The sequence below is a fragment of the Coregonus clupeaformis genome, unplaced genomic scaffold, assembly GCF_020615455.1.
Source record: "Coregonus clupeaformis isolate EN_2021a unplaced genomic scaffold, ASM2061545v1 scaf0217, whole genome shotgun sequence".
Taxonomy (NCBI): domain Eukaryota; kingdom Metazoa; phylum Chordata; class Actinopteri; order Salmoniformes; family Salmonidae; genus Coregonus; species Coregonus clupeaformis.
This window is the reverse complement of record NW_025533672.1, coordinates 299,391-367,500: the sequence shown is the minus strand read 5'-3', so window position 1 is coordinate 367,500 and position 68,110 is coordinate 299,391. Positions and strand designations below refer to the sequence as shown.

Genomic DNA, 68,110 nt, shown 5'->3' with positions numbered 1-68,110 from the left:
TTATTGTTATGTTATAGAACAGGACTGTCCCAGTGATAGGGTTATTGTTATGTTATAGAACAGGACTGTCCCAGTGATAGGGTTATTGTTATGTTGGAGAACAGGACTGTCTCAGTGATAGGGTTATTGTTATGTTGGAGAACAGGACTGTCTCAGTGATAGGGTTATTGTTATGTTATAGAACAGGACTGTCTCAGTGATAGGGTTATTGTTATGTTATAGAACAGGACTGTCTCAGTGATAGGGTTATTGTTATGTTATAGAACAGGACTGTCTCAGTGATAGGGTTATTGTTATGTTGGAGAACAGGACTGTCTCAGTGATAGGGTTATTGTTATGTTATAGAACAGGACTGTCCCAGTGATAGGGTTATTGTTATGTTATAGAACAGGACTGTCCCAGTGATAGGGTTATTGTTCTGTTCTAGAACAGGACTGTCTCAGTGATAGGGTTATTGTTATGTTATAGAACAGGACTGTCCCAGTGATAGGGTTATTGTTCTGTTGGAGAACAGGACTGTCCCAGTGATAGGGTTATTGTTATGTTGGAGAACAGGACTGTCTCAGTGATAGGGTTATTGTTATGTTCTAGAACAGCAGAACAGGGCTGGTCATGTCCCCTGGGGTTCTAACCCACCAGACCTGAACACTGGCGCTCTACGTCAGGGCAGTCACTGGCTACACGCTCCATTAACCGTACGTTAAAGTTTTGTGTGTGTTGTTCTGAATGGACCAGGAGTGTACAGGACATCCACATCAGACACACAGTGTGCCTCTCTCTGTTAACTGGTACACTGTCATTAAACTCATTCAGGACATCCAGAGGTAGGGCAGCCGGCCAGGACTCATAGCCAGGGCCAGCTCACCCTGAGCGGGGAGGGAACAGGGACGGGAACGGGGGGATGGGGGGTTGGGGGGGGGGTTGGGGTATGGAGGGTTGTGGAGGAGGTGGAGTGGTTACAGTAGGCTATTTAGTGGTGTGTAGGTGTTGGAAGGTCTTTGAAGTGGAAATACATTAACACTGTATTTAGAGTGAGGCTAAAAGTATTCAGCTAGCAGGAGTATTGTGGAGTGAGGTAAAGAGTATTGTGGAGTGAGGTAAAGAGTATTGTGGAGTGAGGTAAAGAGCATTGTGGAGTGAGGTAAAGAGTATTGTGGAGTGAGGTAAAGAGCATTGTGGAGTGAGGTAAAGAGTATTGTGGAGTGAGGTAAAGAGTATTATGGAGTGAGGTAAAGAGCATTGTGGAGTGAGGTAGAGTATTGTGGAGTGAGGTAAATAGTATTGTGGAGTGAGGTAAAGAGTATTGTGGAGTGATGTAGAGAGTATTGTGGAGTGAGGTAAAGAGTATTGTGGAGTGAGGTAAAGAGTATTGCGGAGTGAGGTAAAGAGCATTGTGGAGTGAGGTAAAGAGTATTGTGGAGTGAGGTAGAGTATTGTGGAGTGAGGTAAAGAGTATTGTGGAGTGAGGTAAATATTATTGTGGAGTGAGGTAAAGAGTATTGTGGAGTGAGGTAACAAGTATTGTGGAGTGAGGTAAAGAGTATTGTGGAGTGATGTAGAGAGTATTGCAGAGTGAGGTAAAGAGTATTGTGGAGTGAGGTAAAGAGCATTGTGGAGTGAGGTAGAGTATTGTGGAGTGAGGTAACGAATATTGTGGAGTTAGGTAAAGAGTATTGTGGAGTGAGGTAAAGAGTATTGTGGATTGAGGTAAAGAGTATTGTGGAGTGAGGTAGAGAGTATTGTGGAGTGAGGTGTAGAGTATTGTGGAGTGAGGTAGAGAGTATTGTGGAGTGAGGTAGAGAGTATTGTGGAGTGAGGTTAAGTGTATTGAATGTTTTAGAGTTGTCGTAGCGTATTGATGTCAAAGTCATGTGGTAGATGTGTGTGCAGCCAGGTCACACCAGATCCAAGGACATTTTCCAAGTCCGTCCCGGTCCTCAGGCAAACATTAATCCTTCCCTTAACCATTCAGAATGAATGACTCAACTAAACCATAAAACATCTATGTTTATCCCCTTGTGGACAAACATGGAATTCTGTGCGTCTGTGTGTCGTGTGGCGCCGTGCCGTGCATGCGTCTGCTGTGTGTGTGAGTCTTACAGGCTGGTTGAAGTCCAGGTCTTTGAGAACGTCTCTGAGCTCATGTCGTCGGTGCTGCAGGTAGAGACTCTGGTCCCAGGTCCTGCTAGCTGAACCACAGGTCTCTGGGAGAACATTACCTACAACAACACACAATGAGGGGTTCTTTCTTTTAGAAAGTTTCTGTGTGTTTGCGTTCATTCATATGTGTGTGTGTGTGTGTCTGTTTTTGGTTTGCGTTCATTGGTGTGTGTGTGTGTCTACCTGACTCCATGCGGATGCTGTGTGGCTGTGCGATGTGTGTGACAGGTTCCTGGTGTCCTCTCTGTGTCTGGGTCAGGGTGGCTGAGATACCACTCAGCTCATCACCAAACCTCTGGGGGAGGCTCCAGAACTCACTGCCTACACGGTAACCCTGGCAACACACACACACACGGGTTAGTTCTAAATGGCTAGAGTAGCAATAGACGCCCCCAGGTGACTCCTACCTGTCCAGAGTGTATGGCTGGCAGGCCTCGGGTGATCAGTTCTCTCTGCTCCTGAGTCTCTCTGAAACGGTTGGACTGGTTCATCAACAGCCTCTCTACTGGCTTCTGGAGCAGGTCTAGAGAGAGAGAGAGAGGGAAGAGAGAGAGAGGGAAGAGAGAGAGAGAGAAAGAGAGAGAGAGAGAGAGAGAGAGAGAGAGAGAGAGAGAGAGAGAGAGAGAGAGAGAGAGAGAGAGAGAGAGAGAGAGAGAGAGAGAGAGAGAGAGAGAGAGAGAGAGAGGGAAGAGAGAGAGAGAGAAGAGAGAGAGGGAAGAGAGAGAGAGAGAGAGAGAGAGAGAGAGAGAGAGAGAGAGAGAGAGAGAGAGAGAGAGAGAGAGAGAGAGAGAGAGAGAGAGAGAGAGAGAGAGAGAGAGAGAGAGGGGGGGAGAGAGAGAGAGAAGAGAGAGAAGAGAGAGAGAGAGAGAAGAGAGAGATAAAGAGAGAGAGAGAGAGAGAGAGAGAGAGAGAGAGAGAGAGAGAGAGAGAGAGAGAGAGAGAGAGAGAGAGAGATGGTAGTTGTAGTCAAATATATGTGCAGTGATGGTAGTTGTAGTCCTTTATGTGGTAGTTGTAGTTCTGGTAGACCTACTGGAGATGAGGTCCTGCTGGTGTCGTCTCTGGGTCATGTGTGTGTGCCAGTGCTGCAGGGCGTGGCTCTGGACGTCTCTCTGACCCCTGGGGACTGGAGGGGGTCTCTCTGCACCCCTCTGACCCCCCAACACCTGGGGGACAGCTCTCTGGGGTGCTGGCACCCTCCTCACCAGCTGGAGAGAGGAGGGGTGGGGGGAGAGAGAGATACGGGGGAGGGAAAGATAGGGGGAGAGAGAGAGAGAGAGAGAGAGGGGGAGAGAGAGAGAGAGAGAGAGAGAGAGAGAGAGAGAGAGAGAGAGAGAGAGAGAGATAGTGTGTTGATTGATAGATAGACAGACAGACAGACAGACAGGCAGGCAGGCAGGCAGGCAGGCAGGCAGGCAGGCAGGCAGACAGACAGACAGACAGACAGACAGACAAGAGGGATAGAGAGAGAAACATTGTCATTGTTACATTGAATGAAGAGCATTATAACCAAAATCATCATTTTTGTTAGAAGGAATTTTCAATAATGGTATCTTCTCTCACCTCAGTCTCTCCCCTGGCCTGCATCTCTGTCCTGAAGTCCTCCAGACTACCCAGAATGCTGTGGGGGAGGACCATCCCCTGGGCGTCGAAGCGAGGTCCCCCCGGTCCTGACAAAACCACACCACAACATTAACTAGAGAAAACGCTATTCAAATTCAAACTCAAAATGCTTGATTTATCCCACAGGGGACCATTATTTACATTTACATTTTAGTCATTTAGCAGACGCTCTTATCCAGAGCGACTTACAGGAGCATTATGTAGGCAGGAGAGTAGGTAGATATACAACATTGAAGAGCACCAGCGGAGGCTGCTGACGGGAGGAACGGCTCATATTAATGTCTGGAATGGAGTCAATGGAATGGCATCAACAACATGGAAACCACATCTTTGATGTGTTTGATGCCATTCCATTGACTCCATTCCAGCCATTATTATGAGCCGTCCTCCCCTCAGCAGCCTCCACCGGAGAAACACAACATAATAACTGACAGCACCAATAGTTCTATACAGCATGAGGAGTAATGATAACTGTCTAGGTTACATGAATATAAATGTCAAGTGGATTTTCTACATCCGTTTCTCAGCCCCTTTCCCGTTGTTTGTCTACACCACTGGTCACAGAAACCTGGTCCTGGATGGCTACAGCGTGTTGCAGGGTTTTGCACCAGCCCATCTCTAAAACACACCTGATTGAACTAATCACGGGCTTGAGAATCCCACACGCCCAGGTAGCTCTCCAGGACTAGGATTGGTGACCACAACTGCGATACACCCAACCTGCAATTCCTACCTCTGGCCAGAAGGGGCACTGTAGTCAGCTCACCTGCGTAGTCCAGTGGCTGTGTGGTGGTGTCCTGGGTCAGGGGGCGGGCCACCGCTACCTTCACCCCCTTCCTGATGTCATCAGGTGGGTGTGTCTTACGCACCAGCACCCGGGTCACTGCTGCAGGCTTCTGGGGTTCTTTAGGGGGCTGGGGCACCCGCAACTTTGTACATACACACACACACACACACACAGACACACACACAGACACACACACACAAGGGCAGCAGGTGACCTAGCGGTTAGAGCGTTGGGACAGTAACTGAAAGGTTGCTTATTCGAACCGCAAGGTGGAAAAATCAACCGTTCTGCCTAGGGCATGGCAGTTCATCTCCAACATCAACTGCTCCCCCGGCACACATATTATGCACACATGCACACACACACACACACACACACACACACACACACACACACACACACATACACACACATACACACACACACACACACATTATGTACACATGCACGCACACACACACACACATTATGTACACATGCACGCACACACACACACACACACACATACACATTATGTACACATGCGCACACACACCTTCTCCAGGTCCTCAGGTCTGATGGCCAGGGCCTGGATGTCCTCTCCTTTAAGAGTGGGGCTCTGAGGCTGCTCTTCACTCAGACATGATGAGAAATCCTCTGACACTTTCAGATGTTTCTTCTCTGGAGAGGAGAGGAGAGGAGAGGAGAGGAGAGGAGAGGAGAGGAGAGGAGAGGAGAGGAGAGGAGAGGAGAGGAGAGGAGAGGAGAGGAGAGGAGAGGAGAGGGGGGAGGGGAGGGAGGGGAGGGGAGGGAGGAGAGGAGGAGAGGAGAGGAGAGGAGAGAGGAGAGGAGAGGAGAGGAGAGGAGAGGAGAGGAGAGGAGAGGAGAGGAGAGGAGAGGAGAGGAGAGGAGAAACTGTTCCATGACAATCCAAATTCCATTCCAATCACAAATACTGAATAATATACACATTTTTCCCTTCTCTGAATGTATTTGTTTTGGCTTGCACTCATATGGGGAAAAGCACATGTTCCCAGTGACGACACACACAGCCTCCTACTGAACCAACAGCATCAGACTTTACTCCAGGCTACATCTGAACGTAGACGATGATTTGCTGCTAGCAGGGCTATTGTTACATCACTCACTGACCTCCTGACCATGAGAGAAAGAATGGAGCAGAATATTCATACACACACACACACACACACACACACTACACACACACTACACCCTACACACACACACACACACACACAGAGTTATGCAATTATGTTCGTCCTCAGCGCTCCAATTGCAACATAGTCTGTTCCTGGTTACCATGACCACCACACAGCCCACCGCTCATCTTTTGAGTCTGTCCCTGGTTACCATGCCCACCACACAACCCACCGCTCATCTTTTGAGTCTGTCCCTGGTTACCATGCCCACCACACAACCCACCGCTCATCTTTTGAGTCTGTCCCTGGTTACCATGACCACCACACAACCCAACGCTCATCTTTTGAGTCTGTCCCTGGTTACCATGACCACCACACAACCCACCGCTCATCTTTTGAGTCTGTCCCTGGTTACCATGCCCACCACACAACCCACCGCTCATCTTTTGAGTCTGTCCCTGGTTACCATGACCACCACACAACCCAACGCTCATCTTTTGAGTCTGTCCCTGGTTACCATGACCACCACACAACCCACCGCTCATCTTTTGAGTCTGTCCCTGGTTACCATGATGACCACACAACCCACCGCTTATCTTTTGAGTCTGTCCCTGGTTACCATGACCACCACACAACCCAACGCTCATCTCTTGAGTCTGTCCCTGGTTACCATGACCACCACACAACCCACCGCTCATCTTTTGAGTCTGTCCCTGGTTACCATGACGACCACACAACCCACCGCTTATCTTTTGAGTCTGTCCCTGGTTACCATGACCACCACACAACCCACCGCTCATCTTTTGCTTTTCTATCCTTTTCTACCTTTTCTCCCCCCCACCCTGCCACCTGTTCTGAGGCTCAGTACATTATGTGTCAGATGAGAGTAGCACATTGCTGAGAATAAGAGAAGGCCTTAGATGTGATCAAATAAAAGCTGCAGGAGTCTCCTCCCTCATACTGGGTGACCTTGGCACACAATGGAAGGGAACGGGGACACTGAGGCTCCACATGCACTCTCTTTTGTGACTGTTTCCTGTTTATGCACACACACACACACCAGCGTTCACGCAAAAACAAACACACACACACACAGATACAATGCCTTGCAAAAGTATTCATCCCCCTTGGCGTTTTTCCTATTTTGTTGCATTACAACCTGTAATTTAAATGGATTTTTATTTGGATTCCATGTAATGGACATACACAAAATAGTCCAAATTGGTGAAGTGAAATGAAAAAAAATTGCTTGTTTCAATAAATTCCACAACAAAAAAATAACGGAAAAGTTATTGAGTGGTGAGTGCATTTGGTGAGTGCATATGTATTCGCCCCCTTTGCTATGAAGCCTCTAAATAAGATCTGGTGCATCCAATTACCTTCAGAAGTCACATAATTAGTTAAATAAAGTCCACCTGTGTGCAATCTAAGTGTCACATGATCTCAGTATATATACACCTGTTCTGAAAGGCCCCAGAGTCTGCAACACCACTAAGCAAGGGGCACCAGCAAGCAAGCGGCACCATGAAGACCAAGGAGCTCTCCAAACAGGTCAGGGACAAAGTTGTGGAGAAGTACAGATCAGGGTTGGGTTATAAAAAAATATCAGAAACTTTGAACATCCCACGGAGCACCATTGAATCCATTATTCAAAAATGGAAAGAATATGGCACCACAACAAACCTGCCAAGAGAGGGCCGCCCACCAAAACTCACAGACCAGGCAAGGAGGGCATTAATCAGAGAGGCAACAAAGAGACCAAAGATAACCCTGAAGGAGCTGCAAACCTCCACAGCGGAGATTGGAGTATTTGTCCATAGGACCACTTTAAGCCGTACACTCCACAGAGCTGGGCATTACGGAAGAGTGGCCAGAAAAAAGCTGTTGCTTAAAGAACAAAATAAGCAAACACGTTTGGTGTTCGCCAAAAGGCATGTGGGAGACTCCCCAAACATATGGAAGGAGGTACTCTGGTCAGATGAGACTAAAATTGAGCTTTTTGGCCATCAAGGAAAACGCTGTGTCTGGCGCAAACCCAACACCTCTCATCACCCCGAGAACACCATCCCCAGAGTGAAGCATGGTGGTGGCAGCATCATGCTGTGGGGATGTTTTTCATCGGCAGGGACTGGGAAACCGGTCAGAATTGAAGGAATGATGGATGGCGCTAAATACAGGGGAAATTCTTGATGGAAACCTGTTTCAGTCTTCCAGAGATTGCAGACTGGGACGGAGGTTCACCTTCCAGCAGGACAATGACCCTAAGCATACTACTAAAGCAAACACTTGAGTGGTTTAAGGGGAAACATTCAAACGTCTTGGAATGGCCTAGTCAAAGCCCAGACCTCAATCCAATTGAGAATCTGTGGTATGACTTAAAGATTGCTGTACACCAGCGGAACCCATCCAACTTGAAGGACCTGGAGCAGTTTTGCCTTGAAGAATGGGCAAAAATCCCAGTGGCTAGATGTGCCAAGCTTATAGAGACATACCCCAAGAGATTTGCAGCTGTAATTGCTGCAAAAGGTGACTCTACAAAGTATTGACTTTGGGGGGGTGAATAGTTTTGCACGCTAAAGTTTTCAGTTTTCTTGTCTTATTTCTTGTTTGTTTCACAATTAAAAATATTTTGCATCTTCAAAGTGGTAGGCATGTTGTGTAAATCAAATGATACAAACCCCCCCAAAAATCTATTTTAATTCCAGGTTGTAAGGCAACAAAATAGGAAAAATGCCAAGGGGGGTGAATACTTTTGCAAGCCACTGTATGCACACACACACACAACACCAGAGCCCCACGTAAACAAATACACCCCTATGCCTCCAATGTCTCTTTCACAAAGTAAATACAGGAAATTAGATGTCACTGTGTCCTTGGTGGTCTTCTTCCTATCTCTCTTCTTCCTCTCTCTCTCTTTTATTTTTTATTTATCCCTTATTTTACCAGGTAAGTTGACTTGAGTTGAGAACAAATTCTTATTTACAGCAACGACATGGGGAATAGTTACAACGATCTGAGTCATGACCATCTACCTGCCCTGCTACATTCTTCTCACCCATATCAGGAGGATAATGTTAGGTGTGTATGTGATTAGTTAGCTAGCTAATAGTATAACGGCTATGTTAGCGAGCTATATTCTACATACCTGGCGGGGTCCGGGGTCTCGCCTCCTTTTTGGGAGTTTTGCCAGCAGTGGATTTGCTCAGACTTGCCATTTCAATGCTTAGCTCAGGCTAGCTAAGGTAGTTAGTTGTAGTCTAGCTAGCTAGTCAACTCGGCAGCTGAGCAAGTCGTTTTAGCTATAGTCACACAGGGAAACAAGAAAGCTACAATTATCCCTAAATAGTGACATTTATAAAATGTATACAAAAGCAACTTCGTCGTTGAGTAAACTTTTGATAGCTAGCACCTATCTAGCCTTGACACTCGTGCCCCTTTCTCTCTGCTGCCTCGCTGTACCCATGGCAACGGACGCTTGGTTGCAGTTAAAGGGATGCTGTCTTTCTGTCGGACAACAGTCAAATCCAACAGCGCCGAATGAGAATTTCCCTCGTAGAAAAAATAAACAAGCCTAATTTTAGGCAGTAGGCAGCATAAAGTAACAAATAATATTTTTTATAAAATTGCAACTATGGCACTTTGGTGATGCTCATATATACACACTGCTCAAAAAAATTAAAGGAACACTAAAATAACACATCCTAGATCTGAATGAATGACATAATCTTATTAAATACTTTTTTCTTTACATAGTTGAATGTGCTGACAACAAAATCACACAAAAATTATCAATGGAAATCAAATTGATCAACCCATGGAGGTCTGGATTTGGAGTCACCCTCAAATTTAAAGTGTAAAACCACACTACAGGCTGATCCAACTTTGATATAATGTCCTTAAAACAAGTCAAAATGAGGCTCAGTAGTGTGTGTGGCCTCCACGTGCCTGTATGACCTCCCTACAACGCCTGGGCATGCTCCTGATGAGGTGGCGGATGGTCTCCTGAGGGATCTCCTCCCAGACCTGGACTAAAGCATCCGCCAACTCCTGGACAGTCTGTGGTGCAACGTGGCGTTGGTGGATGGAGCGAGACATGATGTCCCAGATGTGCTCAATTGGATTCAGGTCTGGGGAACGGGCGGGCCAGTCCATAGCATCAATGCCTTCCTCTTGCAGGAACTGCTGACACACTCCAGCCACATGAGGTCTAGCATTGTCTTGCATTAGGAGGAACCCAGGGCCAACCGCACCAGCATATGGTCTCACAAGGGGTCTGAGGATCTCATCTCGGTACCTAATGGCAGTCAGGCTACCTCTGGCGAGCACATGGAGGGCTGTGCGGCCCCCAAAGAAATGCCACCCCACACCATGACTGACCCACCGCCAAACCGGTCATGCTGGAGGATGTTGCAGGCAGCAGAACGTTCTCCACGGCGTCTCCAGGCTCTGTCACGTCTGTCACATGTGCTCAGTGTGAACCTGCTTTCATCTGTGAAGAGCACAGGGCGCCAGTGGCGAATTTGCCAATCTTGGTGTTCTCTGGCAAATGCCAAATGTCCTGCACGGTGTTGGGCTGTAAGCACAACCCCCACCTGTGGACGTCGGGCCCTCATACCACCCTCATGGAGTCTGTTTCTGACCGTTTGAGCAGACACATGCACATTTGTGGCCTGCTGGAGGTCATTTTGCAGGGGCTCTGGCAGTGCTCCTCTTGCTCCTCCTTGCACAAAGGCGGAGGTAGCAGTCCTGCTGCTGGGTTGTTGCCCTCCTACGGCCTCCTCCACGTCTCCTGATGTACTGGCCTGTCTCCTGGTAGCGCCTCCATGCTCTGGACACTACGCTGACAGACACAGCAAACCTTCTTGCCACAGCTCGCATTGATGTGCCATCCTGGATGAGCTGCACTACCTGAGCCACTTGTGTGGGTTGTAGACTCCGTCTCATGCTACCACTAGAGTGAAAGCGCTGCCAGCATTCAAAAGTGACCAAAACATCAGCCAGGAAGCATAGGAACTGAGAAGTGGTCTGTGGTCACCACCTGCAAAACCAGTCCTTTATTGGGGGTGTCTTGCTAATTGCCTATAATTTCCACCTGTTGTCTATTCCATTTGCACAACAGCATGTGAAATGTATTGTCAATCAGTGTTGCTTCCTAAGTGGACAGTTTGATTTCACAGAAGTGTGATTGACTTGGAGTTACATTGTGTTGTTTAAGTGTTCCCTGTATTTATTTGAGCAGTGTATACAGTGGGGAAAAAAAGTATTTAGTCAGCCACCAAATGTGCAAGTTCTCCCACTTAAAAAGATGAGAGAGGCCTGTAATTTTCATCATAGGTACACGTCAACTATGACAGACAAATTGAGGAAAAAAAATCCAGAAAATCCCATTGTAGGATTTTTTATGAATTTATTTGCAAATTATGGTGGAAAATAAGTATTTGGTCACCTACAAACAAGCAAGATATCTGGCTCTCACAGACCTGTAACTTCTTCTTTCAGAGGCTCCTCTGTCCTCCACTCGTTACCTGTATTAATGGCACCTGTTTGAACTTGTTATCAGTATAAAATACACCTGTCCACAACCTCAAACAGTCACACTCCAAACTTCACAATGGCCAATACCAAAGAGCTGTCAAAGGACACCAAAAACAAAATTGTAGACCTGCACCAGGCTGGGAAGACTGAATCTGCAATAGGTAAGCAGCTTGGTTTGAAGAAATCAACTGTGGGAGCAATTATTAGGAAATGGAAGACATACAAGACCACTGATAATCTCCCTCGATCTGGGGCTCCACGCAAGATCTCACCCCGTGGGGTCAAAATGATCACAAGAACGGTGAGCAAAAATCCCAGAACCACACGGGGGGGACCTAGTGAATGACCTGCAGAGAGCTGGGACCAAAGTAACAAAGCCAACCATCAGTAACACACTACGCCGCCAGGGACTCAAATCCTGCAGTGCGAGACGTGTCCCCCTGCTTAAGCCAGTACATGTCCAGGCCCGTCTGAAGTGCATTTGGATGATCCAGAAGAGGATTGGGAGAATGTCATATGGTCAGATGAAACCAAAATATAACTTTTTGGTAAAAACTCAACTCGTCATGTTTGGAGGACAAAGAATGCTGAGTTGCATCCAAAGAACACCATACCTACTGTGAAGCATGGGGTTGGAAACATCATGCTTTGGGGCTGTTTTTCTGCAAAGGGACCAGGACGACTGATCCGTGTAAAGGAAAAGAATGAATGGGGCCATGTATCGTGAGATTTTGAGTGAAACCCTCCTTCCATCAGCAAGGGCATTGAAGATTAAACGTGGCTGGGTCTTTCAGCATGACAATGATCCCAAACACACCGCCCGGGCAACGAAGGAGTGGCTTTGTAAGAAGCATTTCAAGGTCCTGGAGTGGCCTAGCCAGTCTCCAGATCTCAACCCCATAGAAAATCTTTGTAGGGAGTTGAAAGTCTGTGTTGCCCAGCGACAGCCCCAAAACATCACTGCTCTAGAGGAGATCTGCATGGAGGAATGGGCCAAAATACCAGCAACAGTGTGTGAAAACCTTGTGAAGACTTACAGAAAACGTTTGACCTGTGTCATTGCCAACAAAGGGTATATAACAAAGTATTGAGAAACTTTTGTTATTGACCAAATACTTATTTTCCACCATCATATGCCAATAAATTCATTAAAAATCCTACAATGTGATTTTCTGGATTTTTTTTCTCATTTTGTCTGTCATAGTTGACGTGTACCTATGATGAAAATTACAGGCCTCTCTCATCTTTTTAAGTGGGAGAACTTGCACAATTGGTGGCTGACTAAATACTTTTTTTCCCCACTGTATATATACAGTACCAGTCAAAAGTTTGGACACACCTACTCATTCAAGGGTTTTTCTTTATTTTTACTATATTCTACATTGTAGAATATATATGGAATCATGTAGTAACCAAAAAAAGTGTTAAACATATCAATATATATTTTATATTTGAGATTCTTTGCCTTGATGACAGTTTTGCACACTCTTGGCATTCTCTCAACCAGCTTCATGAGGTAGTCACCTGGAATGCATTTCAATTAACAGGTGTGTCTTCTTAAAAGTTAATTTGTGGAATTTATTTCCTTCTTAATGCGTTTGAGCCAATCAGTTGTGTTGTGACAAGATAGGGGGGTATACAGAAGATAGTCCTATTTGGTAAAAGACCAAGTCCATATTATTTTTGGTTCCAACCGCCATGTCTTTGTGAGACACGGTGTAGTTCCCACCGTAAAGCATGGAGAAGGAGGTGTGATGGTGTGGGGGTGCTTTTCTAGTGACACTGTCTGTGATTTATTTAGAATTCAAGGCACGCTTAACCAGCATGGCTACCACAGCATTCTGCAGCGATACGACATCCCATCTAGTTTGGGCTTTGTGGGACTATCATTTGTTTTTCAACAGGACAATGACCCAACACACCTCCAGGCTGTGTAAGGGCTATTTTACCAAGAAGGAGAGTGATGGAGTGCTGCATCAGATGACCTGGCCTCCACAATCCCCCGACCTCAACCCAATGGAGATGGTGTGGGATGAGTCGGACCGCAGAGTGAAGGAAAAGCAGCCAACAAGTGCTCAGCATATGTGGGAACTCCTTCAAGACTGTTGGAAAAGCATTCCAGGTGAAGCTGGTTAAGAGAATGCCAAGAGTGTGCAAAGCTGTCATCAAGGCCAAGGGTGGCTATTTGAAGAATCTCAAATATAAACTATATTTTGAATTGTTTAACACTTTTTTGGTTTCTGCATGATTTTATATGTGTTATTTCAGAGTTTTGATGTCTTCACTATTATTCTACAATGTAGAAAATAGTAAAAATAAAGAAAAACCCTGGAATGAGTAGGTGTGTCAAAACTTTTGACTGGTACTGTATATATATATATATATATATATATATATATATATATATATATATATATATATATATATATACACACATGTTGATGGTGCTCTCATGTTTTGTTCCTCAATAGATTAGGCCTTTATTGTTGGACTATTTCATCACAATATTTAAATGAAAAGGAAAGAAAATGACACAGATCTGGCCAATAATGAGTAGGCCTAGGTTTATTTTTGCTCATACAAAAAAATATTTGGTATATTTTAGGCTATGGGCCAGATGTGTCACGGTGTACCAGCAGTTGGTAAAAAAATATGTATGCCTTCTTTGTATGTTGATGTTGATTTAGAAACACCAGATCAGCAAAATCTCCCATAGCCTCAATTTATCCAAACACCACAATGTGCGCAAAACCCCCCAGAGTGCTTGTCTTGGCCGAGCACTTTGCAGTAGAACTGGCGGCTTCCATTGTTCCAGAATTAGCGAAAACGTGGTGTTCTCACGGAGAACATAACAATCTCTCCGCTTCTGTCAATCAGCAGCTCTGGCAACTAGCGGTTGGGAAAGACGAGCAGATAACCCCTGCTGTGTGACGCGAACGAGCCAGGCGCATGCATCCGTATAAAAACACCACCAAACGACATCTGTTTCTGTACCACGCAGACTAGACGGTGCGCAAACCCACAGGTGTCACGAGGACCGCATGTAGTGTCCAAACCTCAAAGGTTGTAACATTACGGGATCCATCCAGACATCCACACTGCCTTACATGCTATTATAGGCTACATTTCACATGAAACTCAAGAGAGACAACATTATGGAGGTGAAAGGTAACCCCTCCACTAGCTCACCGACCACCACAACCACCATGCCCGTCGCTCATCAGCGGGCTGAACCTTCTCAGTTCCCCGGGACCAGAGCCCTGTGCCTCGGCTCCTCCAAGGTCCTGCTGGCATACAAAAACGCGACCCAGCACCTCAAAATGGCCACGTCTCAGTGGAAGCACCAGGAAAAGAAGGGGAGGGTGGTGCGGTCCCCAAGCACAGCTAGCTGGCTTCCACCTCCATCCGACGGCCACTCCTGCAAGAGGTCCCCACTGGACCAGCTCTCTGCTCTGGTTCTCCAGGGTCAAATCCGGCTCCGTCAGCTCGGCGAGGACGACCCGAGGTTCGGCCAGGACTCTCGGCAGGACCCGCTGAGCTCCACCAAGCCGCAGAACTGCAGGCGCATCGTGGTTCTGGGTGCGCCCCGGGTGGGCAAGACTTCAATCCTGCGGCGGTACCTCTGGGACGGCTTCGCGGAGGAGTACCAACCGACCTCTGAGGATTTCCTCCGGAAAATGTTCCACATCCGCGGGGAGACGTATCAGATCGACGTGCTGGACGCCTCAGGAGAGAGGAGCTTCCCGGCGAAACGCAGGCTCTCCATACTAACGGGTGAGTAACGGGAATTTAGGCTATAACGGGAGTCCTTATCATGCTCTATATGTTGGAGCGGGCTGGAGGTGCCTCAATAGTTTTTTTTATTGCGGTGTTAAAGATGTAAATGGATGCATTTGAATCAGCCTCTCTCTTCGCTTAGATGTGGTGTGCGTAAAAGTGGACATGCTTGCTTTATAAATGATGAGAGAGATTATAAATATGTGTATATGGACGTATAAGTTATGGATAGAATAGCATATAGAATATAATCAAAAATAACATAATACAATATTTATCCCAGAAGGAACTTCAGTTCAAATTGCTAATGAGAATATGAAAATGTAGGCTATAATAAAAATGCAGGCTATAAGAGGCTATAATATTTCTGTCTCCTGTGTTCTGTAGGTGACATATTCCTTCTGGTCTTCACCCTGGACGACCGGAGCTCTTTCGAGGAGGTGTGTGCCCTGCGCGCTGAGATCCTCACGGCCAAGACCAAGCTCCTGAAGCCCACCGGGCCGGGCCAGAGCGCACGGGTCCCCACGGTGGTCTGCGCTAACAAGGTGGACCTGTCCCCAGCGGAGAGAAAACTTTCCCGGGCAGAGGTGCTCCGAGCACTCGGTGAGGACTGCGCCTACTTCGAGACCTCAGCCAAAGACCGCACTAATCTAGAGGAGGTATTCGAGGCTCTGGCTAAACGGGGCGGGTTGCCAACTGAAACTGGTCCGTCGCAGCACCGTAAAGTCTCGATTCGGTCGTACCAGGCGCTGAAGGAGGGCAGAGTGGCCGGGAGAGGGAGCCCGGCGCCCAGTGGTGAGGCTCCGTGTGGGGCGCTGTATCCGCTGGCTCGACGGCCGAGTTTCAGCACTGATCTCCGGCAAGTCCTCGGCCCCAACTCCGCACGGAAGCCGGGCAAGCCGCTGGAGAAGTGTCAGATTCAGTGAAGGAAGCCAAAGACAGACAGGACTGGTTTATAACGGTATCTGGAGCGAGGAAAAATAATAATGTTTGATTTCCACAAAATGCATTCTGCTAAATGTAGATATGACTGTGAATAGTATCTGCACCAGGGACTTGAACACTATTAATAGCCTACTAAATGTGCAGAAGTTGTGCAATTGTGTGTTTCAATCTAATGTGAAATATACCTTTTGAAATAAATAAATAAACATTTTTGATAGTTTAATATTGTGTGCCTTCAGTGGGAGTAAGAGGACATTGAGTCAGGGACTTGACTTCATTGACTTTATTGCATAACACCTTTCATGAACCCTACAGACAGACATGGAGAGCGAGAGAAAGAGTGAGAGAGAGTGAGCGAGAGAGAATGGCGGAGAAAGATAGAGTGAAAGTGTGTGTGTGTGTGTGTGTGTGTGAGTGTGTGTGTGTGTGTGTGTGTGTGTGTGTGTGTGTGTGTGTGTGTGTGTGTGTGTGTGTGTGTGTGTGTGTGTGTGTGAGTGTGTGTGTGTGTGTGTGTGAGTGCGTCAGACTGAAGCAGAGTCGTGATCACCCAGAGGGGTCTACTGTACCAACTAGCCTACACAACTCACTGCCTGCAGTAGACTGGGCCTTTTCTGGTTGCAGTTCTTATATGAACTAAATCCTCTATACATTCTGTCTATGAATTAAGTCATCTTTTCCCCACACATACATCTGTAACTCCATTCTACAGGCCCTGTTCTATATATTCAGCATGATAATGATGATGATGATGATGATGACGATGAATAGGCGTAATGACCCTGACAAAAGAGTCAGAGGATATTTCTTCACCCGCAATCAGTGCACCATTGTTACATGAATGAGGGTGTGTGTGTGTCCTTTGTGAGAGTGTGTGTGTTCTTGCAGAGCCGGTGAAAGCCTTTCAACACAACAGAGGCTGCTGGGAGTTTCTGAGTTTCCATAAAACACCAGTTACTTGTTTTTCTGCTATTAGATTTCCACTCTTATAATCTCATAGCCTGGATATTTCCCTTTACCTGTGTGTGTGTGTGTGTGTGTGTGTGTGTGTGTGTGTGCGTGTGTGTGTGTGCGTGCGTGTATGTGTGTGTGTTTATGTTTGCCTGTTTGTATGTGTATGTGTGTGTGTGCGTGTATGTATATGTGTGTGTTCATGTGTTTATGTTTGCATGTGTATGTGTGTGTGTGCATGTGTGTCCAAACTAGGTGCTATTGGCTATTGTGTAGTGTAAGGGGGATTCTTTATCCCCTAGTAAAAACATCTGGCTGTTCCACATGCTTAAAGGGGCAATCTGGGATTTGAAAAACGGATGTGGCTGGAGCAATGTAACCACTTTACAAAGCTATGGATGCAAGGATTTACCATCCATGAGATAGTTATAACCATAGAATTAGGAATTAGCACCGGGAAGGCAAAGTGTTCCCATTTTGAACCATTTCATGTGTCTGAAGGTAGAACTCTGCCTACCCGGAAGACCCAGAGAGCAAACCAAGTGCACCTATAGGCCTACCGCTGGCCAATCAGAGAGCTCAGATCAAGTGTCTGCACAGCTTTCTCTAGCCATAGACTGTAAAAATAAGCCTTGAACGCACAGTAAAGTTGATACTGTGAGATTTCAAAACTTTTAAAACCATGACTAGAGAGAGACAACGAATACAGCAAAGAGCTGCTGTTTTTATGAGTACATTTTTATGAGTAAGTTCCTGTTTATGTTGTTATTCAGCACTGTCAGCACTTTGTTCAACACTTATAAGCCATAAAATGTGCTTTCTCCCTACTTCCACTCACCCTATGTTACGCACTCCTCTCGGAAGAGGGAACACAACACCCTGCTACAACTCAACTCTCCGTGGTGTGAAAGAGGTATGGGACTGTAGGTGTGAGTAAGGATGACAAAAGGCAGAGAATACCGTTAACAGGGAATTTATTCCTTCGCACGGTAAGTTTGGGGAAAAGGGGCTGGACGGAACCAAAGCAAAGAAAGTAAATATCAAAGCCCCCTCTCCTACCTTACCTGCCAACCCACTACTTACTTAACTAGCACCACCTGGTGCACTAACCAAAATACAGGGGATGGTCCGCCCAGGTCTTTCCTAGTGTGCATAGACAGTATACTTCTACGGGTAATGTATGCCCGCGGGCCTCTTGCCTAAGCACTCCCTAGGTGCCTTCCCCTTCCCCCCTTGGGAACAAATTAAACAAAATAGCACAAATTGGTTCACAACAAAACCTGAGAAAAAAAACTAACTCAGGACATTAAAGAAACTCTCTGATCAACAAACTAACACAAAACATTACAATTGGTTCTCACAGCAACAACTACACAGTACATACCAAATGTCTTAGCAACAACCAACATGCTATAACTCTCAGCCATTCTGGTCCCCCCTTCTGAGCAACAGAACTGGGGCTTATATAGCTTCAGAAGGAGTTGGTAATTGGAGACAGCTGCGTCCTGACGAGGGCGCGGGGTCAGCTCTCCAATCATCAATGTTCATTGACCAATCAGCTGCTTGTTGGGGAATTTCAGGAACCCATTTCCTGAAATACATACATGAAAATACACAAACCACAACACAGAAACTGGGGAACGTAACACCCTACAACCAGCACTGCAGCTGCAATGAATGACTACAGCAAAATATTCTGATAAGCTTGTGTTGTTATTAGCGGCTTGTGTCTTTTTTTAATATAGAGGAATATTTCACTTTCTCTGGTCATAGGAGTAACAACATTAATTGGTGCATGAAATAATGCAGTGTGACTTGAGTTTCGCCATCAGCTGGAAGAATGTGTCCCCTTTTCTCAGCGGAGGGAGGGAGAGCGGAGGGAGGGAGAGGGAAGGGAGGGAGAGCGGAGGGAGGGAGAGCGGAGGGAGGGACGCTGCTCTCTCCCCTAACGCCTCACGTCCACCAAACGCATCAATTCTTAGCGATCCGGCGGCAGTCATTCATTGTCATTGGAGCAGTCCGCAGTAGGCTGTGGTGCGTTCTATGTACTGCGTGCCTGTCCATATTTTCAACTCGTGTGTTGCGTTACCGTGTGGTGGTACAAACAGAAGTAACCACACATACTGTAACTAGCAGCTTTTAGCTAGTTGAAAAGCGAAGCACATGTGCGTCATGTACGGAAAATGCGGGCTAGACATCCGGCAAAACAAAACCTATATGCATCTGGTGGACATCGGGCATGATCACGCCTCGATCACACCAACGGTGTTTGCGTTTTGTTACAACAGAAGTACATTCATTTCCAATGAAACGCTGCGTTTGCCTTACAGCATTTCGTTGCAGAGGCAGTTGCAGTGCATTCTGTGTAGTGCATAAGTTGGATTTACTGAACGAATGCATCAAATTGTATGCATAGACGGCTTGACAGAAATGGTAGCAGAAGGTGAATGTTGAACTTTTGTTGCACACACATCCAGATATGATGCAGCACATCCTTTTGCACAATGACCCTGTAGGTGTTATTGAGGCATCAGATGTAGGCCATTAAAACATTTCTAATTATTATGGTCACTCAGCTGCCTCAGAAGTAAAACAACAATCTATTACCAGTGGATCATATACCTCAAGTTTTGAAATAGAATTTGAAAATGGTCTGAGAAGAACATCATTGGCAGGGTAACTCAAGCATAGCCAATATGCGGTGATAATGTATGGGGCCTATAGCTTACTGCACAAACCTCACCGCTACAGAACTGGTTTTCATTGGTTAATGTTGCATAGGCTTACATTTTTTAAGTCATGTTTAAAATAAATATGAGCGGTAGATCTCGGCCTTCATTATGACTCAGAAAGTGATCTTGACTCAGAAAAAGGTTGGTGACCACTGGTTTACAACTACATTTTGGAATCTGATGGTGTACAACAGTTGAACTAAGCTCATTAGGCCTTAAGTATTCTTTAAGAATCAATGGCTGCTTGTCTGTCGGCCCTGCATTAAAGACAAAAAAAACATTGTTTCATTTTAAGGACCAGAAAATTGACAGCTGCGCCATACAGGTTGCAAAATAGGTGTGAGGAGATTTTCGATGTACCGATTCCATGGCACATTCCATGGTACATTCCATGGTACATGGTTTATGAACTGATACACAAAACAACGCCGGATTCAAAGAGGTTTTAAATTTAAACGATTATACACAATTCTTGCAACCAGTAGAGTGTTATATATATATATGGGGGATACAACCATCCCAGCTCTGCATATTTTGCTCTCCGAAGAGACAGAATCATTAGATCACTTGTTTTGGTACTGCCCATATGTGGCTTGTATTTGGTCGCAGGTTCAGGAATGGCTGAAAATTTACTCTGCAAATAGCTGTGACGTCACGAGAGGCTACACGGCTTTCAGCGGGATTGCTCAAGTAGTGCAAGGAGACAAGGTTCAAACAAAACAAGGATTTTATTAAAGGTCTTGGGAAATTAACGAAAATATAACAAAATTCTGTTCTCTTGTGGCTCTTTAAGGGTTAACAGTTCAGGGATGTCTCTTCCACATCCAAAATCATAATTCTCACTCGCTCAGATAACTTTTCCCCAGCCTTACTGTAGTCCACGTTGCAGCTAGTGGCCAACCCAGCAAAAAGTCCTTCCAAATGTCTCTCACGTATTTCCACAGGTGCATATATCCAAAGGTGAGTATTTCCCAAAGGTAAGTATCTCCAAATCCTTATATTCCTCATGGAAGTGGACGTGCAGCACTCTTGTCCTCCAGAGAGCCCAGGTTGGAGACTGTGTTTCTTCACCCCCCACACACTCCCTCAGTGTGTCTCTTCCCTTCCAAAACCTTCAGCTCATCAGCTCCTGATTTGTTTCAGCTGCGTGGGAAGATTGGCCATAGAGGGGTGGAGTTCCCGACCATACCAGCAGATGGAGCCATAGCTGTCTGGGTTTGCAGCCACCTCAGGGGGATGTAACGTCCCTCAGGACACAGCCTCTCGTGACATCACACATCCCCCCTCCTCGGGACCGACGTCCTCGTCGGGGTAAAGGCAGCGAAGAAGGCATCACGCCGGGAGAGGCGTCCGCATTGCCGTGGTGCTTGCCAGCCCTGTGGACAACAGAAAAGTTAAACGGTTGCAAGCTCAAAAACCATCTGGTTACTCTACTGTTTGATTCCTTGTTCTTGGCCATCCACTGCAGAGGGGCGTGATCAGATACCACCATGAAACGTCGGCCCAGGAGATAGACCCGAAGGGACTCCAGGGCCCAGACTACAGCCAGACATTCTTTCTCCACCGTTGAATAGTTCTTCTCTCTTGGAAGTAACTTTCTGCTTAGGTAGAGAATGGGATGTTCTTCACCGTCATGTGCCTGGGTGAGGACAGCACCCAGACCCACCTCCGAAGCATCCGCTTGGACAATGAATTCCTTCTTGAAGTCTGGTGCCACCAGGATCGGACTGGAGCAGAGTGCTCGCTTCAGGTTGAGGAAAGCCGCCTCCGCCGCAGGGGTTCCACTTCACCATTCGTGAGTGCCGTTTGGTCGTCAGCTCCGTCAACGGTGCAGCTATGGTAGCAAAATCTGCAATAAAGCGTCTATAGTAGCCAGCGAGGCCCAAAAATGACCTTACTTGCTTCTTGGTGATGGGCTGCGTGCCAGTCCTGTATGGCCCGCAGTTTGGCTTCCTGTGGTTTGACCAACCCCCGCCCAATGGTGTACCCCAGGTAGTTTGTCTCACTGAAGGCCAGCTTGCACTTCTTCGGGTTTGCCGTGAGCCCTGCTTCCTGAGCGAATCCAGCACCGCTTGTACCCGGGGGTATGTGGCTGGCCCAATCCGGACTTTGTATAACAACATCATCCAAATAAGCCGCTGCGTCCTCTTGTGGGGCGCAAGGACTCGATCCATCAGGCGTTGGAACGTGGCAGGTGCCCCGTGGAGACCAAACGGAAGTCGGGTATACTGGTAGAGCCCCTCCGGGGTGGCAAAGGCTGTCTTCTCCTTGGACGCCGGGGTCAGGGGCACCTGCCAGTAGCCTTTTGTGAGATCAAGAGTGGTTAGGAAACGAGCATGCCCCAAGGAGTCTATTAAATCATCGACACGAGGCATTGGGTATGCATCAAATTCAGACACTTCATTATTTTTCTTGACTATCTGATATACTAACCCCCGGTTTACTGCGAAATGGGGGTAAGTAGGGTTTGTCTTATCACCTAACACTACACCTTCTAATACCTGCACATTTCTTAAGGCATTTGCAAGAGTAGGATCTTGTAATTGAGCCGTACCATACTGGCCTGTGAGAGGGGAAGCTCTTGGGTGCCTGGGACGTCTTCTTCACTGGAGAACGGAGCACTTTCCTGGGCTGCGTTCTCTTCTCCCGTATCCGGACCAGTCTCGGTGTCGGTCTGGGCACCTGCCATCCCTATCAGAGCCCGGGCGGGAGTGAGTAACTCGGAGGATTGCACCGGAGCCTTCCCAGGATGAGTCTTGCCTCTCCGTTTCCGAGGTACTCGGGGTTATCCTCTCCTGAGACTCTCTCCAGAGTGGGTAAAAGGCTGGGCAGTCTCGTCCAATTAGGACAGGGACGGGGAGGGAATCAACCACCCCGCGCCGTCGTGTGTATGGTTCCCCGTGTGCTGGTCATTGTAAGTTCAGTCATGGGGTATTCTCTGGTGTCTCCATGGACACAGGAAACTGGGAGGACTTTCCCGGGGGTCAGACACGTTGGGCCCACCAAATCCTTACGCACCAGGGTGGCCCGGCTACCAGAATCCAGTAAGGCCTCCACATCATGGTGATTCACAGTTACCGGGCAGGTGGGGGTCGATCTGGGCCGCCATCTACGACTCCCAAGAGCGAGACAAACGGTGTGTGGGTGCTGAGCTGGAGGACTCGCAGTGGGCATAGGTTCATCGGCTGGTTTCCCACACTGCCAGGAGATATGTCCCATCTCCCCACACCGGTAACACTGTCGAGTTTCCCCCTCCTGGTGTACTCTTCTTGGACCCGCCTGGTTTCTGGCTCCCCCTGGAGCCGGGATAAGTCCCTGACGTGGCTGGGTTCGAGACCTTGGGGTCCTTTGGACGGGTTCTTCCCATTTGTGGTGGGGCCGCACTCCTGGGGTCTTTTCGGGAAGCATTCAGCATCTCCGCTGTGGCCTGGTACTTTTCCACAGCTTCCACGGTCAGATCAGCCGTGGTCAAGGCCTGTTGACTGATGAACCGTTTTGCCTCATAAGGCAGGGGCGCGTAGGTAACGATCCACCACAACGGCCTCCACCACCGCCGCTGCTGTATTCCTCTGCGGATCCAGCCATTTCCTTGCGATTCGGACAAGTTCATGCATCTGCGCCCGAGGAGGTTGGTCTGGTTGGAAGGTCCAGCTGTGAAAGCGCTGGGCCATACCAAACTTTGTGAGTCCATATCTGCTGAGGATCTCAGACTTCAGGGCATCATAGTCAGTAACCTGGTCAGGGCCCAGGTCCCGGACAGCATTCAGCGATTCCCCGGTTAGAAAGGGGGCTAACAGACCAACCCACTGTTGCTTGGGCCAGGCTTCCCTAGTGGCCGTGGCCTCAAATGCATGCAGGTATGCCTCAATGTCATCGGTAGCTCCCATCTTAGATATAAAGTCACTTGCCTTTATTGGGCGGGTATTTTGGACAACCCTCTGTCTCTGCAACTGCAATTCCTCTGCCTTCAGAAGGTTGGCTTTCTTTTGCTCCTCCAAGAGAGCCACGTTTGCTTGCATCTGGGCTTGCTGGCCAGCAACAAGGGCTTTCAATATGTCCTCCATTTCCGTCGGCGGGGAGCCTACGGCCAACTTGGAAAACTGGGTGATCAAACCTTCGGTATCCTCCTCTGACATGCACTATTAACGCTTGAGCTTGCCCGTGTTCTCCACCATCTGTGACGTCACGAGAGGCTACACGGCTTTCAGCGGGATTGCTCAAGTAGTGCAAGGAGACAAGGTTCAAACAAAACAAGGATTTTATTAAAGGTCTTGGGAAATTAACGAAAATATAACAAAATTCTGTTCTCTTGTGGCTCTTTAAGGGTTAACAGTTCAGGGATGTCTCTTCCACATCCAAAATCATAATTCTCACTCGCTCAGATAACTTTTCCCCAGCCTTACTGTAGTCCACGTTGCAGCTAGTGGCCAACCCAGCAAAAAGTCCTTCCAAATGTCTCTCACGTATTTCCACAGGTGCATATATCCAAAGGTGAGTATTTCCCAAAGGTAAGTATCTCCAAATCCTTATATTCCTCATGGAAGTGGACGTGCAGCACTCTTGTCCTCCAGAGAGCCCAGGTTGGAGACTGTGTTTCTTCACCCCCCACACACTCCCCTCAGTGTGTCTCTTCCCTTCAAAACCTTCAGCTCATCAGCTCCTGATTTGTTTCAGCTGCGTGGGAAGATTGGCCATAGAGGGGTGGAGTTCCCGACCATACCAGCAGATGGAGCCATAGCTGTCTGGGTTTGCAGCCACCTCAGGGGGATGTAACGTCCCTCCAGGACACAGCCTCTCGTGACATCACATAGCACTTCTGGGTGATTTGAAAAGTCATAGTCAATCGATCAATAATATAATAATACTCTTAGCAAAAAATGTTGCCTTTAATTTACAATCTGTAGAAACTATGAGAATAGAAAGGTTCAGAACTTTTGTGAAACATCACAGCACAGTGGAAAAATACATTTGTGACATAGAAAATTAAGGACACCTAGCCTACATTCATGATATAGACAACTAGACAACTAGCCCACATTCATGATATAGACAACTAGACAACTAGCCCACATTCATGATATAGACAACTAGACAACTAGCCCACATTCATGATATAGACAACTAGACAACTAGCCTACATTCATGATATAGACAACTAGACACCTAGCCTACATTCATGATATAGACAACTAGACAACTAGCCCACATTCTACATAGTTTATTGAGCTTACGTTGTATCCCAAATTTTTTGTTGTTGTGACTGATGTTGTTGTTTATTTCAGCACTACGGTGGTTAGCACAACCTTGTGACTCATTGAGCTTCCTGTTTGTCTTCGTGATACTTTCGAGAGGAAGAGGGGGGAGGGGCAATGTTAGTTCAGAGTAAGATACTTTTTCAACTTTCACTTTGCCTTTGTGGACATACGCAACAGTAAATGTATGCTATATTCACTGTAATATCTCTGCCCTCTCAATACCTTCGCCCTCTCTGACCCCATGTCTCTGACCCCATGTCTCTGATCCTCATGTCTCTGATCCTCATGTCTCTGACCCTCATGTCTCTAATCCTCATGTCTCTGACCCCATAGCTCTGACCCTCATGTCTCTGATCCTCATGTCTCTGATCCTCATGTCTCTGACCCTCATGTCTCTGACCCTCATGTCTCTGATCCTCATGTCTCTGACCCTCATGTCTCTAATCCTCATGTCTCTGACCCCATAGCTCTGACCCTCATGTCTCTGATCCTCATGTCTCTGATCCTCATGTCTCTGACCCTCATGTCTCTGACCCTCATGTCTCTGATCCTCATGTCTCTGATCCTCATGTCTCTGATCCTCATGTCTCTGATCCTCATGTCTCTGACCCTCATGTCTCTGACCCTCATGTCTCTGATCCTCATGTCTATGACCCTCATGTCTCTGACCCTCATGTCTCTGATCCTCATGTCTCTGATTCTGACAGACTACCATTTAGAGGGAACCTAACCCTGATCTGGGACACAGCACTTTCTTTGTGAGTGTGTGTGTTTGTATGAGTCTGTGTGAGTGTGTGTGTGTGTTTCTGCATGTGTGCATGTGTGTGTGTGTGGGCAAAAGCCTTGCTGGCAAGCAAGGCCAGGTGTTGAGCGTGAAAGTAAGGTAGGCGTATGTTACTCAACATTGCAATCAGGGCAGTGGTTCACAGGGGCAGTGAAGAGATTCGAACTGAGATAAGAGAGATGGAGAGGATGGATATAGAGGAGAGATACCCACAGGACACACTAAGAGAGGAGAGATGGAGAGGATGGATATAGAGGAGAGATACCCACAGGACACACTAAGAGAGGACAGATGGAGAGGATGGATATAGAGGAGAGATACCCACAGGACACACTAAGAGAGGAGAGATGGAGAGGATGGATATAGAGGAGAGATACCCACAGGACACACTAAGAGAGGAGAGATGGAGAGGATGGATATAGAGGGTAGAGATACCCACAGGACACACTAAGAGAGGACAGATGGAGAGAGGATAGATATAGAGGGTAGAGATACCCACAGGACACACTAAGAGAGGAGAGATGGAGAGGATATAAATAGAGGGTAGAGATACCCACAGGACACACTAAGAGAGGAGAGATGGAGAGAGGATAGATATAGAGGAGAGATACCCACAGGACACACAATGCTTCGTTTGTAAATTATGTCTGAGTATTGGAGTGTGCCCCTGGCTATCCGTAAATTTAAAAAACAAGAAAATGGTGCCGTCTGGTTTGCTTAATATAAGGAATTTGAAATGATTTATACTTTTACTTTTGATACTTAAGTACATTTGATCAATTACATTGACTTTTGATACTTAAGTATATTTAAAAACAAATACTTTTAGACTTTTACTCAAGTAGCATTTTACTGGGTGACTTTCACTTTTACATGAGTCATTTTCTATTAACGTATCTTTACTTACTCAAGTATGACAATTGGGTACTTTTTCCACCACTGTCCCTGTATATAGCTGCAGAGTGATCTGGTACTGGTACTCCCTGTATTTAGCTCCATATTGATCTGGTACTGGTACTCTCTGTATATAGCTCCACAGTGATCTGGTACTGGTACTCCCTGTATATAGCTCCACAGTGATCTGGTACTGGTACTCCCTGTATATAGCTCCACAGTGATCTGGTACTGGTACTCCCTGTATATAGCTCCCAGTGATCTGGTACTGGTACTCCCTGTATATAGCTCCACAGTGATCTGGTACTGGTACTCCCTGTATATAGCTCCCAGTGATCTGGTACTGGTACTCCCTGTATATAGCTCCACAGTGATCTGGTACTGGTACTCCCTGTATATAGCTCCACAGTGATCTGGTACTGGTACTCCCTGTATATAGCTCCCAGTGATCTGGTACTGGTACTCCCTGTATATAGCTCCCAGTGATCTGGTACTGGTACTCCCTGTATATAGCTCCACAGTGATCTGGTACTGGTACTCCCTGTATATAGCTCCACAGTGATCTGGTACTGGTACTCCTGTATATAGCTCCACAGTGATCTGGTACTGGTACTCCCCTGTATATAGCTCCCAGTGATCTGGTACTGGTACTCCCTGTATATAGCTCCCAGTGATCTGGTACTGGTACTCCCTGTATATAGCTCCACAGTGATCTGGTACTGGTACTCCCTGTATATAGCTGCACAGTGATCTGGTACTGGTACTCCCTGTATATAGCTCCACAGTGATCTGGTACTGGTACCTCCTGTATATAGTCCCATTCTTGTGTATTTTATTTTATTATTATTTTAAAACTCTGCATCGTCGGGAAATGCTTGTAAGCAAGCATTTCACGGTAAAATCTACACCAGTTGTACAAATAAAATGTGATTAGATTAGATTTTTATGAATAAAACAATTACATTAGAAGACCTAGGCAACTAATACCCTGAGTGTCAGTCTGTTTGTGCTATCATTCCAACTCATTGTCACTCATTGTCATGGCTTGATAGTGAGAAACGGAGTTGGAAAGAGCACAGACAGATCTGGGACCATGATGCTTCAGGCTTTCAGTAAAAATATATGAAAAAGTCTGATGATGATGATGATGATGATGAAGATGGAAAAAAACAAAAAAAACATTCTTAAGTTCCTCTTGCTCATGTCAGCTACAGAGCACAATCTGCAGTAAGAGATGTACTAGTGGATCCTTTAGTAGGACCATCAGGGTGAATGATTGGAATGATTGGAGTTCTTGCTACTTCTGTAACAAAATCATAATAACAGTGCAATTACAGTTGCTGTCATTAATATTGGCACCCTTGCACGATTCAAAATCTTTGCTAAATAAGTTGAAATTGAAAAAACCTTTCGGTATTCACACATGTATTTGTTTGATTAACAACTGCACAGGACCACAAAAAAAACTATCTAAACTCAAATAGAGATTTTTCACTTCAAAGTCAATAAATGACCTGGACTGAAATATTCAGAATTCAAATTAATTTAGTTGGAGGCAAGTGATTCTCGTTTAATGTGCAATTTATCTCACCTGTGGTAAGTTGCAGGTGCCTACAGGGTAAAGATAGCCATTCAACCAGTTTGGAAAAGAGAAAACAGAACATTCTGCTCCAAGGCACTAAACCCAATTCCTTCAGGAAAGCCAGAAGAATGGCTGACCATGGCTATGACCCCACTCTCTGCAGGTGTCTTAGGGGGAGTTGGGATATGCAACAAACACATTCCAAATCCCACAAGTACACACAAATCCCACAAGTACACACTTCAAGTGTGGAATGGGACAAATATAATATTATAGTCACCATGCTATTGAGCTTATGGGACTGTTTTAATCTATTATAATCATGTCAGGTATCTCAGTTTCTCTTTCCCTGTTAGAAACATGCTTGAGACATGTTGATGGCGTCAAAAACAACAGCAAACTTCATTCCATGCAGCGATGGTAAAAGACAAGATAGGTATCTAAAGTGAAAGAAGGATAGACATCGGCTCAGGAGGGACGGTGTCACAAATGAGCATCATATTCCCTTTATTGCACTACTTTTGACCAAGCCCTAGTGCACTATAAAGGGAATAGGGTGCCATTTGGGGAAGAAACCACGTGTTCCTCCCACAACACAATCCTCCTTCTTAAAGGCAGAGACTGAAGCATTCAGCTTCACCTGGACATCTGTGAGGCGGAGAAGAGAGCTGAATTACCTTTCGTGGGATGAACGTCAGTCCTCAAACGTGAGATAGAAAAAAACAGTATGGCAGATAAGCATAGTGAGTACTTAATAACAGCTTTATAACATATAACATATGATGTGATTTACGAAAACATTTAGAAAAGTTCCATTATATAAGAACAACTGAACAGCTGTCAGGAGGCGTCTCTGAACCTGACATGTATTGTTTTATGTCTGCTTACAGCTCCTCTACTAAAGGAGGAAGAGACATCAGACTTCGGTGAGTATGGCTCGATTCCTTTATGGTCAGACAGATGGTCAGAGAATGAATAAACCCCAATTCCCTGTGTTGTCAAACAAGCGAATGGATAACCTTTTTTATACTAGAGCATACAGTATACATACAGTGGGGGAAAAAAAGTATTTAGTCAGCCACCAATTGTGCAAGTTCTCCCACTTAAAAAGATGAGAGAGGCCTGTAATTTTCATCATAGGTACCCGTCAACTACTGACAGACAAATTGAGACATTTTTTCTCAGAAAATCACATTGTAGGATTTCTTATGAATTTATTTGCAAATGATGGTGGAAAATAAGTATTTGGTCACCTACAAACAAGCAAGATTTCTGGCTCTCACAGACCTGTAACTTCTTCTTTAAGAGGCTCCTCTGTCCTCCACTCGTTACCTGTATTAATGGCACCTGTTTGAACTTGTTATCAGTATAAAAGACACCTGTCCACAACCTCAAACAGTCACACTCCAAACTCCACTATGGCCAAGACCAAAGAGCTGTCAAAGGACACCAGAAACAAAATTGTAGACCTGCACCAGGCTGGGAAGACTGAATCTGCAATAGGTAAGCAGCTTGGTTTGAAGAAATCAACTGTGGGAGCAATTATTAGGAAATGGAAGACATACAAGACCACTGATAATCTCCCTCGATCTGGGGCTCCACGCAAGATCTCACCCCGTGGGGTCAAAATGATCACAAGAACGGTGAGCAAAAATCCCAGAACCACACGGGGGACCTGGTGAATGACCTGCAGAGAGCTGGGACCAAAGTAACAAAGCCTACCATCAGTAACATACTACGCCGCCAGGGACTCAAATCCTGCAGTGCCAGACGTGTCCCCCCTGCTTAAGCCAGTACATGTCCAGGCCCGTCTGAAGTTTGCTAGAGTGCATTTGGATGATCCAGAAGAGGATTGGGAGAATGTCATATGGTCAGATGAATCCAAAATATAACTTTTTGGTAAAAACTCAACTCAGTCGTGTTTGGAGGACAAAGAATGCTGAGTTGCATCCAAAGAACACCATACCTACTGTGAAGCATGGGGGTGGAAACATCATGCTTTGGGGCTGTTTTTCTGCAAAGGGACCAGGACGACTGATCCGTGTAAAGGAAAGAATGAATGGGGCCATGTATCGTGAGATTTTGAGTGAAAACCTCCTTCCATCAGCAAGGGCATTGAAGATGAAACGTGGCTGGGTCTTTCAGCATGACAATGATCCCAAACACACCGCCCGGGCAACGAAGGAGTGGCTTCGTAAGAAGCATTTCAAGGTCCTGAGTGGCCTAGCCAGTCTCCAGATCTCAACCCCATAGAAAATCTTTGGAGGGGAGTTGAAAGTCCGTGTTGCCCAGCGACAGCCCCAAAACATCACTGCTCTAGAGGAGATCTGCATGGAGGAATGGGCCAAAATACCAGCAACAGTGTGTGAAAACCTTGTGAAGACTTACATAAAACGTTTGACCTGTGTCATTGCCAACAAAGGGTATATAACAAAGTATTGAGAAACTTTGTTATTGACCAAATACTTATTTTCCACCATAATTTGCAAATAAATTCATAAAAAAATCCTACAATGTGATTTTCTGGATTTTTTTTTCTCATTTTGTCTGTCATAGTTGACGTGTACCTATGATGAAAATTACAGGCCTCTCTCATCTTTTTAAGTGGGAGAACTTGCACAATTGGTGGCTGACTAAATACTTTTTTCCCCACTGTATGCACAGCATCACCAAGCCAACCAATGTACAGAAATCCAGATCCCCTTATTCTCTCATAAATAATACATGGTTCAGAGTAAACTATGTAATCCTTGAATCAATGTTGCAAAGATACTAGGACAAACATTTTCATTATAGGTTCTGCCGATGGAGTATACCTAGGTGAAAGATCCACACCAATAGGTGTTGCATCACCCTATCCCGTTGAGAATGACAGCCATGCAGGAAAGATAACAGTTGTATTGGATAAATAAAACTAGTGATGCAATAGCTAGGCTTCACTGTTGCTGTAAGCTGAATATGGTCCCTGTGAATCTAATTGAATGACTTTAGTAAGTGATAATGATGAAACTGCATTACAGTTTGTATTTCCACAGATTCAGAGCAGCCGGCTGATCTGAGGATAGTTCTGGTGGGTAGAACTGGAGCAGGGAAGAGTTCAACAGGAAACACCATCCTGTGGAAAGATGCCTTTACAGCAGAGGTCGCTTTTTGAGTCTGTAACTGCACAGTGTGAGAAACAGAGTGGAGTGGTGGGTGGGAGGAAGATTGATGTAATCGACACCCCGGGGCTCTATGACACAACAATGTCTAAAGCAGAGATGAAAAGTGAAATAGAAAAAGGCCTTCTATATGTCAGTCCCAGGACCTCATGCCTTCCTGCTGGTGATCAGACTGGGGGTGAGATTCACAGAGGAGGAGAGGAACACTGTGAAGTGGATCCAGGAGAACTTTGGAGAAGAAGCCTCAAAGTACACCATCATTCTGTTCACTGGTAAAGATCAGTTGAAGGGGAAAACAGTTGAAGAGTGTCTAAATCCTTGTGTTGCACTTCAGGAACTGATCCAAAGTTGTTGGGGAAGGTACCATTGTCTCAATAATGATCAGAGGGATGATCGTGTTCAGGTCACTCAGCTGCTGAGGAAGATAGAAGAGATGGTGGAGATGAATGGAGGAGAGCACTACACCAATGAGATGTACCAGGAGGTTCAGAGGAAACTGAGAGAAGAGGAGGAGAGAAAAAAACAGGAGATGGAGAAAGAGAGGAGGAGAAGGGAGGAGGAGGAGATGAGGAGAAGGGAGGAGGAGGAGAGGAGGAGAAGGGAGGAGGAGGAGAGGAGGAGGGAGGAAGAGAGGAGGAGAAGGGAGGAGGAAGAGAGGAGAAGGGAGGAGGAGGAGAGGAGGAGAAGGGAGGAGGAGGAGAGGAGAAGGGGAGGAGGGAGGAGAGAGAGGAGGAGAACGGAGGAGGAGGAGATACAGGAGGAAGAAAGGAGGAGACAGCAAAGAGAAAATATTGCGATAGGTTTAACTTCAGCAGCAGCTGCTGGGGCAGTAGTAGCTGGGACTACAGTATTTGTTGCTGCTGGAGCAGCAGTGGCCGTGGTAGCAGGACCAGTTCTGTTGGTTGGGGGAGCTGTAGGAGGTATAGCAGCTATTGCTATTTTGGTAAAGAAGAGAAGACAGTAAAAAGCAGTAGTACCACAGATGGAAATTAGCTACTGTATTCAGAAGCTAGTAGAATACTTACAATATTAATGTTGAGCATTATGGTCCTCGATGAATTAATAAACATATTAAGTGATCAATAATAACATGTAGACTGTAGGTGATTAAAAAGAATATATCAGATCAAACATTTTTTTATATTTTTTTAATTAATCTATTTGTGATTCAAAAAGGGTTAAAGAGGTAAACTTCTAATGTACATGGAAATATGGAAATATGTCAGTAGACTATTGTGTTTTTAATCCTGTATGAATTTTTATATATGTATTGTAAGGCAACTTTGTATGTATTTTACATTTGTCAATGAATTCATTAATTAAATCTTGATGACTTCAAACTGTAACTGGGTAGTTCTACCAATTTGGTCCCTTTTGAGAAGTGTAACTTGAAATTTTAACCTAATTTTAACATTCAAAGTGCCTATTAAGTGCCAAATAAAGTAACAGGGTTGACCGTAACTGGGTTGACCGTAACAGGGTTGACTGTGACAGGGTTGAACGTTCAGGGCTGACCGTAACAGGGTTGACTGTAACAGGGTTGACCGTAACAGGGTTGACGATTTCATCTTAAATCAGCTATAAATCCCTTTGTGACAGGGGGAATGGATGCATATTGAATTCAAGCTTCACACATTTATTTTGTATTATCTATTTAGCATAAGAATGCAAAATCCCCATAAACATCTTCCAGTTTAAGCTAGAGATATCTGTTTCTCAGTACATGGCATCCACAGAGGACGGTGGCAGAGCTACAGCCTCAAGATACCGACTGGGGTCATTTGAATTCTCTGTAGCTCAGCTGGTAGAGCACGGCGCTTGTAACGCCAAGGTAGTGGGTTTGATCCCCGGGACCATCCATACACAAAAAAAAAAAAATGTATGCACACATGACTGTAAGTCGCTTTGGATAAAAGCGTCTGCTAAATGGCATATTATTATTAATTCCAGAGGTATATTTGTGATCATAGCCCAAACGTGATTTATTCAATTCTTCACATTTTTCATGAGTTTGTACTTCAACTTGTTCTTAACAAATCTAAATCATTGTTTAGTGTTTCTGTATCAATGTGGAATTTTTAAAATTCAAGTTCAAACCAAAACACATAATTCTGCCTATAGTAATTTGAGAAATAGGACCTTTATTTGACTCTAGGTTTCTCTGGAGACATAATGACTAGTTATCCATACCATCAGAGGGTGGAGGGGACCTGTATCAGTGATTTAGACCAGAGAGACAGATCATCTGCAGAGATATAGTTCCCCCATGTACTCACCTCAGATTGTACTTTTCTATACCATGTATCATATGACTGTGTACAAACCAAATTTACCTGTACTCTAAGGTAACTCTAAAAGTATTTAGTGAATCCAGGTTTCTTCTTTCTACATATCCTCAGAGGGTGGAGGGGACCTATATCAGTGATTTAGACCAGATAGACAGATCATCTGCTGAGATGGAACACCTCTGTTTTAATTGGAAGCATCTTTATATCCTTCGCTTGTTATGCAAGAAATGGGAAACTTTGTATTTGTCGTCACTGTCATATTTGTTCTGAAATTATAGGCAGTCTCAGAAACACAGATAAACATCTTGATTTTGTGTTTAGCAGAGATTTTCTGTCTATAAAGTGATGAGGAAGGGCTAAAACAAAGCATCTAATGACGTACTTAGCTGTCCTCACGAGTGGTCTGAGGCAGTCGGTCAATAACGAAGTGTTTTCAAGAGTTTTCAACTTTAGTAACGATGGTTTTGGGAAACAGCTCAGAGATTTAACGATGCTCCTACGAAGATTCTAACGATGAACGGAGCCTTTTTGGGAAACCGGACCTGGTCTCTTTGACACAACACTCGCTGAAAAGGTGATGAAGAGTGAGATAGATGTATAGACAAGCCAGAACACGTTCCTGCTGGTCATCAGACTGACGAGGTCCACAGAGGAGGAGAGGAACACTGTGAAGTGGATCCAGGAGAACTTTGGAGAAGAAGCCTCAAAATATACTATTCTAGAATTTCTCTTAATTTCTCACAATTATAAAAGAAAATGTGAACCAAAACCAACGCCTTGCATTGGAAAGACCACTCTCAGGTCACAGAGCTGCTGAGGAAGACAGAGGAGATGGTGGAGTGGAATGGAGGACAGTACTACACCAGTGAGATGATAGAGGAGATGGTGGAGGGGAATGGAGGACAGTACTACACCAGTGAGATGATAGAGGAGATGGTGGAGGGAATGGAGGACAGTACTACACCAGTGAGATGATAGAGGAGATGGTGGAGGGAATGGAGGACAGTACTACACCAGTGAGGTGATAGAGGAGATGGTGGAGGGGAATGGAGGACAGTACTACACCAGTGAGATCATAGAGGAGATGGTGGAGGGAATGGAGGACAGTACTACACCAGTGAGATCATAGAGGAGATGGTGGAGGGGAATGGAGGTCAGGACTACACCAGTGAGATGATAGAGGAGATGGTGGAGGGGAATGGAGGACAGTACTACACCAGTGAGGTGATAGAGGAGATGGTGGAGGGGAATGGAGGACAGTACTACACCAGTGAGATCATAGAGGAGATGGTGGAGGGGAATGGAGGTCAGGACTACACCAGTGAGATCATAGAGGAGATGGTGGAGGGAATGGAGGACAGTACTACACCAGTGAGATGATAGAGGAGATGGTGGAGGGGGAATGGAGGACAGTACTACACCAGTGAGATCATAGAGAGATGGTGGAGGGAATGGAGGACAGTACTACACCAGTGAGATGATAGAGGAGATGGTGGAGGGGAATGGAGGACAGGACTACACCAGTGAGATGATAGAGGAGATGGATCCTCTGTAGCTCAGTTGGTAGAGCATGGCGCTTGCAACGCCAGGGTTGTGGGTTCGTTTCCCACGGGGGGCCAGTATGAAAATGTATGCACTCACTAACTGTAAGTTGCTCTGGATAAGAGCGTCTGCTAAATGACTAAAATGTAAATGTGATGATGGAGGACAGTACTACACCAGTGAGATGTACAGTACCAGGAAGCTCAGAGAGCCTAAGAACAGACAGTTGGAGAAAGTTAGGGAGATCCGTAGCAAAGGCAGGAACTTGTTTTTTAATCGCTGGAACAGCAGTGCTTGTGTCACCAGTTGAGTTGCCGAAAACATCAGTAACGATATCATTAGGTTTGGCAGCAGGATGTATTTCACTGATTGTATCCACTGCCAATGACTTCTGATAGGGAGGGAATGCAACTAAAGATTAATATTCGGATGAAGAATCAACAAAAATATGTACTAAAATATATGCAAGCTATTGTGAGGGAGTTTGTAATAAATACTTTATAACAACTGAACTCAGCAATGTTCTTTGGCTCTTTTTCCCTATTTGGTCTGATGGGTCCCTCTAGTGGTGACATTGAACACAACACACTCTGGTCTGATGGGTCTCTCTAGTGGTGACCTTGAACACAACACTAGATGAGAAGGCCAGTGTTGCTCAACCTTTTTTTACCCCCTTTGGAAAGTACCCCCAGGGGTCCTATCAGCCCTGGTTGATATCCACTGGTGGAGGCCTACTGCAGGGACAGAGCCCTGGTTGATATCCACTGGTGGAGGCCTACTGCAGGGACAGAGCCCTGGTTGATATCCACTGGTGGAGGCCTACTGCAGGGACAGAGCCCTGGTTGATATCCACTGGTGGAGGTCTACTGCAGGGACAGAGCCCTGGTTGATATCCACTGGTGGAGGCCTACTGCAGGGACAGAGCCCTGGTTGATATCCACTGGTGGAGGCCTACTGCAGGGACAGAGCCCTGGTTGATATCCACTGGTGGAGGCCTACTGCAGGGACAGAGCCCTGGTTGATATCCACTGGTGGAGACCTACTGCAGGGACAGAGCCCTGGTTGATATCCAGAGGTGTAGTCCAGGGTATACGCTGGTATACGGCGTATACCTACTTATTTTTCAGTCAGCATTGCGTATACCCACTTCTAAATCCCCCCTGATGCGCATCATTCAGTAATATCTGTGAGTCAGATTGCCTATTTTCTTCCTCGGGGATAGTGAAGCCATGACCCACCCTCCTCTGCCTCTAATTGGCTGGTACTCGCTGCTTTCACTGATTAGATTGGTTAACTTTAGGCATGAGGACTGATGAGCCAATCAGAGGCAGAGTAGAGGCGGGTCATGCCGAGAAAATATCGCTGATACCTCAGGTGCCAGTGAAAAAAAAAAAAAAAACTCAGGTGCCGGTGCCACTTGACTACGATAACGGCAGCAGACCAAACAACGGATGAAGAAAGGACACAAGCGGCGGTGTGCCACCCCAGTTGATGGAAGACATCATTCTGAGGTAAGTTTTAAGGTGGTTTCCAAATGAATCATTATTTTAAACTACTGGCAAATTGCCAGTGACTGCACATTTAGAGGAGAAGAGATGTTGCCGCCAATAGTTAGTGCGAGTCGGCTAACGTTATGAAGCTAGCTACGTAGATTGGGATAATGTGGGAAACCGGGGCATTGTTGGTTTTCAGTAAGTGTTTAATCAACCCAGTTCATAAGAATTTCATACCAGACTGATGAAACTGATTATCTCAATGTTTATGAAGCTTGTTTATTATTGTAAAGGTCTAAATTATAACGTTAGCCAAGTTACTAAGCCCTAAAGTTATAACATTAGCCAAGTTACTTAGCCCTAACTAACCTATATGATCTAGTTTAATTGCATAGTAGCTAAGCTGGTAGTTGATTTTTTAAGTAAGTTAAAACACAAGAATGGGGACAAATAGTTTAAGATTCAGCCTAAAAACAATATTGAGGTCTAATCAGGCTGTCTTATTTTGTATAGGGACAGGTAACCATGAAAAGGAAGGAGATATTGCAGACTTTTTTGTAAAGAGGCACAAATCAGGCCCAGATCAGGCCCAGGCAGACCCCACCCCTAAAACCAGCAGCCCTGGCAGCTCTCAACCGGGAGCTAGCCAGGCAAGTCAGTGTGAGCATAGAGAAGGATCCAGTCTACCACCACCAGGTCAGAACACACAGGCAGTAAATTGCATCTCCAGTTTATTGAAAAGTGAAGCCTCACACTGTAACAAAAGGTGATTTTGACAGATTAAGCCTCATTTTGAATTTCTGTGTGATGTTATTTATTTTATTGCCCTTCTATTTATTTTGTCTGTATCCATGTTTGTTTTTTTACAATGCTACTGTTATATAACATTTTGTGTTAAATTTGTTGTTTTTTTGTTAAATAAACTCTCCCAAGTATTTCACTCACTAATCTCCTGTATGCTTCAGCTTCACTTGCTGAAAATATTTCCACTTGGTTATGCAGATTGTTAATGTAAAGAGGGGGACCCATGTCTTGCTGATGACTATTGTGATCACAGTAGTGTGTGTGTGTGTGTGTGTGTGTGTAAGTGTGTGAGAGAGAGAGACAGGGAGATGCATAATTAGTTTTGTTGTTGTCTGTAGACATCAATAATGACTGGCCAGACCTGTGGAGTGCTAAACAAACAGAAGACTTCAAATCCAAGAACCCCCTGGTTTGGGATCCAAAAACAAAAAATTGGGTAAGTTTAGGTAGATTGCTAGTTTGGGTAACTTCTGAAACAGTGGGCACAGATAACTTTGTGTGTGTGTGTGTGTGTGTGTGTGTGTGTGTGTAAAGGACCATGCACACGTACAGCTGTGGATACAGGAGTAGTTACATTGTTTGTTTGTGCTTCGCAGGATGTCTGGTCTGTAGCAGTGTGAACTCCATTGGGATCGACAAGGAGCAAGGACAAGGTGTATCGCTCTCAAGAGAATGGATGAACTTTGAAATTCAAGTGTCTGGCCAGGGAAGTAGAACAACAAGTTTGTCAATCTTGAGAAATAGGTGAGGAAACATCGTTGTCCAAGGCCCACACTCAGGCTGTGAGGGTGGCAGAGCAACAGAAAGAAGCTGCCATTGAGAATGCAGTGGAGACTATGACTGAGTCCTACATGAAGGAAACTGAAGCTGTGTTTGAACAGCCTACCATCTGGCCAAAAAGAACCGACCCTTTTCTGACCATGAGAGCCTCATTGAGCTGCAGGAACTGAATGGTGTAAAAATGGGCTCAATACTTCATTCACGTTACAGTGCAACACAAATAATACAACATGTTGCTAGTGAGATGCAGAACAAAATCATCAGTAGCATTATAGCATCATCCAGTAAGTTAGCTGTCCTAATTGTGAGGCATCTTCTTTAAGTCACAAAGCTGTCATGACAGTTTCTATTAAAGCATCAATTCAAGAAGAAAGCCCTGAGTTCATATTCCTGGAACTTGTTGAACTGGAAAATCAGAGAGCAGATGGCATATTACAGGCGTTACTCACCTGTTTAACTAATGCTGGCTTTACAGAAGAGTGGCTTCATGAAAACTGGGTAACATTTGTATCTGATGGAGCCAGTGTCATGCTAGGAAAGAAGTCAGGAGTAGCAACCAGACTGACTTTGAGATTCCCAAAGCTTTTTGTATGGCACTGCATGAACCATAGACTTGAACTTGCTGTGTCAGATGCAGTTGATGAGGTAAACTCTGTCAATCACTTTAAAACTTTTTATCCAGAAGCTATACTCTCTGTATAGTGTGTCAAACAAAAATGAACGTGAACTTGTTAATGCAGCAGCTGAAGTAGGCTCACAACTTCTTCGCATTGGCAGAATCTTGGATGTACGCTGGGTGGCCAGTAGCTTTCGGACTGTTCGTGCTGTTTGGACATCCTGGGAGCTCTTGTGCAGCACTTTAAAAATGCTTGCAGTGATGAGATGAGGGTCCACCAAAGAGAGGCAGATGTACAGAGGTTTGTTAGACCGTGTTCAAAGTCCAGAATTCATTTGTGACCTTGGCCTCATGTACTGACACTCTCCATGAACTAAGTCTCCTGTCACAGGAGCTTCAGTCTCGTTCTATAACGCTCCTCAGAGCAGAGCATCTGCTGAAACGCTCAATCAGAGTGATCCAGTCATTCAAAGAGAGTCCAGGTGAGAAATATAGTGAGGCTTTAGAAGCAAAACAGACTGGGAGTATCGGTCTATAGCCCTGAAAACAAATGCAAAGCTGAAGTCTATCAATCCAGGCCAGTTCTTACAAAGCCTGAACAATCTGGAGAACGCTTGTCTTTTGAAGATGAGACCATCATGGACCTCAGCATCCTTGATCAGAGTAAGTGGCCATCAAAGCCCAGCATCCGCCATGGTGAAGAACAAGTTAGCGACTGTGCAAGCGATTTAACTTGTGCACAGACCAAGCACTGAATGGGATGCGGGACCTACTGGAAGAGCCCAGTAGTGAGCCCAAGGACCTAAAACCACTTATGAACTGTATGAAAACATTCCCTGTCGGTACAGCAGAGTGTGAGAGGAATTTTAGCCTTATGAACAATATAAGCTCAGACAAGAGGGCTGTCCTTCTGATCTCAAACATATCAAACTTGATGATGATTAATATCAACGCCCACCAACTTCCAAGTTTGATCCTAGAAAATATACAAGGACCTGGTTGAAGAGCCATCGTGCTGCCTCTTCTGCGTTCTAGACAGTGCAGTGTGAAAGCTCCTGCAGAAAGCAAATTTGTCTGGAATATACTGTAGTATGAGCAAGGTCAGAACCCAGTGCTGGAGTTGAGAGTATATCACTGTTGATGTGTTGTTAATGCATATATTTTTTGTTAATTGTTAACTAAATATTGTTGTAACATATTTTGTTGAATGATTTACCGGTAAATGAACATGTTCAAAACAAAGCATATAGCAATATGAACAAGGATGCATTGTCACCTTCAGATTTGAAGTATTTTATTTAAATAAATGTGCAAAAAATAATCGAAACACCATTTCCTGTTTGCCTCATGATAAATACATTTTACATTCATCCAGGCTGCTCTTGTGACCAGTAGTAACTACAAACTGCTCCTAATCAAGTCATGATCATTTTATAATAGTGTGCAAGTAGAAATTACATATTTTTGGGTAAACTAAATCATAGTCTTACATGTCACTGTTTCTAAAACAGGGCTTTTTTCTGGACTACTTAAAAAAAAAAAAGGTGAATACTGAGAGTATACCCACTTCTCCAGGGACCACTACACCACTGTTGATATCCACTGGTGGAGGCCTACTGCAGGGACAGAGCCCTGGTTGATATCCACTGGTGGAGGTCTACTGCAGGGACAGAGCCCTGGTTGATATCCACTGGTGGAGGCCTACTGCAGGGACAGAGCCCTGGTTGATATCCACTGGTAGAGACTGAGCTAACCTAACGCACCTGGAGTAAAATAAATGCCTGAGCGGGGTCCCAAAAAGTTTATTTCAGACCCTGCTGAGGGTGCCACTGAGCAGTAGTTGGAAAAGAGTACAAACAGATCTGGGACCAGGCTAGGCAACTTTATACTTCAATTTCAAAATGCATTTTTATTTTATTCAACCTTTTTTCCCCTGAAGGTGGTGTCTTCTAGTGGAAGAATGGTGTCACATCCCTCTAATAGATGTGACAGTTGTAGAATATATGGCAAGGCGCATTGACTCAGTTCTGGCGTCTCGTGGTGGCCCAACGCCCTATTAAGACACATTATGTTGGTGTTTCCTTTCATTTGGCAGTTACCTGTAAGGTCCAGCTAATAGCTTCACCTCTCAGCAGGCGACAACAATTAACAGATTCTTGCAACTACACTAATGGTGAGTATTCAACTTAACTACTTTACTAATTAAATGATGTACAACGATTACATTAGAAGACCTAGGCAACTATCAGCCTGAGTTCCAGTCTGTTTGTGCTATCATTCCAACTACTTGTCACTCATTGTCATGGCTTGATAGTGATCAATGGAGTTGGAAAGAGCACAAACAGATCTGGGACCAGGCTAGGCAATACATAGTTACATTTTAAAATGCTGAAAAAAACAACAACAATCATATACCTTTTCCCCTAAAGGTGTCACGACACATTTCATTTTACTCAGAGATGTGGCCTACCTTCTGATTCTGGGCAGACAGCCAAAGTTAATTTGTCAGGAGGAGGTTGATTACAGCAACACCCAATCAGAATTAAGCCTCTGCCTGTCCTGAATATAATTATTTTTGCCTAGCAACACTCTTTCATTGGCTATAAATGACTAGTGACATGGAAAACAAAACCTAACTCTGAATATAGGCTCTCACAGTCACAACAGGGGACAACACTTAACAGATCAGTACAACTGCACTAAAGGTGAGTATTCAACTTAACTGCCTTACTAATTAAATGTACAACAATCTACAGTTTAACAACTATAGCACAACATGAAGTAAACATTTCATTGATACCAGGTATGTTGACCTTCATGCATAAATAACCATGCTTAGAATGTAATTTGATTTTGATACATCTTATGGGTACATTATGTTGACCTGTACTGTGTTTATCGACAGTTATATCACATATCATTACTATTTTTATAGTTTAGATTTTTTGAAAGACAAATTGCTGAGAAAAAATATATAATTAAGTGATAATGCCTGACAAGCCGGTGTTATTGTCACGGGTGTTGTTAGATGTTGTACCACGGTGCCAATATATCCTCCAAACACCGGCTTCGAGGGCGTTATTACTTTTTATACAATGTATTACTAACATATTCAAATAATGATTGACATATTTTCATTAAAAAAATTATTTTGATGAATCTATTCATACCTTCCACGATATATAGTCCCCACACATCTAGGATTGTTACCTCTACAGTTATACCACATAGCATTACTCTCTTTATAGTCCCCACACATCTAGGATTGTTACCGCTACAGTTATACCACATAGCATTACTCTCTTTATAGTCCCCACACATCTAGGATTGTTACCGCTACAGTTATACCACATAGCATTACTCTCTTTATAGTTTAGATTGTTTGAAAGTCAAATAGCTGAGAAGAAATTCCAGTTTAATTGATCCTCATTTGCAAAAATTGGAACTCGGCCAAAAGACGTGGACTTTGTTTATTTGTAATGAGGTCATCGTCTGTTTCCATGTTTTTGATTGGCCATTGTAACAGAGATGGAACGAAGAGGGACGACTCGGAGGACTTTGTTCTTGTTGACACTCTGTCTGCAATCCTTTACTGGTCAATGCCAAGGTACACACACACACACACACACACACACACACACACACACACACACACACAGTTTTCAGCCTTGTATCAAGACACTCGCTATCAACTCAAGCACTTCTTGTCTGTTTTCACAGATTCAGGCCAGTCCTCTGACCTCAGGATAGTTCTGCTGGGAAAGACTGGATCAGGGAAGAGTGCAACAGGGAACACCATCCTGGGGAGAGAGGTGTTTAACGTGGAGGCTTCTCCAGTGTCTGTGACTGCAAATTGTGAGAAACAGAGTGGAGTGGTGGATGGGAGGAAGATTGATGTCATCGACACCCCGGGACTCTATGACACAACAATGTCTAAAGCAGAGATGAAAGGTGAATTAGAAAAGGCCTTCTCATATGTCAGTCCCAGGACCTCACGCCTTCCTGCTGGTGATCAGACTGGGAGGTTCACAGAGGAGGAGAGGAACACTGTGAAGTGGATCCAGGAGAACTTTGGAGAAGATGCCCTCAATGTACACCATTTTACTGTTCACTCATGGAGATCAACTGGAGGGGAAATCAGTGGAGGAGTTTCTGACACAGAGCCCAGAGCTACGGCGGCTTGTCACCAGCTGTGGGGGCAGATATCACTCCCTAATCAATGACAAGAGAAGAGACAACACTCAGGTTACAGAGCTGCTGGAGAAGATAGAGGAGATGGTGGAGTACAATGGAGGGAAACACTACACCAGTGCTGACTATGAAGAGACTCAGAGAAAGATCAGAGAGGAGATTATGTTTTACTGTAAACTGGCAGCTCGGCAGTCTAGCTACAACAGGACTAGGGATGTTTTATGCGTCACCAGTATTGGTGGCAGCAGGTATAACCAGCAGGCCTCAGCCAAGGGTTTGAATGCACTAAGGAGATGCTAGGCGTTTAAAAACACCAGGGTGCGTTCAGTTGGTCTTAACGTTTCCTACATATGGCAACGGTACTTACTGAATGATTAAACAGTTCTTTCAAAACCATTTGCAATGTTATAAATATGCTATATATGCTATATTCTATATGATTATAGAGCCGTGTGGCAGGATGGCCCTGGCAGGGTGTGACCGCGAAAAATGTTAACACAAAACTCCTGCTGCACTGTACACAATCACCCTCTCATCACCATAGTTACAACGTTCCTCAACTCAAATCAGGACCGTTTCTGAACGGTGTTAACCATGTTTATTTTAGTGGAGGTGTATTTGTGAGGGATATATAGTATGTATTAAATGGTAGTGTATGTATTTAGTGGGGATATATAGTATGCATTAAATGGTACTGTATGTATTTAGTGGGGATATATAGTATGTATTAAATGGTAGTGTATGTATTTAGTGGGGATACATAGTATTAAATGGCAGTGATGTGGATATGGATCACATGGCGAGGGTGGTGTGGATATGGATCACATGACCAGGGTGGTGTGGATATGGATCACATGACCAGGGTGATGTGGATATGGATCACATGACCAGGGTGATGTGGATATGGATCACATGCATAAATAGATGGGATCACATCTTCTCAAATTCAAGGATTACTTCCCTTCACAATCTGATTGTCGCCAGGGAAAGCAGTGGCTACATAATGAATAGACTCAAGCCTTGTTCCCATTACCCATAAGCACTCCGTTACCTTGCACCGGTGTTTTCTCCATCTCCTTAGCTATCATACTCTAATTCCACTGATTTCAAAACTCAGTCCTCCAGAAAGTGTGGAGAGCAACACTTCCGCAGTTTTACTACGTGATACGTTTAAAAAAAAGCTGCATTAGACAGGATTACCTACACATACTGAGCAGCTGAAATAGACAGAAGCGCACTATATGGCAGACCAATCCGAACTCATCTCTTGGCATGTCCAGCCCACTCATTATCTCAGCCAATCATGGCTAGCGGGAAGGTTGCTGTCTTTTTCTTTGGCTAAACCAACTTGGCTCATAATTTAACATTTTATTCGTATTTACAGATGGCATCCAAGTTTGTTATTAAGGCACATGAAAGTTCACATGTTCCAGAAGGCATTTCTGCCCAAAAACACATTTTGATAATAAATAAAAAGATGTAAAAAAAAGGTTTACGTTCAAATGGCTCTCCTGTGAAGTGACCCGCGACATACGCCTAGTTTCCTGAAAGCGAGTCACATGTGGTTTTCATGTGATGGCTTTATGCTAGCAACTTGTAAAACAATGACCCCATTCCTATAAGTAAGTACTATTTTAATAGTAATGTTAAATAATACACATTGGCTGCTAAGTCAATGATATTGTATGCCTGTTGCCTCCCGTTTAAATTAATTGTGATGGTAATGACGTTTGTTCATTATAATAATTATTAGGTGGAGGTCTCTATCTACAGTGGTTTCTTCAACTAGCCTAGCTTTTTAGCTAGCTAGCTGCTCTGCACAGCAAGATAACTTGACTTGCTATAAAGTTAGAGAAACAAGTTAAAGAAAAAGTAACTATACAAAACATGTCATATTTTGTCAATCTCCCCAAAATAAATGCGATTTCTATCTTGCATTACAAACACTACGCTTGTCGGTTCAGTAGCGGGGCAAAACTTATGGCGTAATAAAATATGTCACAATGTTTACGGGGCATCACAGCTTGTCCCCAGTTCTAGAGGATAAACTATTGGGAATAAATAAGAAGAAAAAGTGATTGTCAATCATTTATTACCGAAGTGGTCCCCAGAGGAAGAAGGCCTTGCTGGTCCCTGCCACAAACTAGTTTAAGAAAGGCTGTAGTAGTGGAGCCTTTAGTAGGACAATCATGGTGAATGATCACACTCTATAGACATACTGGCTGGTTTCAATCCAAGGCACGTTATAGATTGATGACTAAAATTATCTTGCTAATTGCCTTTTTTACTTACATTGAACCTAGTGAAAATATCACAAAATATGAACATGTTCCATTTTCTATTTTACATACAGTTTTTGCCAAGATACATTAGCTTATCACAAAGATTACTTAAAAATATTTGTTTATACACTTACAATAAACACACAGAGAAAATGGAGAAAGGTGGAGAGGGTAGAAGACCCAGGCGGTGTATCATGCAGGCGGTGTATCATGCGGCGGTGTATCATGCAGGCGGTGTATCAGGCAAGTAAAGTATCTGTATAGCTGTTCCATCCTGTGTGAACGAAAGACAGAGACCCAGGTCTGAAACAACAGCATGCAGACTTGTATGATTTCGATTTCAGAGAGAGCAGGATACCACGGGAAGTTACCAAGTTTTTATATAGAGATTCTGAAGCAAAACACTCATAATTCTGAATATCTTTGGGGGCTGATCCTCCCGGCAGGATCCTCCCCTAGTTGTGGACGGAGATTCTGTTGAGCCTGCTGGCGGCCGCCCGCCATTATGCAGGAAGCCTAGTTGAGCAAGACATTTCTACATTTCTACTTTGATTGTGTCTTGAATAATTCTATAATAATAATAATAATAATCTATAAAAATATAATTTAGCAGTTAGCCATCCTTAAGTAGTCTTCATAAAAGTGTTTTAGATAAATGAAACGGTGACAGTTGTATCCAGTGTTGTATGATTTTTCCATATTGTCAACAAGACTATAATTAAATGAATTGATCTTGTTCTACACTTCATGTATATACTCTTTGTTTCTTATGTAGGTGTCATAACCAGCCATAAAATAACTACCGTAGTAGGTTTTGACTCTTTTGTAGGTGTCATAACCAGCCATAAAATATGCAATATATGTCACAACAGGTCTACATATATGTAATGACAGTGTTATGACCATATTATGACAGGTTATGACAAGGTATGTCAGCTGTTATGACATATTATGACATGGTTATGACCGTGTCATAATGTATTATGATGCTGGGTGTCAAGTAAAGTAATGTTTTCTAAATTAAATGGTGGAAAAACGATTGGAACCATTTCCCTGTTTGACAGCTAGGTTTTATGGGTATTATGACTCATACTGTGGTACTCTATGGAGTTGGAAAGAGCACAAACAGATCTGGGACCAGGCTAGGCAACTATAAAGTTACAACTACACTATATAGCTACATTTGAATATGCAGTTTCATTTGTTATTTCATTTTTTTACCTTTTTTTCTCCCCCAGAAGGAGATGTCTATGTGTCCAACACATTTCATTTTCACCCATAGATGTGGCCTAGCTTCTGATTCTGGCAAGCAGCCAAGGTTAAACAGCGACACCCAATCAGAATTCAGACTCTGCCTATCCGAAGTAGAATAATGTTTGCCTAGCAACACTCTCTCATTGGCTTGAAATGTCTAGATGATGGGAAAATGAAATTTAACAGAATGTAAGGTGAAACAGCGACACCCAATCAGAATTCAGACTCTGCCTATCCTAAGTAGAATAATGTTTGCCTAGCAACACTCTCTCTATTGGCTTGAAATGTCTAGATGCTGGGAAAATGAAACTTAACAGAATGTAAGGTGAAACAGCGACACCCAATCAGAATTCAGACTCTGCCTATCCTGAGTAGAATAATGTTTGCCTAGCAACACTCTCTCATTGGCTTGAAATGACTAGATGCTGGGAAAATGAAACTAAACAGAATGTAAGGTGCAGCACATTGGGCGCTGCTTCAGCTCTCTCAGTGACAACATGGAACAACAATTAACAGATCTGTGCAACCACACTAAAAGTGAGTATTCAACTTAACTACCTTACTAATTACATTTTGTACAACAATCTACTCTACAGTATTTGAATAACTGTCGCACAATATAAAGTAGACATTTTATTGATACCAGGGGCCTGTTGCACAAAACTAGGATAAGGGATTAAGCCAGGATATCTTGGTGATCCTGGCTCAATTGATCCGTAATCCGGTTGCACTAAAGATGGATAGGGGGCAGGAGGATATGTTATGGTATAAATTACCATGGAGATTTATTCTGTGGAGCTAGCCTGCTCCAGACCAGGCTAAATTCCAGGATCTATTTAATCTCATCCCTAATGTCAGTCAGCAGTCACCACAAATGGAAACCAATAGTTATTTCACTGCTCACTATACATTGTTATCACATATAACTAGACCCACTGTCATTATTTAAACGTTTGTGATCATTAATTTCAATGATTTTGGATAAAAAATGATTTTTAGATGATGTTGCTATCATTAGATAATTTACAGTTTCCCATAGACTATAAGGCTATATATAAAATGATAGAATATTAGGGCCACAGAGGGAAAAAAACACAAGTCATAATATTGTAACCAGTTGTTTTAAAGGAGGACAGTTGTTAAAATGACAGATGTGGGGCATTTCGTGAAATTGTACTTCAGTATGGTTTCATAAACAAAGACATGCTGATGTGCCAGAATATTAAGTATCACATTGTCATAAGTATCAAAACTGTAAAAACAATATGTAGCTTTTCTGCAGAAAGAACCAGCCTCATAAATTTATGACTTTATCCTTTTTCTTCAGTGTGGCCCTAGTACTCTGTCATATAAACAAATACACATTCCATATGAATATAAAAACACAATGTGTAACATTATGTTCCTTTATTGAATAAGGACAAAACAAAGCAGGTAAACCATCAGCTCCTTTCGAAACTGGAAGTCACAGTGACTCTACAAGATGGAAAGCACAGAATCCAAGCATATTATACAAAATGATACATACACATTCAAAGGTCTGTATATAACACACCCTGCATGTCTGCACACTAAAATAAATGCAGGACAAATCCATACACATCAACTGAACAGACAAATGAATGGATGCAGTAGCCTCCTGCAGCCTTGTATTACACACAGTATACCGCACAAACATCATAAGAGGCCAAATTAGTAAACGAACCCAAAAAAGCTAAATTCCTCTGCCACCGCAGGACATATTTAACCAAAATTGAAAGCACACATACTAACTAAAATAATTCAACACATATTGGTCCCTCAGCAGCCGACCACTGTCGTCATCAGGGAAGATTGCCGGATTGTCCCAGTCCATGGCTGGTGGCACTCTGGGGGCCCTCTCCTTCCTCAGGCAGGCCACATTGTGGAGGACAGCACAAGCCACAGTAATATCACATGCCCTAACAGGGCTGACCCTTAATTTGTGAAGGCAGTGAAAGCGTGCCTTCAGGAGGCCAAAGGTCATTTCAACTCTGGCCCTGGTCCTGGCATGGGCATGGTTGTAGGCCTGCTGTGCTTCCTGGGGGTCTGTGAAAGGTGTCAGGAGAAAAGGCTGGCAGCCATACCCCCTGTCTCCCAGCAACACACCAGAGAATTCACCTGTCAACACAAAATCTCATCATTACTACCTCATAAACACAGTGATATTCTTGACACAGCCATGATGGTTATAAATAGGGGGTTGTGTGGCTTACCTTGTGATAGGCACTGATAGATTTCAGAGGCCCGAAAGATTCTGGAGTCATGGACTGAGCCAGGCCATTTTGCCACAACATTGCTGATCACACAGTCAGCATTGCAGACCATCTTGAAATCATAAGATGAGGAATATTACACCAATCAATGCACATCACTGGCAATGCAGAGTGTTCGTCAATGGACAATATCAAAAAGTTATGTTCACCTGAACATTAATGCTGTGAAAGGATTTCCTATTCACAAAATCGGCCTCATGGGCACCTGAGGGGGCTTTTATCCTTATGTGTGTGCAGTCCACTGCACCAATGACATTGGGGAAACCTGTCACACAAAGTAATGAGTATCCTACTATGTGTTAACAGTTGTCCTGTAATTTGTAGATCCTCTTACCTGCAATCCTATAGAACTCCTCTTTGATGTCACAGAGTCTTCTGTGGCCAGGGAAGAGATGAAGACATCTGCTAATGCTTTGATAGCCAGACACACACTCCTTATTGTGCGGCAAATTGTGGCCTTGTTCAGCTGTTCTGCATCCCCCACTGAGTACAGGAAGGCTCCACTAGCAAAAAAGCGCAAGGCCACACAAACCATTTGCTCCACACTCAGTGCATGGCTCCGTGCAGTGCGGTGCTTAATCCTGGGACCCAGTAGTCTGCATAGATACCTGATGCCATCTGCGAAAACCTGTATCTTTCATATAGATGGTCATCAGGGAAGGCCAGTGGGTCCAACCGGTCCCTGAAGACCCTTTCTCGCCTGAAGGCTCTCCTCAGCACAAGTGCTTCTTCATCCACCACATCTCGCACGAATGGGCATGCCATTGTCAGAGCAGAAAGAACACACAATTTTGGGCCTTCATATAGGCTAGTGGCCACACCTGGTGCTGGGGGTGGGCAAAAGAGGGCGATGCCTTATAACGATGACTTGGTTGTACTGATTGCTGGGAAAATAAAAAAACCTTAGAAAGATGCCACCGTCCTGTGTGCTCACAATAAGAGCTCATATGTCATGGCTCACTTGACTTTACGAGAATATACCTAATTTTTATTTTGAGCTGTGTCATCTTCTTGGAGCTGGGGGAGGAAAGAAAAATAATGATTAATACATTTGTGTTACAGTTAGCATACAGTGTACATTTAAGGCATATCTCACCTCCCTCTCAAGTTTTTTTATTTCAAGGTCCAGTTTCCTAATTGTCCTCTTTTTTTATTTCGGACTCCAGTGCAAGATTTTCCATCTTTTTTCTTCTTGTACTGAATGTCTATGTCTGCCAGTTCTATTTGGCGCAACGGAGGTGGTTGCCATACAACTTTCTGATAGCTTGTGAGCTCTGTGAACACAATACAATTACGCGCAGCTGGAATTTGGCAGGATGTGGTGTCCTTTTATTAATACGCACTATGTTGCCAGGCTGGTTTTCCCACTGTATAGCATCTGGGTCCTGTAAAAGAAATTAGATTTTTTGATTTTGATGAGGACTCCTCACCATTGTAGAGTAAATAGTACTTTCACAGTCTTAACATGATACCTCATGCCTTCTGGAATCCAGAGAGATGGTCTCCTCCTCATCATCGTCTCCATCATGTGCTGTTGCTGCTGCACTGGGGCCTTCACCCTATCACATTTAATCGGATTCATATTGAAGCTAGTAGACAAGACATGCCAGGCCTACAGTATGCCTTTGATGGAGTACTCACTGGATCAGCATCGTCTGGTGCTTGTGCTGGTGGCTCTAACAGGAACACAGTGCTGCCAGACACTGCAAGGCAATAGGTAAACCAAAGTCAGACAGTCCAAATTGATTCAATATGAATGTGGTTGTATCCCATGTAGAGATGGAAGGACATACCTTGAATGAAGCGGGTGGCATCTTGGGAGGAACCTATGCTCGTCTCTTTCCCCCCAGGGATCCCCTCTAAGACGGGCCTGCCTTTATTTAGCTCCAAGGCCATGTCCTCTGCTGGGGTAAGGTCAGCCTTTGGTGACCCACCACCCGTGCCTTGTCTGTGGGGTATTCTTTTTCACTGCTAAAACAGTACAGACAATGTGTGAGCAGGCACCTTCTGGGTACAATATATGCTTGTGCTTTGTTAAATATTAGTCAGGGACCATACCATTCTGCAGAATGTTCTTGTATTTGATTTTGACCTGCTGCCATGTCCGTTTTGGCCCGTTCATGTTTAATCTACACACACACACACACACACACACACACACACACACACACACACACACACACACACATTTAATGGAGTCACACTGCAAAAAATTACTTGGTATTTTTGTCTTGTTTTCAGTAAAAATATCAAAAAATTTATCATAGCTTTATACAGTGTGATGGAGTTACTTTACACAATTTCACTCATATCTGCAGTGCATTTCCAATTAAAAATTTAACCGTTTCATAATTACAGTACAACTGCATTTTTTGGAGATGTGAATTAAATATTTGAATTGTAATTGTGATGTTTCAGCGGAGGCGGTGAGTGTGTAATTGTGCACTACTTACGCATTCAGGCGGTCTGCAATACTTTGCCACGCTTTTTCTCTTTGCTTTATCACTGTGGCGGTGTTGCCTTTCTTCTTAATTATATCTTTTACCTCTCGTATGCCTCCATGAGGATTTGTGCTTCCGACGGGGAAAAGTACGCGGCTCTAGTTGCCATGGTAAATCAGTTAATCTGTGATCTGTGGCGGGGTCTATTTGAGTGAGCCGTGAGCGCGCACCTATCCAGGATTGGTTTCACCTGGCTTAATGAATCCGTGTCTGCTCATCCTGGCTTGGTCTTTGTGCAACCAATTAAGCCTGGACGCACATGTTTTGGCTTCATTGAGCTCAGCTGAGTCATTTATCCCGGATGTCTTAATTCTACTTTTGTGCAACAGGCCCCAGGTCTGTTAACATTTATGCATAAATAATCATATGATTACATCACTTATCATCAAATCAATATGTAGCTATTAACAATCACATTATAATAAGCCATTTAGCAGACGCTTTTATCCAAAGTGACTTTCAGTCAAGTGCGCATACATTTTTACATATGGGTGGTCCCGGGGATCGAACCCACTACCCTGGCGTTACAAGCGCCATGCTCTACCAATTGAGCTACAGAGGACCACATTATGCTGTACAGTATGTTTGTATTTATACACGTTTTAATATTGTAGAACAGTGAAAGGAGAAACATGGTTTGACTTTAGTGTAGTATACTGTATCTTGTTCAAGGGGGCCGATCTTGGGTCAACAACCATCTTATAGCAGGTTGTTGCTGTGAGGGACACACCTGCAGGTTTCTGTCAGTACTGACTAAGGTCGCGCTCCACCGCTTAGACGTTGCATGCGTCAACCAATGGTTGACTGACAGATTGCTAAAACACATGATGTGGTTAGCTGATATGTAAAATACCTATCCAGGCGTTGTAAGATCTGGCGTCAGCAACGTCTGAGCAGAGTAACGCACCCTTTGTGTTCCGACACATTAAGCGCTGGTTTCAGTTATACTGATTCCACTTAATTATAGTTTGAACTTTTCCTGTCTGTCTACACAGTAGCTGTGATGTTAATGGGAACACGACCTCTAACTGGTTTATCTGGTCTTGACACGTAGCAGCCAGGCAACGGTAGAATAATAACCATGTTTAGATCTTCATTTGATATGCATATGAGTACATTATGTCCACCTGATGTAGGCTACGTTGTTAGGGAATGTACTTTGTTTATCGACAGTTATACCATATATCATTACTCTTTTTATAGTTTATAGTTTTATTGTTTTTATTGTTTGAAAGTCAAATAGCTGAGAAAAATATATAATTTAGTTCATCCTCATCTGTAAACGTTGGAACCCTGCCAAACACTCTCGGATGAGTCACCGAAGAAATGTGGACTTTGTATTTTGTAACGAGGTCATCATCTGTTTCCATGCTTTTGATTGGCTGCAGAAGTAGTAATGGCTCAAGGAAGAGGAAGGATTCTGAAGATGCTGTTCCTGTTGATACTCTGTCTGCAAGACTTCACTGGTCAATGCCAAGGTACACACACACACACACACACACACACACACACACACACACACACACACACACACACACACACACACACACACACACACACTACACACTCACACACACACACTACACACTTGTTTGTTTGTATCCCATTAGCTTTTGCAGAGGCAGCAGATATTCTTCCTGGGGTCAACAAAAAACATGACAAATAACACAACACTGATGGACAAGGACAGTCACACTAATAAATACATAAATATATATAATAATAATGATAATAATAATAATAATAATAATAATACAAGAAAAGAAAAAAATATGAGTGTGTTTGTGTTTGTGTCCCTTCACAGTTCCCGCCATTCCATGACAAGTTGTTTAATCTTTTTTTTTTTTATGGACTTGGGGACTGTGAAGAGACCCCTGGTGGCATGTACTGTGGGATATATATGGGTGTATGAGCTGAATGTTATTTGATTATTTGACTTGAAGAAAAGCAGTTAATGTCTTGTCAACCCTCAACCAGGAAAGACACAGACACACATACAGACACACACACACACATACATATATGCATGGAAATACACAGAGTTTTCAGTAGCCTTTTATCAAGACACCCACTATCAAATCAAGAATTTCTTGTCTGTTTCCACAGTTTCAGGCCAGCCCTCTGACCTGAGGATAGTTCTGCTGGGAAAGACTGGAGCAGGGAAGAGTGCAACAGGAAACACCATCCTGGGGAGAGTATTGTTTAACGTGGAGGCTTCTCCAGTGTCTGTGACTGCACAGAGTGAAAAACAGAGTGGAATGGTGGATGGGAGGAAGATTGATGTCATCGACACCCCGGGACTCTATGACACTAACATGTCTCCAGAAGAGATGACAAGTGAAATAGTCAGGTGTATAGAAATGTCAGTCCCAGGACCTCACGCCTTCCTGCTGGTGATCAGACTGGGGAGGTTCACAGAGGAGGAGAGGAACACTGTGAAGTGGATCCAGGAGAACTTTGGAGAAGAAGCTTCAATGTACACCATCTTGCTGTTCACACATGGAGATCAACTGAAGGGCAAATCAGTGGAGGAGTTTTTGGCTGAGAGCAAAGAGCTACAGAAACTCATCAATATCTGTGGGGGCAGATATCACTCCCTAAACAATGACAAGAGAAGAGACAACACTCAGGTCCCAGAGCTGCTGAAGAAGATAGAGGAGATGGTGAAGAGGAATGGAGGACAACACTACACCAACGAGATGTACCAGGAGGCCCAGAGGAAGATCAACGAGGAAAAGGAGAGGAGGAGACAGGAAGAGGAGGAGATAAAGAGAGAGAGGAGACAGGAGGAGGAAGAAAGCAGAAGAAGAGAAGAGAAATTGACTGAATGCAAGTGGTCAGCGCTTGTCAGTACGGCTGCATTGGGGTTTGGAGCCGTGTACGGCTCTCCGTTGTCGTTAGCAGCAGGGGCTGCAGCAGCCGCTTGGAAAGGTTATGAATGCATGGGAACCTATTTCAAATCAGGTTCCACCTCAAAAGAGAAGAAGGAATAAGATTTCCACATCCACCATCTCAGATTGTTTAGAAATTAAGATTTGCATTTTACATTTACATTTTAGTCATTTAGCAGACGCTCTTATCCAGAGCGACTTACAGTTAGTGCATAAATTTTTTATTGTTTTTATTTTTTTGTAATTTTTTTATTGTTTTTATTTTTTCATACCCCCTGTGGGAAACGAACCCACAACCCAGGCGTTGCAAACGCCATGCTTTATCTACTGAGCTACATCCCTGCCGGCCATTCCCTCCCCTACCCTGGACGACGCTGGGCCAATTGCGCGCCGCCCCATGGGTCTGGCCGTGGTGATGAATTATTGAATTATTTTGTTATGTAATATAAATATAATTTGATCTCTGAGAAATTGTCCCTTTTAATTAATAGGATTCATATACTATTCAATAAATATAGTACCCAACATCTGATCTGGATCACATTTTTTCCCAACAATGATTAAGAAAAAATAATGGTCAAAAGCCTCAGATCAGATGTTGGATATTATGCCTTGCTATGTGGAGGGCGGTCATTTGCATCCCCCCAATGGTCCAAATGTGGAAGCCGTACCCTTGCCGATGTGGTCAGTAATGGTTTGAGGACATTCAGAGATTTGAAAGATACATACACATTACCAGGCAACCCTTTTTTAAATATTTACAATTTAGGTTAGCTATGTTGGCCTATGAAGTCCCTTGGGGAACCCAACTACCGAACTATCCAATGATGGGATTTATAAATAAATGATATGGGCTCCTGAAAGGACTGATCTCTATAATATACATGCTATACATGCTAACTTCTGGAAAGTGGTAAAACAGTTTAAACAACTCCACCCCCTTGTTGTCCCAGCAGGTTTTGACAGCCTCTGGTCCCATACTAGAGAACAATTTAATTTGTGGTACTTTGAAAAACCATTTTGCTTCAGCTGGCCAAATATTTGAAAGGATAATCTCTGAAAATGCATATCATTCTACTGGAGAAAGTCCTCTAGTCACCTCACCTTGTAGATAATGATGCACTAACAGACTCACATACTTTATTTTCATTCCAACCATTTGATGTCTATGATGTACTAAGTACTTTGCTAAAGATTGTAAAAAAGTAAAACAAATCCATAGAGGCTGATTCACATAATCCCGTCTTACTTTCACTTATCACAGAACCATTGATATATTTTAACTTTACAATTGTTTATCCCGAAGGTCTGGAAAGCGACACATAAAGGAGGAGATCCTTCTGACTTAGATAACTACCGTCCAATTTGCAAATGATATTGCCTTTCCAAAGTTTAGAATCCCTGGCCAACTGTCGGCTAGGAACTTTTTTAACTTCTCACTCTATTCTTAATGTGCACCGATCCGGTTTTAGACCTGGACATAACACAGTTTCAGCTGCTATGCTTGTTTTACATGTGTTCAATTGCTTAGATCAGAATAATTATTGTGCTGCCTTTCCAAGGCCTTGGACACTATTGACCATCACATTCATTCAAAGGTTGACTGAAATAGGCCTGAATAAGGCTTCTTGAACGTGGTTTGAGAATTATCTGTCAGACAGGACTCAATGTGTTATTTCTGATGGTGTCAAGTCTAGTTTCTTGGTACTGGGACCTGTTCTCTTTACTATTAATATATATAATATTGGTCTATCTGTTAACTTGTAATAGTCATCTGTATGCAAACATCACTGTTATGTATGTCATTGCTCCTACTGTTGACCAGGCGTTGTTAGAGTTGCAATCTGACTTTGTTACCTTACAGAAAGCCCTGGTTGGTTTAAAACTTTGACTTAATGTGGGCAAGAATAAATACATGTTGTTCTCTAATTCTCTCAAAAATGTTTCAGATGAACTACATATTAATTCATTGGATGGTTCTCCCATCGATCAGGTTCCCGCCTATAAATAGCTGGACATTTGAATTGGCAAAGACTTAATGTTTATAAAACATATGAATGAGTTCCTTAAAAAGCTAAGATTAAAGTGGGCTTCTTTTTTAAGAATATATCTTGCCTCTCCCTAAATAGCAGGAAGCAGATTGTACAGTCAACTTTTCCTGACAGTTCTTGACTATGGTGACACCATTTACCAGATTGCAGCAGCTACTACTCTTAAACCTTTGGATGCTGTCTACCATAGCGCCCTTCGCTTTATCACAGGTGACAGTTTTAATACTCACCACTGCATCCTGTATTAAAAGGTTGGCTGGTCCACATTGAAGTTCCGTAGATCACTTCATTACTCCCTTTTTGTTTACAAAGCTCTACTACACAAGCTTCCAACTTACCTAACTTCGTTGCTAACGTATGAAAGAATGAGCTACCAAAGCCGCTCATAAGATTAGTTAGCTCCTGAGGTTCCTCTGGTCTCGACCAATTTAGGTAAATCCTCCTTTAGTGTTAGTGCCCCCCATTGTTGGAATAACCTACACAATTCCTTGCATCTTGCTTCCCTGGTGCCTCTAGGGCAGGTTAGGACTCTGGTGTTGAATGAATTCATTGAGGATTGCAGTAGTTTTTTTAGTTTAGTTTTTTTTACTCCATTTTTCTCCCCAATTTCAATCTTGTCTCATCGCTGCAACTCCCCAACGGGCTTGTGAGGCGAAGGTCGAGTCATGCGTCCTCTGAAACATGACCCGCCAAACCGCGCTTCTTAACACCCACCGCATAACCCGGAAGCCAGCCGCACCAACGTGTCGGAGGAAACACTGTTCAACTGATGACCAAGGTCAGCTTGCAGGCGCCCGGCCCGCCACAAGGAGTCGATAGAGCATGATGAGCCAAGTAAACCCTCCCCTAACCCGGGCGACGCTGGGCCAATTGTGCGCCGCCCTATGGGACTCCCGATCACGGCCGGTTGTGGAACTGCCCGGGGATTGAATCCGGGTCTGTAGTGACGCCTCTAGCACTGCGATAAAATGCCTTAGACCGCTGCGCCACTCGGGAGGCGGATTGCAGTTGTTTTGATTGATTGTAGTTTTATTTGTTGAGGTTGCTTTTATTCTTGTAATATTCGTTTTCCTTCCTGTTTGGGAGAACATTTTGTATTCAAGGCACCATCAGGAATGAGACCCTGGTCTCATTTGGGCTACCCTGAATAAATAAAAGTGAATAAATAAATAAAATATAAACAACTATTGGAAAGCTCATATTCAGAGCTAGCCATTACAAAAATACGGTCCACAGATCTAATTGAATCTGAACAACCCTTTAACTGGAACAGAATATGGAAAAATATGGCATCCCGTGATCCGAACCATCATATACATTTTAAGTTTTGTTCCTCACTCTCTCCCAATTCACCAGTGGATACAGTAACCATTAGAAGTTATAACATTGGAATTATCGACAGCGAGAATCAAAGGTGCTAATCAAGGAACAATTGAGGCCTGGACAAATATACACTGAGTGTACCAAACATTAGGAACACCTTACTAATATTGAGTCAGTCCCCCTTTAGCCCTCAGAACAACCTCTATTCGTTGGGGCATGGTCTACAAGGTGTCGAAAGCATTCCACAGGGATGCTGGCCCACGTTGACTCCAATGCTTCCCACAGTCGTGTCAAGTTGGCTGGAAGTCCTTTGAGTGGTGGACCATTCTTGATACACACGGGAAACTGTTGAGCGTGAAAAACCCAGCAGCATTGCAGTTCTTATCGCACTCAAACCAGTGCGCCTGGCACCTACTACCATACCCCGTTCAAAGGCACTGAAATATTTTGTCTTGCCCATTCACCCTCTGAATGGCACACATACACAATTCATGTCTCAATTGTCTCAAGGCTTAAAAATCCTTTAACTGTCTCCTCCACTTCATCTACACGGATTGAAGTGGATTTAAAAGGTGACATCAATAAGGGATCATAGTGTTCAGCTGGATTCACCTGGTCAGTCTATGTAATGTTTTGTACACTCAGTGTACTTGACTCTGTAAAGAATAATCTCAGCTAAAGCCCAACACATACATACAAACAATATACAGCACCAGTCAAAAGTTTGAGACACACCTACTCATTCCAGGGTTGTTCTTTATTTTTACTATTTTCTACATTGTAGAATAATAGTGAAGACATCAAAACTATGAAATAACACATGCAATCATGTAGTAACCAAAAAAGTGTTAAACAAATCAACATATATTTTATATTTGAGATTCTTCAAAGTAGCCACCCTTTGCCTTGATGACAGCTTTGCACACTCTTGGCATTCTCTTAACTAGCGTCATGAGGTTGTCACCTGGAATGCATTTCAATTAACAGGTGTGCCTTGTTAAAAGTTAATTTGTGGAATTTCTTTCCTTCTTAATGTGTTTGAGCCAATTAGTTGTGTTGTGACAAGTTAGGGGGCATATACAGAAGATAGCGCTATTTGGCAGAGGTGTGGACTCGAGTCATGTGACTTGGACTCGAGTCAGACTCGAGTCATGAATTTGATGACTTCAGACTCGACTCGACAAAATGTACAAAGACTTGCAACTCGACTTGGACTTTAACATCAATGACTCGTGACTTGACTTGGACTTGCGCCTTATGACTCGAGAAGACTTGCTACGAGGACTTGTAATGACTTGCAAAGGCTTGCTAAGAGGACTTGAAATGACTCGAAACTAAAATGTAGGACTTTGGACTCGACTTGAGACTTGATGGCTTTGACTTTTGACTCGACTTGGGACTTGCCTCATCTTTGACTCGACTTGACTCGGGACTCGAGGGCAAAGACTTGAGACTTACTTGTGACTTGCATAACAATGACTTTGTCCCACCTCTGCTATTTGGTAAAATACCAAGTCCCTAATATGGCAAGAACAGCTCAAATAAGCAAAGAGAAACGACAGTCCATCATTACTTTAAGACATGAAGGTCAGTCAATCCGCAAAATTTCAAGAACTTTGAACGTTTCTTCAAGTGCAGTCACTAAAACCATCAAGCGCTATGATTAAACTGGCTCTCATGAGGACCACAACAGGAAAGGAAGACCCAGAGTTACCTCTGCCCAGAGGATAAGTTCATTAGAGTTAACTGCATCTCAGATTGCAGCCCAAATAAATGCTTCACAGAGTTCAAGTAACAGACACATCTCAACATCAACTGTTCAGAGGAGACTGCGTGAATCAGGCCTTCATGGAAGATGGACAGGGACTCTGCTGTCCTAGCATTCAAAAATGAATTTATTCAACTCTTTTTATTCAACTCTAATTTATTCTCCCATGGTGATTTCATCAGACACAAAAATACAACGTTTGATCAGAGTTGGATCTTGGTCTGGTCATTTTTAAAACATTTATTTTTAATTTTTTATTTGATACGTTCTTCTGTCCTGCACATGATACGTTGGATGTGCATATGTTTCTATTAAATGGTTAACAACATTATCCTAATCTGACTTTGGTGCAGATCATGTTGTCCTTTACATTACCGTCTCTGGTAAACACACACTATATCATTTGTATTTGTCACATGCACAGGATACAGAAGGTGTAAATGGAACAGTGAAATGGTTACTGGCATAGTAGCATAGTAGCAATATCAGAAATAGAAAGTGTCCAGATAAAAATATTTTATAATTATTAGATGATTCTCACTTGTCTAAATTGATGGGTCATGTGAAAGAAATGCTATAACCACCCCCTCAGCCATATCTAGCTAAGTGGATGGGTCACTATTGTCTAGAGATGTACACATGTTCATGAAATACAATGGATGGCCGTAATCAGCCCCAGACATACCTGGCTAACTTGATGGTAATCCTCTGGCGAGTGGAGTCTGCAGGTAGCTCAAGCTAACTAACTAGGTTCAATGTTAGCTAGCTAGCTAACATTAGGCTATAGCTAGCAATCCAAATGGATTTCTGAGATACGAATAATATTACTACACAGATCATACAAGTAACGTTAGCTAGCGAGCCAGCAAGCTAACGTTTGCTAGCTAACTAACAGTACGCTTTAACTTGCATAGAAAATTACTTTATTACAAAATTAGAAACTTATAATATCTGAAAATGTAGCTTGATTCTTACCCGTATACATGGATGAACACCACAGCAGACTGCTACCCCTTTAACTCTGTTTTTTTTGTAGTTACAGCTTGTTTGACCCGCGTTGTGTCAAGTCACTCCAGTTCACACTGACCGTAATAGTAGTCCATCACAACTTTTTCACACTGATCTTTGTCTATAGTGCCTGCTAAATTCAAAGCAACATTGTTTTTGAGAGCAATCCATTGCTAACGTTATATCTTTCAAAAAAGCAACGGTAGAAAGGATTATCTTAAAATACTGAGCAGCTCACGTTATAGACTGAAGCGTGGTACATGGCAGACCATTCCGAACTCATCTCTCGGCATGTCCAGCCAATCCATTATCTCAGCCAATCATGAAAAGCGGGAAGGTTCCTGTCTTTTTCCATGGCTAAACCGACTAGGTTCGTAATTGAACCATTTTATTCGTATTTGCAGATGGCATACAAGTTTGTTATTAAGGCACATGAAAGTTTACATGTTCCAGGAGGCATTTCTTCCCAAAAAGTAGTGAAGTAGTGCCTAGCTTCTTGAAACGGGTCACATATAAACATTCTATCAGTAATGAGCTAAAAAAGATAAGAGGGTTTTATACTGATTCAAAAACCCTCAGAGATATCCTTAAATCACAAGGGTTATGCAAATATTGGAACTCGTTTTGTTCAACAAATCACTAAGCAAATGTTTCGTAAGCTAAACTGACTGTTACACACAAAGAAATAGAATCCGGGTACACAGGCTACGTTGCCACACCTTTTTCTGGAAATTACAATAGAAACACACCTCGTGATGAGAAGGACGTCATTCCATCAAAACACACCTCGTGATGAGAAGGACGTCATTCCATCAAAACACACCTCGTGATGAGAAGGACGTCATTCCATCAAAACACACCTCGTGATGAGAAGGACGTCATTCCATCAAAACACACTCGTGATGAGAAGGACGTCATTCCATCAAAACACACCTCGTGATGAGAAGGGCGTCATTCCATCAAAAAACACACCTCGTGATGAGAAGGACGTCATTCCATCAAAACACACCTCGTGATGAGAAGGACGTCATTCCATCAAAACACACCTCGTGATGAGAAGGACGTCATTCCATCAAAACACACCTCGTGATGAGAAGGACTATGAGGGAAGTCATTGCATCATGTAGATGACTTCCAAACAAAACAGACATTCCATACACCTGTGGTAAGAGTTAGGTATCTAAACAGGAAGGACTGTCTGAAACACATCAGCACATGTGGGATGTGCCCACAAATGACACCCTATTCCCTTTATATTGCAATACTTTTCACCAGGGTCCTAGTGCACTATAAAGTGAACAGGGTGCCATTTTGGACGAAATACACATGTACCTCCCACAACACAAACCCAACGGGGAAATGTAAGTTCACTGAAGCTCATATTTAGTGTAGAGTGATCAACACAATGTTTAGCATATTTAGAGTTTCTGTAATAAACATGATTTCCAGGGTTCTATTTGTGACACTCAAGGTGCAGATTGATAGTCACTAGACTTGATGCTGAATGTTATGGTTTGTTCTCATATCTGTTGAATGACACCAGAACAAACTACTGAAGGTCCAAGTTCAAGAACCGAGGACACTGATTATTCACTGTTGTATTATATTGATGACATTCTGTGGACTCTGATTAGTTTACAACTACTGTTTGATGTAATTGCTTACTAATGATCCTTTGAATATAGTGATTGCTTTAATACTGTTATATAACTCTGTAAGAGTTGATGTTTTATAACTCTGTAACAGCTGATGTTTATAACTCTGTAACAGCTGATGTTTATAACTATGTAACATCTGATGTTTTTAACTCTATATGAGCTGATGTTTATAACTCTATATGAGCTGATGTTTATAACTCTATGAGTTGATGTTTATAACTCTATATGAGCTGATGTTTATAACTCTATATGAGCTGATGTTTATAACGCTGTAACAACTGATGGACTTCCCTTATTTGGACTTCTTACCAGCTTCCATAGCTATTGTTGATAGAACTCAGAGAAGGCCAGTTAGACATTGGTGTCTCTCTGTTGTAACTTGTATTGAACCAGATTGACACATGAGCTGACATCCGCAGTGTTTACCATGAATGCGATATCCGTGAACAAGCGGGAAATTGCCTTTAAAAGGAGTCTTGTCAGCTGTCTAGTGCACTGCTCTATAATACACCTTGGATTGAATCCAGGTCAGCCTTGTTCTACGGTACCCATACTAGTGAGTCTGACCTGAAAAAATCCTCTGAATAATCGCATGACTGTTTTTTAATCTATCATCATGTCAGGTACATACACATTTATCTTTCCTTGTTTGGAAACATGCTGAACTAGGTCATAATGATGGCTTCAAAACCAGTGGTGGAAAAAAATACCCAATTGTCATACTTGAGTAAAAGTAAAGATACCTTAATAGAAAATGACTGAAGTAAAAGTGAAAGTCACCCAGTAAAATACGACTTGAGTAAACGTCTAAAAGTATTTGGTTTTAAATATACTTAAGTATCAAAAGTAAATGTAATTGCTAAAACATACTTAAGTATCAAAAGTACAAGTATAAATCATTTCAAATTCCATATATCAAGCAAACCAGATGGCAATATTTTCTTGTTTTTTTAATTTACAGATAGCCAGGGACACGCTCTAACACTTACACATCATTTACAAACGAAGCATGTGTGTTTAGTGAGTCCGCCAGATCAGGGGCAGTAGGAATGACCAGGGATGTTCTCTTGATAAGTGCATGAATTGGACCATTTTCCTGTCCTGCTTAGCATTCAAAATGTCTTGGCTGTGTGCTTAGGGTCGTTGACCTTTTGGAAGGTGAACCTGTTCCCCATTCTGAGGTCCTGAGCGCTCTGGGAGCAGGTAATTATTAAGGATCTCTCTGTACTTTGCTCCGTTCATCTTTCCCTTGATCCTGACTAGTCTCCCAGTCCCTGCCGCTGAAAAACATCCCCACAGCATGATGCTGCCACCACCATGCTTCACGGTAGGGATGGTGCCAGGTTTGTTGCTTGGCATTCAGGCCAACGAGTTCAATCTTGGTTTCATCAGACGCAAGAATCTTGTATCTCATGGTCTGAGAGTCCTTCTCGGTGCCTTCTGGCCGCTCTACCATAAAGGCCTGCTTGGTGGAGGGCTGCAGAGATGGTTGTCCTTCTGGAAGGTTCTCCCCATCTCCACAGAGGAACTCTAGAGCTCTGTCAGAGTGACCATCAGGTTTTTGGTCACCTCCCTGACCAAGGTCCTTCTCCCCCGATTGCTCAGTTTGGCCGGACGGCCAGCTCCAGGAAGAGTCTTGGTGGTTCCAAACTTGATTATATAACTGCCATGGAGGCCACTGTGTTTTTGGAGACTTTCAATGCATTACATTTTTTGGTACCCTTCCCCAGATCTGTGCCTCGACACAATCCTGTCTCGGAGCTCTATGGACAATTCCTTTGACCTCATGGCTTGGTTTTTGCTCTGACATGAACTGTCAACTGTGGGACCTTATATTTGTATTTGCCAAGGCAGCCTACTCTTCCTGGGGTCCGGCAAAATTAAGGCAGTTATATAATTTTAAAAACATTACAATACATTCATAACAGATTTCACAACACACTAAGTGCGTGCCCTCAGGCCCCTATCCCACTACCACATATCTACAACACAAAATCCATGTGTATGTGTGTGTGTATAGTGCGTATGTTATCATGTGTGTGTATGCATGTGTCTGTGCCTATGTTTGTGTTGCTTCACAGTCCCCGCTGTTCCATAAGGTGTATTTTTATCTGTTTTTTAAATCTGATTCTACTGCTTGCATCAGTTACCTGATGTGGAATAGAGTTACATGTAGTCATGGCTCTATGTAGTACTGTGCGCCTCCCATAATATGTTCTGGACTTGGGGACTGTACAGAGACCTCTGGTGACATGTCTTGTGGGGTATGCATGGGTGTCTGAGCTGTGTGCTAGTTGTTTAAACAGACAGCTCAGTGAATTCAACATGTCAATACCTCTCACAAATACAAGTAGTGATGAAGTCAATCTCTCCTCCACTTTGTGCCAGGAGAGATTGACATTAATATTATTAATGTTTGCTCTCTGTGTACAAGGGCCAGCCGTGCTGCCCTGTTCTGAGCCAATTGCAATTTTCCTAAGTCCCTCTTTGTGGCACCTGACTACACGACTGAACAGTAGTCCAGGTGCGACAAAACTAGGGCCTGTAGGCATGGACGGCTTGTTCAATAGGGCGATATGGGCGACGCACTGCCAAACGGGAAAAGGAAGGGATTTTTTTTCTAATCAATTATATCACGGCAACAGCAGTTATCAGTGTTCACGTCTGATCTGCCAGCCACTAAATGTCAAATCAGGCTAAAGTCGTGCTTCAAATGGCCCGCCTCGTTTTTGGGCGATTTCCAGTCAGGTTGAAAATCGCCCAGAAGTCTCTCATAGCCTGTCATGTAAAATCTATTTTTTCACATTTCAAAGCTTTCAATACATTCTCTATGGGTGTGTCTGTGTGCATGCACTACGCCGTCATACGTGACGTAACGTTGAAACGTAACTAAGACAATGGCGGCTACCAGCGTCTATGTTGCGACCTGCAGTGTGGCGTATTTTATGTTTTTTAATTTGTAGACTTAGTTTACAAACATTCTGCAAACATTCTACTTTGGACTGATCTTCGGTTTTGGACTGATCTTGTTGATCGTGTCATACCGCTCACTGAACGGACTAAATAATGAAAACGCTGCTGGCAGCGGAATCCCAATACTAGCTGGGAGACTTGACTGGATGACAGAGTCCCGGACAGAGAGGTGGAGCCGGCCACCTTCACCCTGGTCAGAGCGGACCGCGATCCTGGTAAGAGAAGCGACTCTGTACCCCCGACATTGAACTGCTTTCTGTGTCATTGAACCTTACTATTGTTGATAAAACAAGTTTACTGGAGAACGGAGAAAAAGTAGAGACTTTTGGACAAGGTGGATAATTGTATAATATAAGGCAGTTTATTCAGAGGTAAAGATATCTGGAATCGCGTGCACGGACCCGTTCCAAACTCGTAGGGAGTTTATCAGAAGAGCCCCTAAACATTGTGTGCTGACATTTTATACAATAAAATGAAGTAGGTTGAATCTAGTAGTTCTGATCTTCTGATTGGTCCTGATGAGTTGGGCGATGTCACCTCCAGGCTAGTGTCACTGTTGCATTGGCTCTGAGTCGGGTTCTCTGTCTTCAGATGTTCAGCCTAAGAGAAGAGGATTTGTGTGTGTGTGTGTGTGTTTGTTATCAGTGTGTGTGTGTGTGTGTGTGTGTGTGTGTGTGTTTGTTATCAGTGATGATGTGTGTGTGTGTGTGTGTGTGTGTTTATCAGTGATGATGTGTGTGTGTGTGTGTGTGTGTGTGTGTGTGTGTGTGTGTGTGGGTGTGTGTGTGTGTGTCCTCAGGGCAAGAACTTCGTGAGTTGGAAGAACTGAGAGACCTATGGCGTGGGTGTTATCCTTAGCCACCTGCTGACAAGGCTGACAAGATAGGACTCTTGTTCATTGTATTGAATACAAAGGCCCAACACAAAATGGGTCATGCACAAGATTTTAGTCAGACCAAGCTATAACATTATATATTTACTACGACAGTACATTCAACCAAAAGCTAATATAACAAGGCATCAGAGATTATTTATAATCTGTCACAGAAACTGGAATCCATCTCCCCAGATCAGTCAATAAATGCTTCTGGTATTGACTTATATGCTGCCCCTGTCTTCATGTTGTTGCTGGACATATCTTTTTTAAAATGTGTGTAGGTCACCTAAATCATCAGAAAAATTGCCCCTCCTGAGAATTTTTTCAGGAGCCGCCACTGCCTGTAGGACTGGCCTTGTTGATAGTGCTTTATTATAGACAGACTTCTCCCCATCTTAGCTACTGTTGTATCAATATGTTTTGACCATGACAGTTTACAATCCAGGGTTACTCCAAGCAGTTTAGTCACCTCAACTTGCTCAATTTCCACATTATTTATTACAACATTTAGTTGAGGTTTAGGGTTTAGTGAATGATGAACACTCTTTAAGTGTTGCAGTCGCTGTAGTAGCTGGCGTGTATCGTGTTGAGTCATCCGCATTCATAGACACACTGGCTTTACTTTTTTACAGCAGGGGTCGCAGTTCCAGTGAGACTCACTAGGTGTCATCCTCCGACAACCTTAGGCACCTCCTCACTCACAGTCTGGACTAATCATGTTCCTATTGGTGTCACCTGTGTCTACCTGTTCACCTGTGTATTTATGCCCTCACTTCCCTGTGTTCCCTTGCTCAGTTTTCTCTGCTAGTTTCTCTATGCTCAGCAGTACTAATCAGTGTCTGATCGGAAAAGTATGTACAGGTACTCTAGAAGTGTTCTCCCTGTTTCTTTATTATTTCAGTCGTAGTTACTATTTCGTATTTTGGCTGTCAGCCTGTTTTTGGAGACTTATTTGCGACACCTTTCTTTTATCGTGTTAAGTTCGTTATTTTGTATTCTGGCTTCGGGACCACCAGTAAAGATCCTTGTTTCACCATCTCTGCCTACTGTCTATCCTGCACCGCACCTGGGTCACACCTCACACATTAACATTACATTTACATCATTTAGCAGACGCTCTTATCCAGAGCGACTTACAAATTGGTGCATTCACCTTATAGCCAGTGGGATAAGCACTTTACAATATATATATATATATATATATATATATATATATATATTTTTTTGGGGGTGGGGTAAGGGGGGTAGAATGATTACTTTATCCTATCCCAGGTATTCCTTAAAGAGGTGGGGTTTCAAGTGTCTCCGGAAGGTGGTGAGTGACTCCGCTGTCCTGGCGTCGTGAGGGAGCTTGTTCCACCATTGGGGTGCCAGAGCAGCGAACAGTTTTGACTGGGCTGAGCGGAAACTGTGCTTCCGCAGAGGTAGGGGGGCCAGCAGGCCAGAGGTGGATGAACGCAATGCCCTCGTTTGGGTGTAGGGACTGATCAGAGCCTGAAGGTACGGAGGTGCCGTTCCCCTCACAGCTCCGTAGGCAAGCACCATGGTCTTGTAGCAGATGCGAGCTTCAACTGGAAGCCAGTGGAGTGTGCGGAGGAGCGGGGTGACGTGAGAGAACTTGGGAAGGTTGAACACCAGACGGGCTGCGGCATTCTGGATGAGTTGTAGGGGTTTAATGGCACAGGCAGGGAGCCCAGCCAACAGCGAGGTTGCAGTAATCCAGACGGGAGATGACAAGTGCCTGGATTAGGACCTGTGCCGCTTCCTGTGTAAGGCAGGGTCAGTACTCTCCGAATGTTGTAGAGCATGAACCTATAGGATCGGGTCACCGCCCTGATGTTAGCGGAGAACGTCAGGGTGTTGTCCAGGGTCACGCCAAGGCTCTTCGCACTCTTGGAGGAGGACACAACGGCGTTATCAACCGTGATGGCGAGATCATGGAACGGGCAGTCCTTCCCCGGGAGGAAGAGCAGCTCCGTCTTGCCGAGGTTCAGCTTGAGGTGGTGATCTGTCATCCACACTGATATGTCTGCCAGACATGCAAAGATGCGATTCGCCACCTGGTTATCAGAAGGGGGAAAGGAGAAGATTAGTTGTGTGTCGTCTGCGTAGCAATGATAGGAGAGGCCATGTGAGGATATGACAGAGCCAAGTGACTTGTTGTATAGCGAGAATAGGAGAGGGCCTAGAACTG

At 43.9% G+C, this 68,110-nt stretch overlaps 3 protein-coding genes and 2 pseudogenes across 4 annotated transcripts in view; 4 read left to right on the top strand and 1 right to left on the bottom strand.

Annotated features, from left to right (window-relative positions):
- Positions 1-9,174, bottom strand: part of LOC123484185 (MYCBP-associated protein-like) — a 12,929-nt gene extending 3,755 nt beyond the window's left edge. The window contains 8 exon segments of the mRNA XM_045214223.1: positions 2,101-2,219; positions 2,344-2,494; positions 2,568-2,683; positions 3,194-3,368; positions 3,724-3,830; positions 4,550-4,712; positions 5,106-5,230; positions 8,855-9,174. Of these exon segments, the coding sequence (XP_045070158.1) occupies positions 2,101-2,219; positions 2,344-2,494; positions 2,568-2,683; positions 3,194-3,368; positions 3,724-3,830; positions 4,550-4,712; positions 5,106-5,230; positions 8,855-8,924 (1,026 nt within the window). The 5' untranslated portion in view covers positions 8,925-9,174.
- Positions 9,175-14,325: 5,151 nt separating this feature from the next.
- On the top strand, positions 14,326-16,088 carry LOC121554004 (dexamethasone-induced Ras-related protein 1-like). The gene is made up of 2 exons (XM_041867433.2): positions 14,326-15,018; positions 15,409-16,088. Exons 1-2 carry the CDS (start codon positions 14,376-14,378, stop codon positions 15,945-15,947), a joined length of 1,182 nt encoding a protein of 393 aa, XP_041723367.1. The 5' UTR covers positions 14,326-14,375; the 3' UTR covers positions 15,948-16,088.
- Positions 16,089-28,578: 12,490 nt separating this feature from the next.
- On the top strand, positions 28,579-31,935 carry LOC123484184 (annotated as a pseudogene).
- Positions 31,936-41,444: 9,509 nt separating this feature from the next.
- On the top strand, positions 41,445-43,344 carry LOC121553971 (annotated as a pseudogene).
- A 3,567-nt stretch (positions 43,345-46,911) lies between these two features.
- LOC121554051 (GTPase IMAP family member 7-like) lies at positions 46,912-54,430 on the top strand. Of its 2 annotated transcripts, none has more exons than XM_045214216.1 (3): positions 46,912-47,109; positions 52,756-52,845; positions 53,474-54,430. In XM_045214216.1, the coding sequence occupies exons 1-3, from the start codon at positions 47,070-47,072 to the stop codon at positions 54,358-54,360; spliced, it is 1,017 nt and encodes a 338-aa protein (XP_045070151.1). In that variant the 5' UTR covers positions 46,912-47,069; the 3' UTR covers positions 54,361-54,430. The 2 variants fall into 2 exon arrangements, with proteins under 2 accessions (XP_045070151.1, XP_045070152.1); XM_045214217.1 differs by lacking the exon at positions 46,912-47,109 and adding an exon at positions 52,430-52,434.
- Positions 54,431-68,110: the final 13,680 nt, after the last annotated feature.

What these genes read in the sequence shown, in the direction of transcription:
- LOC121554004 (XM_041867433.2), top strand. Translation starts at nt 14,376, where the DNA reads ATGAAACTCAAGAGAGACAACATTATGGAGGTGAAAGGTAACCCCTCC. An exon ending in CAGGCTCTCCATACTAACGG is followed by an intron (nt 15,019 to 15,408) that starts GTGAGTAACGGG and finishes TGTGTTCTGTAG; the next exon opens with GTGACATATTCCTTCTGGTC.
- LOC121554051 (XM_045214216.1), top strand. Translation starts at nt 47,070, where the DNA reads ATGGAACAACAATTAACAGATCTGTGCAACCACACTAAAA. An exon ending in TCTGTGCAACCACACTAAAA is followed by an intron (nt 47,110 to 52,755) that starts GTGAGTATTCAA and finishes GATTGGCTGCAG; the next exon opens with AAGTAGTAATGGCTCAAGGA. An exon ending in CTTCACTGGTCAATGCCAAG is followed by an intron (nt 52,846 to 53,473) that starts GTACACACACAC and finishes CTGTTTCCACAG; the next exon opens with TTTCAGGCCAGCCCTCTGAC.